The sequence below is a fragment of the Sitophilus oryzae genome, unplaced genomic scaffold (genome assembly GCF_002938485.1).
Source record: "Sitophilus oryzae breed Bouriz unplaced genomic scaffold, Soryzae_2.0 scaffold_906_pilon_pilon, whole genome shotgun sequence".
NCBI classification, from domain to species: Eukaryota; Metazoa; Arthropoda; class Insecta; order Coleoptera; family Curculionidae; genus Sitophilus; species Sitophilus oryzae.
In genome coordinates, this window is record NW_022147535.1 from 901,558 (window position 1) to 973,646 (window position 72,089).

At 30.3% G+C, this 72,089-nt stretch overlaps 1 protein-coding gene across 1 annotated transcript; it reads right to left on the reverse strand.

Moving 5' to 3' along the window:
- Window positions 1-1,250: 1,250 nt before the first annotated feature.
- LOC115890624 (O-acyltransferase like protein-like) lies at window positions 1,251-25,583 on the reverse strand. The gene is given in 10 exon segments (XM_030910904.1): window positions 1,251-1,343; window positions 2,201-2,312; window positions 2,376-2,518; window positions 6,464-6,789; window positions 8,735-8,922; window positions 10,742-11,071; window positions 15,381-15,574; window positions 23,985-24,016; window positions 24,018-24,153; window positions 25,310-25,583. Coding segments are annotated over 10 exon segments (1,620 nt in total). The 5' UTR covers window positions 25,425-25,583; the 3' UTR covers window positions 1,251-1,299.
- Between the last annotated feature and the right edge of the window lie 46,506 nt (window positions 25,584-72,089).

Here is a 72,089-nt window from a genome sequence, read left to right on the forward strand (position 1 = left end):
TTACCTTCGTTTTTGAATGATGAAATTAAACTTTAAACACCGATATTAGTTATCGTCTATCTCGTGTAAAAAATGATGTTTCTATTTAAAAGCGTCCAATTTGGGTCAAAAAAGTTTCTTAGGCTAATTAATTTTATTTCCCGAATCGTTGGTTTTTTCTTTAGATTTAGACAACAAAAATGATTATTATAATTCAACTCATTAATAATGAGTAATAGCCGTTTAAAACCAGATGGGTCTAAATCATTTTTTTGGATTTTTCTAATTTCAATATATTACGACTCTTGATGTAGTTTTTTATCTACTCACGAAGTTTTAAAACTGTTACTGTTTACTAGAAACTTTCATATATCTCACTCAAAATTGTAACCGTAAAGACGCAACGAGTTACATCAGAGAGCCAGAGTGTTACAAGTCAGACCACATGTGAACCACTCTGGCATTTTGTTAGTATATTTCTTACGGCGCATTGTGATTAACATAACTACTTTTGCTTGAAAAAGTTGATGGGATAAGGCAGTAGCTCGTCAAAAATTAATTTTTAATAATAATGATAGTGAAACGTTTTGTCCCGGAAAGTGTCTTCGCTTGAAATGAATGGTTACATTTTAAAATGTCTGACCGATTAGATAGAATTTCTATTTGGATATTGAGAATATAATTATCCAGCTGGCAAATAAGGCAGAGGTAGACTAAACATATTCAATTACCTGTCTTATGTATTTTGGTTGCCTGTAATGGGGGCAAAAAATATCTAACAACTATCTCAGTCATTCTGGAATATGCACTAATAGTCTCAATCAATTGAAAGCCAGATTGGTCCAAGTCAAAAAATTAAAAAATAGAAAATAAACTGATTAAAAAATAGCATCTACTTATATGCGAAAATTTAAGTTGGTCTCATTTTGTTAGAATACCAAAAATTTTAATGTTAATATGTTATGTGAGTATTTTACAGTAAGCCGTTAACTTTGAAGCCACATATCTCAAAACTACATTTTTTGATTTAGATCACTCTGGTTTTCAACGGTTCTTATAAAAACGTAGAAATGATGCAGATAGTGTGTTTTCATAATCCATTTATCTTCTAAACAGTCTCATAATTTCATTGTTATTCTTATTACTACTAGGCAGATGTAAACTATAAGTAAATGTAAATAAAACATCCCCAAATTATGCTGATATATTATATTCAAATTAAATAACTATAATAATTAAGTTTAAATATTTTTCAAAATTATATAGTGCAATAATAATGCAGATAACAAGTAGAAAAGAAACGTATTTGCTTAATATCGTCTATGAAGCATTTTTGAAAGGTTTGATCTTCACAGTGTTGTTAACTAAAATAAAAAGTTTAGTAAAATTAATTTGCTAAATCATTTTATACCAAGACTGCCAAAAATATTAGAACTTCTATTATTATTCAGTTCCTAAAAAAGTTTATATGGTACTTTTAAGTATATTTAGTCCCAAATAGAATTTTAAGATGTGTATGAATATTTTAGTAAATAGCGTTTTCATTTATTTATTTTCTATCACGGCCTACAAATAAGAAAATGATATCTGTTAAATATTGCAATAAATAGATACAGAAAATAAATATATAATGATATTATTCAGAAGCTCATAGCCAGCCAGATCGTATATAATTTATAAATATACAGGGTTTTCCATTGAGAAAACGTGACTTTATTTCATAGCTTCTAGATTATTTTTTTCCTAAAAATCACTTTCTAAATATCTCTCACAATAACAAAAATAGGCGAGGTGTCCGAAATTGCAAAATTTTGAAAAAGACCCTGTAGATCACCAACGAAGATGGCTTTGAAAATTTTGTTTACAGCATCTTCCGTTTAATAAAAAAGTGGGACAGGCTTGGGCAAACCACATCTTCTGATCTTCACTAATAACGGAGATACCGTACGATTTCAATTAAAATGGGACACCCTGTTTATACAAACATTATGTAAAAGCAAATAGCATGTGTAAATGGGATTTATCTATTGTTGAGCTTGATAGAGTTATTTCACATAAAATCTCATACAAGTCTCATACAACTCTAATCTATACATTTTTTTCTTTTTATTTAACAAAAGTGACAGATGAGTGAGACACATTCAATAATATAAACTTTTTCTCATTTAACGCAAATTCTTTGGCTGTCTGTATAAAATTCAAAAAAGTATACTTATCTAACCCTTTGGTTTGATTAATAATCCAAACGCTCTCATAAATGGGTATTCGAATAAAACAACTAGAGGTATAGATATTAGTACCGACAATACAATATCCGAAATTGCCATGTAAAGCTAAAAAATCAAAAATTAAATCACATTGTTTTCAATAAGTTTGTCTATGATATTCAAACTTACAACTAAAACATTCGAAAAATATCCCGGTACTTTTTGTGAAAATTGCATTAAGCCTTGAAAAACATAATGAAAAAGAAACATATTATAGCCAAGTTTTCCAAGAAACTTGAAATTGTGATGGGACAATATGGCGTCGACAATACCTAAAAAATATAAAGTCAATATAATATGAATTAGGTAGCCGACTACACACGATCCAATTCAGTTGGAAGGTTGGGTCAATTTAGTCAGATTGTATAAAAAATCTGGTTATGTCTGTGTAGTGTAGGTAGGCAAGTGTTTTTTTTCTAAATATAGATTTAGATACTTTAGGTAGCAATTATTTGATATAAAATGAAATTAAGTAAATTCTACACTGACACTAATTAGAGTAGAGTGTAAATTTACCTAATTTTTTTATACTAAATAAATTTATATACAGGGTGTCCCAGGCTGAGCGTGCATTAGAAGTATCTAAAGAACTACAATATCAAGATCGGAAATGTTTTACACATCATTGTTTGACAACGACATCTATCGATTAAATATATTTTCAATATGGCAGCACTTCCGCAAATATCGGAAGCTGACAGCAACTTTCTCATCTTAAATGGGTGCCCCTATTTTTTATTACATACTTAAATTCTTGGTAAAAATTCGATCATCATTTCCAAGCCATCTTTGCGTTGTTTTTTTTTCGATCATACGGAATATTATTAATAATATCAACTACTAGGATATCACTATATTTTTATAAATGCACTTTTTAAACTCTTCAGCAGGCAGTATTTATAATATAAGAAATTCAAATAATTAGTTTTCTAACAGATGGAAATAAATTGTCTGATTGTTTGACACTTAATGTCAAAGAAAGCTAGATGAAATCAAGAAAAATATGCGTTTTAAAACTAAATCTTAAATAACTTAAAAACAATCTATTTTAGGTATAGGAACATTATAGTCAAAAAGTAACGAATTGAAAAACATTTTTCAGTAATTTGAAAAAAATGATTTATGATAATTTTTTAATAGCTCAGTTCCATGACAGCCACCGCCATTATTATATGACATTCGAACAATTTAATTTTTGAAATACATAGTCACCTGTCTTCTATTTATGTCACAGTGGTTGTGGTAATCACTGAATTTGACGTTTAGGCTATATACATTTTTTTGACAAGTAGTGTTTTTCGTCTAAAAATTTTAAATATTTTTTTTCTCGAAAACGGTTAATGTTAGGTATAGAGTGTTTAATATCAAAATTCATAAAATTTTACAGAGAATTTAACTATGTTATAAAAAACCCATTTAAAATAAGAAAGTTGTTGTCAATTTCCGGTATTTCCGGAGAGCCGCCATATTGAAAATATTTTAAATCGATAGATCACGTTGTAAAACAATGATGTGCAAAAAATCCCTGATCTAGATATTGTAGTTCTCTAGAAACTTCTAATGCACGCTCAGCCTGGAACACCCTGTATAAAGTATCTAAATCTGTACTTAAGTCCATTTAGAACAAAAAGTCAGTTGTATCCCTTTTATTCTAAGCCCCTCAGTTGTAAAATATTAACAAAATATTTATTATTTACTTTATTAAACTAAGTTAAATTTCTGATATTATTAAAATGACCTGTTAATATAACCGAAAATTTATGTAATTTCTCAGAGTAATTTAAAAATTTTACATTTTTGTATACTGGATGTATTTCAAAAGTAACGTAACTTTTTTTATTTTTTCAGATAAAAAAACGTGATTTAGTGTTTTTGTATGTGACATAAATCAGATTAACAGGCAATTAGTTTCGGTCACTTCCCGTTTTACCGATAATGACTACAACTTTTGATTTTTAAATGTTTAATAGTGATAACAGTATGATAGGCGAAATACTATACCAAAAGGTATCTACTGCCAAGTTGGAATAATACACTGAAAATAAAATTTGTAGTGAGCGATGTGTGAAACACCATACGATCGAAAAAAAATGCCGTGAAAGATGGCTGGAAAATGGCAATCAATGATATTTTTGGCGAGGTCAAGCCTCATATGTTATTACGTGGTTTGTACTTTTCCTTATTTAATGGCGCTTACTGCCAGTTTTTATATACTGGTTGTGATGACGTCTAGAAATTGACCTTGTTAAAAGTGTCATTGATTGTCATTCCCCAAAGCCTTTGACGCTGTTAGGTTAGGTTTATTTATTTTTTCGATTTTTAAATGGTATCCTAGGTATTTTTTACTCTATTTGATAGAAAATGACATTCCGAAAAAATATATCAACTTTTGACAATTGTACTTAAAAAATAATATTTAATTTACAGTATGTCCCCGGATTGTCTTTAAAAGAGGAAATACTTTTTTATTATTGCGATTTTGAGAAAAATGTATTCTTCATAAAAAATGTTTGCTTGTTCTAAAATGGTTTAATCCCGTTTATACTTTTCCAAATTTCCATACCGTTTTAAAGAAAATAAAAAAACACGAAAATGTAGTAGAATTTTTTCTAGGTCCTAAAACTCAAAACGCGTTTCTATGGTAATATAAGTTCTTTTTCGTTCTTTGATAGATTATTATCATAGATAAATGCAACTAGTTTAGATTGGAAAGCCAGTAAAAAATTTAGGTCGCGAAATTATTTTGGGTCGCGACCGTTATACGCGATCTGGCGCTGCTATAGCGGTCGCTAAGAACAACGGCAAACAAAAACAGCAATAATTTTCTCTTGTCAAAGTCAGATGATGTCAATCTTCAAAAATCATAATAATCTTTCAACATCCAATCCATCCGCTCTCATCAAAGAAATTCCGAAAAGTTATAGCGTCCAATTTCAAAGTAATAATTGCTATCTTGTGAGTTTAATTCAAGTTTTATTTACTCCAACCGGTGATAATTGTGAAAAAGTGGCATTAAAAACTTAAAAAACTGTGCTGTGAACTGTGAACTGCAAAAACCACATCGTGGATCGTGGCATAACGTCGGTTTCCAATGTTTCATAGGTATTTCATGCATGCGTCCTTATATAAAATAAAGTTTCTTGTATGCAACACAATGTCTTATATTTATAAAATTAAACAAAAATAATAATACATTTGAATAAACAATATTTGGCGATATAATTCCGGAAAAAGCCGAACCGCTCCGAAATTTTCAAAAGTTTTGGGTCGCGACCGTTGCAAGAATAGCGCCAAATAGTGTTTACATTGTCCTTATGGGCACTTTCCAATCTAAACTTGTTGCATTTATCTATGATTATTATTGACAGAATTTTAATTAACCTCATATTTTGTATTGTTCTAAAATGTTAAAGAAGTTGGGAATTTATTTATTTCAATGCTACAGACAGGGTGATAATAGTTATAGGAAGATTTGATACTTTAACATAAAAAAATATGACGTTAATAAAAACTAATTATAGCGATCTATCAAAGAATGAAATGGAAATTATATTACCATAGAAACGCCTTTTAATTTTTAGAAAAATTATTCAACTACATTTTCATGTTTTTTTATTTAATTTTATCTAAAACATACAATTTAGTAAACAAGTTAAAATTATTATGAATAATGTATTTTTCTCAAAATGTCAATACTAAAAAAGTTTTTCCTCTTGTAAAGATAAGCCAGGGATATACTGTAGAGTGCCATTGCTGTGTCAAAAAAAAATTTTGCGGCTTTTCTTGGCCTGATAAACGTTGCCGAAATCATATTTTTAATCATAACTCAATTTTTATGAATGGAACGAGGATGGCTCATTAGCATATTTGGAAAAAGCATATCATATAAATATGCTGTAGACATTTTTTACATATTTATATGAAATTCATTCGATACCATATACTTAGTTTTTAAAGTCAAATTGTCGTTACGAACGCAGCCATTGAACTCGAGATTGAAATTAGTCAAAAGTTGACATATGATATATTATTCTATTCAAAATGTAATTTTCTGTCAAAATAATAAAATAACCAGGGTACCATTTAAAAATCAATAGTTGCAATAATTTCCTGTGAAACAGTAAGAGACCGGAACTAATTATTGTATACGTCGATAAATCGTGATTTATATCATAAACTAACACTGTTTACTTTGAGAAGCAGCCGGTATAAAATACCTCCGTATCCGTTATGACAAGACCAAATAATCCACATTACACACAGACTCCATATCAAGCGATGAAATGGTAAAAACAAAGTCGAGAACAGTCGGTTGTATTCATAATTTTCCAGGTGAGCTAAACGATTTATTAAAACAACCGATGGCATACAAAACGAAGTCAGAGTCCAGGCCACAGTTCTCGCAAATAGGTTAAGTCTAATTTTTCGATCTTTTGTTTTGAATAGTAAGTAACCAAATGCTAAACCAAGCAGATAAGGCGATCCTCTGCATACGGGCTGAATATAATAATATAAAAAATAGTCTGTTCCAAATATCTTCTTCCTAAAAAATGATTTGATTTTTATTAAATTAAACTAGTCTAATAGTAATGGTGAGTTTTTGAAGTGAGATATTTTTTTTATCAATTTTACGATACGAGTGACTGATCGAGCGAATGATCCGGAATGATGAGACCAATTAATTTAATAGTTGTAATTTTTTCTCTATATTTTTGTTCACATACTACTACTGCCATTACTCGCTAACGCGTATTTGACACGCATCAGAAGATGGTTATGCAAAGCTTTTTCTTTCATCCAGGTATATTTTCTGTGACTGAAAAGCCCAATACGTGATGTAATCTCTCTTCCGCACTTCGGACATTCAAAAATCTCATTGCTTTGTTGCCTTCTTGTTTTTTGGTTGTCGCTGTTAACTGAGTTTACAATTGTTGTCTACTGCGTTCTATTGTGTGCTGCTTCTTTCCACCTATTCTGCTCACCATAAAGCAGATATTTTGGTAGGCAGTTTTCTTGCATTCTGCATATGTGACAAGCCCATCTTAAGCAGGATTTTGTAATCATGACTCATAACGCTCTCGCAGCTAGCTTTTTCAAAGACCGAAACGTGTGAGACATGATTGTAGAAACAATTTGAGTCTTACGAGTTGTCTAATGTGTCTCTGTTGCAACTTGTTTAATGCTTTTAAGTGTCGGCGGTACGGCGCGGCGGCACCCAGATTTCGCTTCCATATAACATGGTGGGGATTATTATTGCTCGGTACACTGCAAGTTTCGATTTTGTGCTCAAGTCATGATTGTAGAAAATCTTTTTTTGTTCACATATCGATTAAGTATCACCACACAAAAAAATTACCTACAGCTTATTTACTGACAGGCACTGGAATATTTCGAGAGCTTCTCATACATTCTGTGTTGTCCATCTTGTAGTACGATAACTGAAGTAATTAGTACCACAATTTATACAGGGTCGGCAAGGTCTGGCTTTGTGTACCAATTTTCGTATTTACGAACAGTACAGTCAATACCTAGGTTCAGTAAAATAACATGTACTTAACAAAGAAAGAAAAGTAATGTAAAAAAATATTAATAATATAAATGTAAAAAATATTAGAAATTTTTTAGCGTAATATATGGATTGGTATGTACGTCATCTGCCTTTTTTCTGTCATCGTCTATCGAAATTTTACGTGAGTCGTAAAACAGAGTATATACAGCCTTTGTCCCAGAAATAAGCGCAAGTATTTTAAGGGGTGGTATACATACATACATACTTACATACTGCCATTACTCGCTGACGAGTATTTGACACGCATCAGAAGATGGTCACGCAAGGCGTTTTCTTTCATGAGCCTTTCTGTGACTGAAAAGCCCAATACGTGATGTTATTTGTCTACCGCACTCCGGACATTCAAAAATCTCATTGCTTTGTTGCCTCTTAACTTTTTGGTTCTCGCTGTTAACTGAGTTTACAATTCTTCTCCATTGAGTTCTATTGTGAGCTTCTACTTCCCACTCATTCTGCACATTAATCCCCTTTAAGTTTTCGTGGAAAATGTCCTTGTACCTTTTGAGTTGTCCACCTGGCCTCCTCTTACCGTCTACAAGCTCACCGTAAAGCAGTGATTTTGGTATGCGGTTTTCTTGCATTCTGCATACGTGACCAGCCCATCTTAGTCGGGATTTTGTAACCATGACTTCAATACTCTGTAAATTTAATCTACTACCTATATTACCATATTATCAAGAAATTATGTTTTTTAACTAAAAATTCAAAATTTTCAATTTTTTTTCGCAAAAAAAACTCATATGCGTGTTTCTGAGGCCGAAATATACTACCAGTTAAAATACTTACACTTGTTTCTGGGACACCCTGTATAGTATAAGGGAGAAAGAGTTATACATTTTAGACCCATCAACCAGCAGGGTTTTTAGAGTCTTATAGTATTTTTAACTTAACAATTTTAAATTATTGAATATGTACTTACGACACCGGAATAAAACCAGTTATTTTTCCTGCCCAGCCGATGTATAGACTCATTCCTACAGTAAATGCATTAGCTGCAAAAAGCACTGCAAGGCCTATCTTAGGTTTCCTTAGTAGTGATAACAGTATGATAGGCGAAATACTATACCAAAAGGTATCTACTGCCAAGGACCAAGTTGGAATGATACACTGAAAATAAAATTTGTAGTGAGCGATGTGTGAAACACCATATGATCGAAAATAATGGCGTGAAAGATGGCTGGAAAATGGCAATCAATGATATTTTTGGCGAGGTGAAGCCTCATATGTTATTACGTGGTTTGTACTTTTTCTTATTTAATGGCGCTTACTGCCAGTTTTTATATAGTGGTTGTGATGATGTCTAGAAATTGACCTTGTTAAAAGTGTCATTGATTGTCATTCCCCAAAGCCTTTGACGCTGTTAGGTTAGGTTTGTTTATTTTTTCGATCATACGGTATATAACTCAATAAATCAACACTGAAAGCTTGTGTATGTTAAAAAACTATCCATGAGCCAACGGCCAGTTGTCTTGTTTGTCGCAAACTGACAAAGATAGGTATGTATATGATATACTCTATAAAAGTTGAATAATTTTGTAAAATCTATCAGAAAAAATGATAATATACAGGGTAGTCCGAACTGTATTTCGGAAACTTCGGCAGCATATACTTAACATAAAAATAAGTAAAAAATTTCGTATAAATGTATGTTCGCAAAATGCTTAGTTTCGTAGATACTGGGTGAAGAAGTTTCATTTTTATTTCGATTTTTTCTTAATAATTTCTAAACTAAATTTGGTATTTGGATGAAAATTAGTATCTGGGCTTTTTTTAACATGAGAAATTCCATTTCGATGTCAATGTGACTCCTATTTGTAGAGGGCGCCACATACATATTTTTTAACTGTTTTGAAGTGTAAAAATGTTTCGCCCGTGCCTGTATAAAACTACTGAGTAAAAAATATACATTTACTACGTTTTTTACGTAAAAAAAGGTCCCTTGATAAAAATCTCTACAAATAGTGGTTCTCGAGATATTTGGAACCGAAATTATAGATACCTGTAATCATTGACATAAATTAAACATGTTGACTAAATAGTTATTAGACTGAAATCATAAACTTGGAATGTTTTTGTGCCAGAAGTTCAACAGAAACTGTTTTATCAGTATTTTTTCGCAGAAAAAATTATGATTAATTTAAAAAAAATAAAAATTTCCCATATTTATTATTTCAGTCAAATAACTATCTACTCAACATGTTAATTTTTATCAATAATGATATGTATTGGCTAATTCTATTCTAAATATTTCGAAAATGGTTTATCGTAGCGATTTCTACCAGGAGACATTTTTTACGTAAAAAGAAAAGTTATTACTCTTCAAAACAGTTAAAACACATGTAGGTGGTGCCCCCTACAATTAGAAGTCATATTGATATCAAAATCAAATTTATCATGTCAAAAAACTCCCAGACACCAATTTTTAGACTATCCAAATATTGACTTTACTTCAGAAATTATTTGGAATATATCAAAATAAAAATGAAATTTCTACACCCTGTATCTCCGAAACTAAGCATTTAGGACATTCATTTATACGAACCTTTTCACTTATTGTTAGCTGTAGAATATGCTGCCTAAGTTTCCGGAATACAATTCGGACCACCCTGTATAGAGCGTCCCATTTAAAAAAATTTGAGATTTTTAATTTTAAATAGTTGAAATTCATAAATAAATTTGGAACACCCTGCAGACATTTTACGCAGAATCTAAAAATAAATTAAAAATAGGGTGTCGCGTTAAAAAAAGATAACCAAATTAATAACCTAAACCTTCCTTATAACTTTCCTATTTCACATTTTATATAAATCGCGAAACAAATGAGAAAATGCATTTTACTCTATCATAGACTCACCCTCTACACCCTTAAATGGTATAATAAGCCTTAAATTAAATATTAAGCTTAACTAATCTTAAAAATATTTACCAGGAATGATGGATTAACAAATGGCTGTATGGTCAAAATGGCACTCCACCAAAACAGTTGGCAAGGCTTTTGGTAGCCAGTTATAAAATCATTAAAAAGTGGTCCGCTACCAGCATGTTTCAGCACTGTAGCGCATGTGGCAACGGTGAAGGCCAGAGGCATAAACAATCTAAAGAAACGATGTAGGTAGAAAATAGGCATGTTGAATTTCCGTCCATCTGAGCAAATATTAAGGAAGTTGTAACTCAATAACGATCCTGATATGACGAAAAACGTGTCCACTGTTACTGTACATCCATAAACTAGTGTGGCAAAGTATGTTTCAATCCACTATAAAAGAGAAGGATTTTAAGATAAATATCTTAATTATGAAGTACAGAAAAATTAAAATAGCCTTATATATACAATATCTTGTTTTTGTTTGTGTTATCTGGTTTCTTGTTTTGTAGGGAATTAGTGTTTTATTTTACTATACTTTATATTTTTATTTATACAGAGTTCGGCAATAGTGCGTCGGGTATCTTTAGGTCCTAGAATAAAAAACTTGAGAATTTTCTGAGTGCAAACCTAATGTATGTACGAGGATGTATTTCAGGAAAATATTTTACATTTTATAGGGTGGCTCAAAAAAGTGTGAGTGGATCGGGACGATTTTTTTAACGGAACACCCTGTATCTAATTGGTATTAGCTTCCTTTCAGATCATTTTACATAATCCTAAGATATGAGTAAATCTATTTCGATAGTTTCAGAGATATTAATATCTATTTTCAGCCTTTCTTAAAAAATATTAAAATTACAATATACAGGGTGCTACAAATTCGAGGTACGAGCATTGGTATCTCGGTACCCGTAATAGATACGAATATGGTTAAATTGGGGCAAAGTTGAACTTTGATATGTTCACCAAGACTCCATCAAGAAAGTTTCAAAAATTTCAAGGATTGCTGAGTTTTTTGGAAAAACGGATTTTTTTTTTAAAAATATATTTTTTCCTGTCGCTACTTTTTAGAAAATCAAAAAACTAATTGCACATTCTCATAGCCACTTTATTAGAGCTATCTCATAGTGTTTTTAGATTTTCAAATTAACTGATAATTTGTGAGATACAGAGACCAACTATTTTTTTTTAAATACGGGCCTGCATTTTTTTTGCAAACCAAACCAAACCAAACGCAACAAAATAATAAAAAATAATATAAAATAAATAATATAAATATGATAATTATATCATATATTCACCAAGAGACGGGCGGGGGGGACAATAAACAGTACAAAATGTATTCGGAAGTATAAGAAGAAGATATGTTCATAGAGCTATAAATAAGATTGAACGAAAAATAAATTTGTGCATTAGGGAATGTGGTAACCCTTTTGAAGATGTAGAGCATTAGAAACTAGTTTGTAAAAATTGATTTTTTTATAATTACTACGATTAATATTATGCACATTATTAGATTAGATTAGACATTGAGATTTCAAATTTACAATAAAAAGAATCAAGAAAAAAAAAGAAATAATTTTAAAAAAATTAAATAAAAATTGCTGACCTGGACATTATTTATTTGAATCTTTCAAATGGCTCGATTTTTCTTATTCAGTGTTAATTACGCTGATCAATATTGTTGCGATGAATATAATCAGACAAAAAAATTAAAAAACCAGAGTCGGACTTGAAATTATTTTAAATAATAATTAAATAGTTTTGCTATTGTTAAGGTACCCAAAACAAAAAAAGTATCAAGTGTGGCATATCATTGTACTCAGGAGACCGAGTTCTTTCAAAACCTGAAATAAAAAATGCAGGTATTTAAAAAAAATAAGTTGGCCTCTGTATCTCACAAATTATCAGCTAATTTGAAAATCTAAAACTACTATCAGATAGCCCTAGAAAAGTGGCTATGAGAATATGCAATTAGTTTATTGATTTTCTAAAAAGTAACGACAGGAAAAAATAAAATTTATTTTCAAAAATATCCGTTTTTTTCCAAAAAACTCGGCAATTCTTGAAATTTTTAAAACTTTTTTGATGGCATCTTGGTGAACATACCAAAGCGCACAGTTACTAAGTTACTGAGATACCAATGCTCGTACCTCGAATTTGTAGCACCCTGTATAATACTGCAACCAAACCAAACTGTCCTAAAATCAAAAATATATTAGGTATTTGCTTTTATATATTAATAATTTATGATTGAAAATGAATAAATAATAGAATGAATAATAATTTATCATTGACTCAAAATCCCTTATGACAAATTCATTTTTTTTTTGAAAAATGGAAACTTTTGTTGTGCAATTTTTAATTAGAAGTATCACAATTAAAACATATATGCAAATAACATCGAATAATTGACGTGATCGCAGACTATTTAATTCAGTTAAATCCGTGGAAAACACATTTTCAAATTACAAATTACGTCAATCCGATACTTCTAAATTGGAAAAACTTTTATAAATAAAGCCTTTAAAATACGTCTAAAAATAAATATAAAACATTAATTACCTTCTTATACTAACTCGTTCTATAGTTTCTTTAGGCATTAACAAGAAAATTAGAAGAAAATTGAAGAATTAAAAAAACGAAATTTAAATAATAAATAAACTTACTAAAACGTTTAGAAAATAAGTTTAATATACAGGGTGGTGCATCTCATACTCTGCAGAAGATTCAAGGAGAACCTCGAGAAGTTTGTATGAAAATAAAATGTTTAGAGCACTTCTGGGTTAATTTAGAGCATTTGCTAAAAATACAGGGTGGTCCGAACTGTATTCCGGAAACTTCGGCAGTATATTCTGCAGACTAAAATTTAAAAAGTTCGTATAAATCTATGTCCTAAAATGCTTAGTTTCGGAGATACAAGGTGTAGAAGTTTTATTTTTATTTCGATTTTTTCCAAATAATTTATGAAGTAACGTCAATATTTGGATGAAAATTGGTGTCTGGGAGTTTTTTGACATGAGAAATTTGGATTTTCATGTCAATATGACTCCTACTTGTAGAGGACGTCACCTACATATGTTTTAACTGGTTTGAAGAATAATAACTTTTCCTCCATACCTGTATAAAACCACTGAGTAAAAAAATATACATTTACAACTTTTTTTACATAAAAAAGGTCTCTTGGTAAAAATCGCTACGAGTAATGGTTCTCGAGATATTTGGAATTGAAATGATCAATACCAGTCTTCATTGACATAAATTAAACATGTTGACTAAATAGTTATTAGGATAATATCATAAATTTGAAATTTTTTTTTGCCAAAAGTTCAACAGAAACTGTTTAATCATCATTTTTTCACCGAAAAAAATATAAGTAATTTAAAAATATAAATGTATTATTTCAGTCAAATAGCTATATTCAGCATGCTTATTTTTTGTCAATAATGACATGTATTGACTATTTCCATTCTAAATATCTTGAGAAAGGTTGCTCGTGGCGATTTTTACGAGACATTTTTTACGTAAGAAGTCATGGAAATAAATATTTTTTTTAGTCAATAGTTTTATACACGTACGGATGAAAAGTTATTACTCTTCAAAACAGCCAAAACGCATGTAGGTGGCGCCCCCTACAAATAGGAGTCATTTTGACATCAAAATCAAATTTCTCGTGTCACGAAAAAACTCAGACACCAATTTTCGTTCAAATATTGACGTTACTTCAAATTGTTTAGAAAAAGTCGAAATAAAAATGAAACTTGTATCTCGAAACTAAGTATTTCAGGACATACATTTATACGAACTTTTTTACTTATTTTTATCTGCAGAATATGCTACCGAAGTTTCCGGAATACAGTTCGAAAAAAGAGCTGTATTTCATTTAGGATTAAATCATTTTCGGACAATAGATATACTTTTTTAAATTGTTTCTTGGGATAATGGTTCATACAAAATGTTTATTTTTATTTTTTAAGTAAAACACATTATCATAGTCAACATTTTGATCTTTATCAAAACCTTTTTGATATAATCTTGGACGTCACAAAAACAAAATTATACATTTACATTTTAACACAGTAATAGTCACATTACTACATCTATTTAATATCAAACAAACATATAGACTGACACATTAATATATTTCTTTAGTTCTAGAAAGAAACAAAGAAATATATTAATGTGTCAGTCTATGTTTGTTTGTTTATCTTTAAAAGGTTTTGATAAAGATCGAATAAAGATCGAAACGTTGAATATGAAACACATTTGACTTAAACGAAACATTTTATTACGAACCATAATTTTTTTATATACGTATAGTATTTTAATGGCCGGTGTTATCTTCATCATTTTTCAAACTATTATCGAATCTTTATATTTTAATTGAAAATATTTAAAAATCGTTAAAAAAAGGTTATCTCAATCAATATGAAGCAACAGTTGAGGCTGAATATTATTCACTCACATTTGCAAGATCTAGAGAGTTGTTAAACGGAGTAGACATATAAGCGACGCGCGACATTGATATGTTTTTGTCATAATTTTTTATATTATGATTGACACTTCATATTTTAATTAAAATTATTGGCGTACATACGAACATTGAAAGTACCGAACCGTATTAATTAAAAAAATCATCAAAAAACAGTATATTTAAACCAATATAAAGCAACAGTTTTATCTAAATATTTTTACTGACCTCTACAAGATCCAGCGAGTTGATAAGCGGAGTAGCCATATTAGAGACATATCGATGTCCGATTATAATGTACATAATATTTAGAAATCGAATTCCATCCAAACAAGCGATATCGTTGTTGCTACGAGACGTGGAAAATAAAATATTTGCGTTCGTCCTCAAGGAAAACAAATTAACCGTCTTGGAAGTTTGGCCTAAAACCATCTCGTAAAACTTTATGTTGTACTTAGTTTTATTTAGTATTCGAACCGCCGAATTACCTTCTTGTACAATATCCATAACGGTGCAAATTACGGATGTAATTAACACTAATCCTACGCATAAACTGAAATGGAAATTGAAATGTTGAACTTCAGCTTTCCAATATTTAACTTACATAATCATATAACTTTAATTAAAAAATAAATTATATTAATTCATTTTAAACCATTTTACTAAATATTGATATTTATGCAATATTGCATACAGTTTTTAATTTATTGTTGCATACTTATAAGCGATACCAATTAAACTTTTAGTTACGTAATCGAGGGCGCGATTTTTAAATTCATTGTGGCCAAAAATGGACATATCTAGCAAATCTTGCAGTAAAACACTGTTCTGTTTAAAACCACTCTTAGTTCCAAGTATACTATATATAAGATAGCATAATAATAGCCATGCAAAAACTCATTGCAACCTTATGAGAATATTTTGAACGGGAATGCCGTAATAAAATGTATTCTTTATGTCCTTAGTTAGTTAAGGAGGTGAGTTTTGTTGATGTAAATAATACCTATTTATATGTATGTACAGAGTTGAGCCACTCGTATGACGCGGAGGCTCCAAGGAGAACGGTAGTTTATATCCAATTGACAAATTTTGGGTGCTCCCAAAATTACATATGCTTATGTAAGTTAATTGACAGCATTTTATAAAAAAAAATAGTTATACAGAGACTCTTCAAAAAAGTTACACATTAAAGTTGTCTTTTTTTGTAATGGTTTGTAACACCTTAGATATTAATTGATTTTCGGATTCTAGGAAAAAAATAAAGGTGAATTTTATTAAAGAAGCATATGCATAATACGTAATGATTTTGGCATATTTACATTTTCTGAAAACGAAGAATACACTTTAAATTTTAATAACAGCTACCTAAATTGTAATTTACCCTGTATTACAAATAAGCCATTGTGTGTTAAATTAAATTAAAATTTGACGAGAAAAGTTACACAAGGTGAGACAAAACTAATACTGAAAGTTGGTCAATTTTAAAAAGCAAGTTAAGCTTGATTTTTATGCATCCGTTGTCCGACGATACGTTGATACGATATTAATTTTATTGGTAGAATTTAAAGACTTTGATTGGTTAGAAAATAACGCAGTTTTTAAATTTATTGCATTTTCATGCCTGCGTTTATCGGATATACGTTGGTGTTATTTTATATTTTCGTTTCCATAACGATTTTGCTATTTTACTTATATTTTTATTAAGGTTAGATTAAATTTTTCAAAAAAGTGTCAAAACGTCCGTTATCGTATGAACGGGTCCGTTGACGGGCTAAAGTAAAATATTTACGGATGAAAAGTGGCGCGAAAACGCTATGACCAATCAGAGCACCGTCGAACCAACGTATAACGAATGCATGAAAATCAAGCTTTACTCCTTTATTTTAAATGGAACACATATACTAGGTGTAAATGGAACACATATACTAGGTGGAGAATTCATATATCTTCAAAATATTATTAAGGATGCCTTAATGCGTTAGTAGACCTTTTTACAAAATCTAGGTGGCTAAGAATTACCTTTTGTTGATTTAACAAAAATAAAAGGACGTGGAATAAATTACTGTAATAAAAAGATACAGATTTAAAACATTATATCGCAGAATTAAAACTAGATATATACGTATAATTATGTGACAAACATTAGCTAGATGAAATCAAATGCTCAAAATACTTCCTTTCCTGTTATTTTCATTCAAAAGATATTTTCATGTCAAAAGGCATACGTGGAGTTCTACGTCAAAAAAGAGCCACAATTATTTCTCTCATGTTGTCGACAATAGTTGGTCGAGTGTGTAAACACTGTCATTAACATATCCCCATGAAAAGCCCGGACTAGATAAAATCAGGAGTATTTAAGTATTCCATTAATTGGTGAATGCACACTGCATTCACCAATTAATAAAATCATATCACCTCTCTGATTTAGGATAAGTTGCCATTTTCAGCAAATTTTTGAGAATTCTTTTTGTTTAAACTGAGACAAAATGATAACTAGTTGTTAAAGTTGCACTAATGAGACAGCTATGTTGAACTAACGCCAGACATATCACAGCCACCTAAATTTTATCAAATAATCAAGATCTATTAACACTAAGTCATAAAAATGAAAATATCTAGGAAAATCTTTGTTCGAGGGTTATGCAACCTTAATAGTATTTTGAAAAGATATTAGTTCCCCATTAAATATGGGAAAATATACTGAGTGCTTCATTTAAAATAAAAGAGTAACTTGCTTTTAATTCGATTTTAAGTGCAATAGTTATTTTTACTACGTATTAGGTTATACCGGGTAAATTCCAAATTAGGTAGCTTTTACGGGAAATTAAATTTTTTTCTTCATTTTTAGAAAATGTTAGATAACTCAAAAACCTTACATTTTAGTCATATACTTCTGTAATAAAACTCACTTTTATTTTTCTCATAGAATCCGAAAATAAATTAATATATAGAGTATTCCATTACAAAAAACACAACTTTGATGTGTAACTTTTTTTGGGGATACCCTGTAGAACTCAAAACAAATGTTGTTCTCCTTGGAGCTTCCGTGTCGTATGAGAAGCGAAAGCCTGTATTTTTATAATTAATTTATTTTTGTTTCCTAAATTATTTTGATTAAAAGAAAATATATGTAAAAGTAAGTATTCACGTGACAAAAACTTTAATTGGTATTAACTACATTATCTTTTTACAGTTGATTTAAATCTCTACATAATAAATCTAAGCAGACTTAAAACAAATATTATTATATTATAGTCACAATAACACATACTTACACATAAATATAATCGCCTAAGGTAAACCCTGGTAAATCACCTTCAGAATAGCAATGATAGTCATTCAACACAATTGTTAAATTTAGGCCCTCGGTCAAATCCAAAATTATTTTCTTATAGTGTCTTAAAACGTCATCTGAATTACATGAATCTGGTACGCAAACTGACCAATATAGCGCCGATCCATCCAAAACATTCTCCTTCAACAACTTAAATTTCTAAAATAAAAATTATTTGCCTTTACATTAGGTAGATAACACAATGACCAGAATATAATATTCAACACGTTATTTTATGGTACAGAAAATAAGAAAAAATATTAAGTTCTTTAGGAATTCATCTAAAAACTTGTTAAACGTTAATCTGTTTAATTTAATTTTGTAAATATTTTCCAGGAAAGGAGTTAAAAAATGTTGCCGCAGTTTTAATAAAACTTTAAAATTAAAGACTTTAATTAAGTTCTTTTTAAAAGACGGTTGTGAACTTAGCGGTTGTATGAATTGCTCTGAGCGGTTTTGTATTTCTCGATAAGAAAAATTTTGATATTAAGAAGAGAGAGACCAAACATAAACCAAACACCCTGTATATGCTTTTTTAGATGGAGATTTTAAAAATGAACATTTTTTACATTTAGAGTATTTCGGAATTTTTGACGGGTTTGCAGATATTCGCGGTTTTATATTTCATATGGCATTTTCCACATTAAAATTTTATCAAAGCCACACAATGATTTTTCTCTCGTATTTTACCTTTGAAACAACAATACGAAGTAATACCGTAGGTCCCTGCGAAACCGTTAAAAATTTTGAAATACTTTAAATACATAAAATCGTCCTATTGCTGCCAAAAGTCACTAACTAACATTTTCCGAACAACCAAAAATTCAATCACTAACTATATTTTGAAGCGGAGAATCAATTGAAAAAGTCATTAGCTACGATTTCTGGCTATTTATGTTTTATCTTGATACCGAATAGTTACTAACTATAACATCTTTATGCAATGCAATTCATCTTTAGACGCGTTTTCTCGGAAGTAACAAAAAGTAAGTTAGTGACTTTTGGCAGCAATGGGACGAAATGTTCATTTTTGAATTCTGCATCTAATAAAATAATAATCTACAGGGTATTCCATTAAAACAAATATCAAAAAATTATTTTATATTTTAGAAAATTTCACGTAGAATTCTGAAAATCCTGTATGATTTATGATTACGATATTTATAGCAAAGTAAGTATAGACCATCTAAGTAAATTCCTAACATAGTAGGGACAGTTCTTGTATTTTTAATAACTTTTTTCAAGAAAGGCTGATAACTATATATATTTTATTTATTTATTAATATAATTTAATCTTTGAAACTATTGAAATATAATATTTACTCATATCTTAGGATCATGTAAAGTGATCAGAAAGAACGCCAAAAATGCAATAATACACAGGGTATTCCATTTAAACAAAAGCATCCCATGAAATACATCCTAGTACATACTTTTTACATTTAAACACAGTTCCAGAGTTCTTTATTCGAGAAGCTACTTTTGCCCGACGTGCTATTGCCGGACCCTGTATATTACTCCACATTCCTGATTGTTTGTGTGGGATTATAATACAAAAATGAAAAATAATTTAGTTTGAGAAAAGAGCAGAAAGCGGTAACATAAATAACTAGCCTAAAATGATAAAAACCGCATTAAAACATGTAGAAGCACATGCAATTTGTTGAAAGTAACCTCACAAGTAGGTACATACAATGCGAGTTAGTTAATAAACTGGTAGTAATAAACCTGTCAAAGTTATATTAATTTAAATCAGAGAGGTTGGTATTTTTCACCCGCATTTTTCACCCAAGAGTGGGTCGCTCTATTACTACTGGGGAACCCCTAATGTCATCTCAAAAGTGTGGCATCACATCGTGTAGCTACTTAGTTTTGGGTTAGCATTTTTAATATAATTAATATAATGCCAGTTTTTATTCCACGCGTTTGGAACAGACATGCTCTTCTCTTCCTGGTTAGTTCAACTGTAAATTAATTACAGCTTTCGTATAAAATAAAATAAACACCCGAAGCCGATTTTTGCCAATGGTATATTTGGAATCCGAGCATTTTCTAGATCAATTCTACAATATGATACAAACTACAGTATAACACCCAATTTAATTAATATTGCATTCATCCACTACAATACTAATTCAAAGCAGATTTTGCGAAATCATGCAGTTAGTTAGATATTGCTTTATTTATCTGGTAGACCAAATATTGCAAATAATATTGAACACTTTAGAACATTAATGCGTATCGTTCTGGAATAAAGCTGGATTATAAATGTTAAACATCAATTAAAATTAAATTGTTCAAATAATTCCTCAACATTGATTATATAAAATTAAAAATATTATATTAATTTTCTATTGTTCAATTTCGATGCCATTTAGAATGGTTATGAAATAATACATACCACTTTTGTAAAAAAATATAGTTCATTGTCAAGCGAGTGTCATTTTTCTATCCAATTGCATATAACATTTTGAATCTAACTTACAGTAAAAATTGGAAATCAGTGATTGTTAATTTAATTAGTAAAAGCTCACAGTCACTAATTTGCCTAAGTCTACGCCAGTAAAAGTTCAACAGCTATTTTTGAAATCAACTTTTACTAGTGAATGCTACCATTCCCTGGACAATAGCAACGTGAGTTTGCAACATTCAGTTAGCGCGGTTGCAACATAAGTTGCAGGATAAGTTGAGTAATAGGCAATATAAGGATAACATTGAATTGGGCTAAACGTTGGCAACGTTTGGCAACGATGTATAATTGTTTTGTTATCGTTGTAAAAAGTGCTGTGCGGTATTTTCCCTATGGAAGACATTTTCTGTGAAAAAATAAGGTAAACGGAGCACTCGCAAGAATGAAATAGTGCTTGTTTTTCATTTTTGCAATAAAATGAAGTCATAGCAAAAGATAAGCGTGCAAGAGAAAAATATATGAAGGAACCTAGTGATTATGAATTTATTTAAACATGTTGATATGCTTGAAGTAGCGAGTTTACTTTGTCCGCGATAAAGAAGTTTATTAAAAGAAACCTTATACCAATAAGTAAACTTACGTTTATGAATGTATTTTTTAATTGTTTTGTTCGCTTTAAAATGTTTACTATGATTTCCCTTTTAATATTTAGAAGGTTATGTCGTTATTTTCTATAAGTTTTCATAAATATACCAAAGAGGTAAACTGTAATTTTAAGATATGTGGATCAGCTTGAATATTGAGGTGATCCAATATTCATAAAAGTTTTATTTGTTCTAACTTCCACCAACATTCTTCTTCGCCACACTCGCCCTGTACAATAGAATAGATTTTACTGGCAACCTTAGCAACCAGTAAATGTGCACTAGTGAATGTTAGAAATTACTAGCAAAAGTCGACAAATGCTTTTAAATACCACATTCACTGGTCCAATCCGTAATTGCTAGCATTTCCTAGTGAATGTTAACAATCACTGAATTTCCGAATTTTACTATAACATATACATATTTTTAAAGAAGTAGGTATGACTTCAATGGTATTCTGTTCCTAAATTTATATTTTATCAAATACAAAATTATTAACTCAATTCATTATAATTATGTACATTCAACTGATATTGGATTATATATTATTAATATTTATTTAAATATAATTATAATAAATCAATAAATAAATAAATATAAAATAATTCAGTTCGTCATGTTAATTTAGAAGCGTAATGTAACTGTATTATAATTAGATTACAGTAGATCATTTTTGAAAAATATCTCACGTATGTTTGACTGAATTTTGAACTTATTATATATTAGGTTTTTTCCAACATAGCAGAGAACCTTACTTGGGACGGCTATGCTTATGTGCAGTAGACTAAATGCGTCCCAACAAGAATTGTAATCGCACATGAACCTTATTTGGAACGGTGATTTCTATACCAGCCTAAAAGCAAGAATCAAAAGAACTGACCTGCATATTAAGACTGTGCGTCAGCTGATTATTGTTTTCTTTTATTTCATTAGCTATTTTCAGTTTTTAATTTGCTTGATTACTCAAGTTGTATTTGGTATTTATCATATTTATTAGCCTTACATTTTTTTTACTAAATATCATCAGTGACAAGGAGGGCAATGATATTGAGTATGTGGATACCCCTGAAAATGATTTAAAACTTTTTTAAATACAGCAAAGGTTATTTCGTATTCATTAAAAAATAAATAAATTCAATATTTTCTAAATAAATCCTAATAAAATTCCTAAATAAAATATACAATTAGAAATTTATATCAAAAATGTATCTAACCTATTATAGAATACTAATTGAAAATTAAATTAAGAATTTAATTCTATAATCTGTTCAAAACCCATTCCAAATCCGTTTGTGTATCTTTATTTGCTAGATTATCATGGTAATGCAAATTTCGACATAAGACTTTGAAGTAGAATAGAATGTAGACTACTTATAGACTTAAGAAACTTAAGAAACCGGAAGGTTCAGGTATGGAAACATGATATATCGTTAAAAAACTATTTTATTAGTTTTAAAAATAACAAATATTTGAGCAATTTTTATAACAAACGGAAATAAATAAATGTTTCCTCTTCCTGTGTAATATTCCAATCAATTGGTTTAGACAGATGTAATATAACTTACAATCTCAATTTCAACTTTTAAAATGATAAATTTATTATTTTACCAATGCCTTTTCAAGATCATGTTCTTGTCAATTTTACACATATTTTATTATTTTATCTCGAAACTATTAAATATAGGTTAGTATAATAGAAAAATTATGAAATATGAAAGTAGTTTCTGAAAATGTAATAATATAGCGGGTGTACTATTTAAAATAAGAAAGATGCTACCACTTTTCAAATGATCCGGCAACACTGTAACACTGATATTTTAGATAGATGGAGCAGGTGAAAAAAAAACAAATTTTCAATACAAGTTCTCCATAAACGTCTAACGTACCATCGGCATCGTCATGAATCCAACCCTCACAGAGTGAGTCTTAAAGAAGTGCAAATATTTTCAGGGTCGGTAGATCACGATAAAAAAGCATATCTTCTCTTTACCGTTTTTCAAAAAAAAAAGTCCAAAATAACTAAATTTTTTTTAAAATTTCCAAAAAAGGTTTTTTGCTTAAATTTTGGGAACCTATGGATCTTTTCTGGTTTTCCTTTCTTGTAAATTTAATCTACTATCTATGTGGCCATATTATCAATAAATTATGCTTTTTAACTAAAAACTAAAAAAATCCTAAATTTTTTTCAAAAAATTCCAAAGTTTCATTTTTTTTGAGAAAAACAAAACTCAAAATCGTGTTTCTGGGGTCGAAATATAATATCTCTAAAAATATTTGCACTTAATTAAGACTCACCCTGTATATCTGGAAATCGAGAAGATTTCGAACTCTATAGACATCAAAGCCGAACTCTATGTTTTTTTTATAAATAAAAGACTAAAATACTACACGTAATAATTTATTTTTATGACCTTACCTTCTTGGAGATATTTTTGTAACTTAACACGATCTGCATAAGTCTATCGGTGGGAACGATTCTAAACGTACAGTGACGTCCTCTGACCACTCCGCTCGGTGTTTCTTTATTAATATTAAGGCACTGCTTAAAAGCGCCCAGCTCAGCTAAGTTACCAGCAAGAATTCCGGCCATTAGTTTTGAAGACGAATCGAACACTGAAACACTCTATATATGCAAGTCTCATTCAAATCCAGGACAAACATTTAAATGAGGAGTTTTTAACTTTATAAAAATTAAAGAATTAGATAGATTAAGCGAGGTTTTGAGGTTTAGGTTTTGAACCAAAGAGAATTGGATGAGAAATGTAATAACATTTTGGTAAATACGATAGTAGGTATTTTTATAGATAAGATAAAAGACGTTTTTTATGTAAAAAGTCACGGAGATGGAGATGTTTTTTCGCTCAGTAGTTTTATGCACGTACGGACAAAAAGTTATTACTCTTCAAAATAGTTAAAACACATATAGTGGCGCCCCCTACAAATCGGAGTCATATTGACATTAAAATAAAATTTCTCATGTCAAAAAACTACCAGACAGCAATTTTCACCCAAATATTGATGTTACTTCAGAAATTATTTGGAAAAAATCGAAATAAAAGTAAAACTTCAACAGCCTGTAGCTCGGAAACTAAGCATTTTAGGACACACATTTATACAAACTTTTTTACTTATTTTAATGTGCAGAATATGCTGCCGAATACAGTCCGAAAGTTTCCGGAATACAGTCCGGACCACCCTGCATTTAAGCGCTAAATCAAATAAGAAAAGAAGTCGAATTTTTATCGAAAAAATTTGTCAGATCTGTCTGATTATAGATCGTATGAACGAAACACGTGTCACAGTTTAAGTTAATATAAATGTTGAGACCGAGACTTTGAGTTATTTTTCTTCTGTTTTTAACTTAATAAAGGGCCTCTATGAAAATAATGGACGCCTTTTTTTAATTAGAAAATAAAAAAAGCCTATTAACCTTTTGGTTTATCGAAAAAAAGTATCCAACAGTAGTTATAAATCACCTTTTTGCATAATACAACCGCCCAAATAGTAAATAATAATTTAATAATGTTTCAAATAATGCCATGCGGATTCTGCGATAAAATATAGGTTCTGTGTTCTTGTCAAAAACTGATGATAAACATCAAAAATACTGCCTATTCTACGTTTAGGTTAGGTTAGGTAGAGCAAGATACTTTAAGAAAAAGGAGATAAATATAATATGTTAGTTTAAATATATTATATGAAAGCCTAATTTAATTTTGTCAAAAATCACTATAAAATAAAACAATTAGAGGAGAAGAATACGACTTACTTTTTAAAGCCCAAGGTTCGAATGCTCGCAATCCAATCTTAAACTCGTTAACGTGTGCCCTGCACACTGAATTATTGGTTTCGCTGAGGGCATATGTTCCCAAAATTTGATTCATAATAAAACCTTGCCTGCCCGAAAGCTTTACTGGTTTCCTCGTTTTATTTACTTTTTTCCTTTCCGTTTCTATTTTTGCGGATTCCCCAAATTTAATATCGCCAACGGGCAGTGAAGCATTGTTTTTCGTGTCATCGTTTTTTGAGTAGTAATTTATAGCAGATATTTCTCCAGTTTCCTTTTTAATAACATGGGATTTATTTTGGTAACTAGAAGTTAAATCCTGTTCTCCCAGAATATCTAGAAAAGTAGATATATTAATATGGAGCGATCAACAATGATTTAATTTGTTTTAGAAATTATATGAATGTAAAATTTAAAGAATATTACGAATTTTTGGCAATATTTAAGTTTCTCTAATCGAGATAACTAATAACCTAAAAACGAGACGAAAGATAAATAGATATAATCTGGAGGTTTTCTAGTTTAATTATTGAATATGTGTATTTAAAAACATTCATTTGGTTTCATGCTAGTAATAATAATTTTCACTATAAAAAGCATCTACAATGTAGACCGTAGAATGTCTGGGAGGGGAGTTCATCACCGCGACCTTACAGATCTATTGTGTGTTCCCCTTTCTTGAGTTGTAACGAGTTATAACTCATCATAAAGGTCTTTAACAAAAGCCAGTATCTGAGACGGCTCCACAGAAGCCAGCTCTCCATCCTCGACATCAGCCGTACCAAAGTGCATAGCACGGTCGTCGTCTTAGCGCACTCAGTGATAAGGTGTTCCTGTGTAGACTCTGCATTTGCCGTTGTTTCTCAGCTTCGGCCTACTAAGATGTTCCTTGAGGACACAGTGTCCTGTTAGAAACCCCGTGACAATCCGAAGATTCTTTTTATTTAAATCAAGGAAAACCTTTGATTTTTCTCGGTCGTAAGTTCTGGAGAACTTCTTCCAGTATCTTAGACCGTTGGAGGACACCCATTCCAGGTTTACGGATGAAGTCTTCCAGATTCTTCACTTACGCTTTCAGGTATCTGCTTCCAACTATTATGGCACTCCAAACCATAACGCCCTAGTAAGGGCAGTCTAACGATCCATGCAAAATTAAAGCTGGCACCATTCTCAATATCTGAGGCGGACTCTTCTACGACCACCGGTGGGCCCACAGACAAAAAAAAACGAATCATCACTGAAAACAACCCGACCCCACTCGTGATTCCAGTGAGCCCGTTCTTGACACCATGCTCTAGCTCTCTATATCTCTTGGCTAATGGCAATATCGCAAGCGTATCAAATAATTCGGCATTTTGCAAAAAGACTAGGCATATTATAAAACGCCGCCGGCGTTTCAAACAAAAGAAGAAATTTCTACAAAGAGTCTGTCTGTTTTCAGTAGCTTTGCAAAATGCCTAACCAGTACTAAACAATGATGATATTTACTGTAAACATTTCTGCAAAAAAACCGTTTGCTTTCAGTCAATCTTCAGAATGCCTAATGAAGATTAGTACGATTGCACAAAACATTTTACGCGAGATTCGTATATCTAACCTAAATTTATCCAAGGCCATAATAACCTAAACACCTAACCTAAATTTATCCAAAGACTTCGCCGTCACAAAGGTCTATCCTATGAACCGTTATAACTAGAAAGTTAAAATTTTTAAAGATAATGTATCTATTTTGCCGCTATAAGAACAAATACTAAAAACAGAATTAAATAAATGTTTATAAATAAAAAAGTACTTTCACTAAACATTATCTTTTAAGTAAGAATTTTACATAGAATCTTTCAAGTCCTCGGTGGCCGCGTGGTTTAAAGCGTTAGGACTTTACGCTGCTATGACGTTGGAGCCGTAGTAAGGCAGGTTCGAATCCTTTACATATTTATTTTTACTTTTTACATATTTATTATTGATTAATACAATTTTTAGTAATGTGTTTCTTCATTTTTTTTTTAAATTTTAACCTATACGCGCATTCAAAATTACAGCTAAATCGGAAAAAAAGTTTATAATAATACAGTGTCTAATGTTGTATAGATAATGAATGGTACAGAACCCTTCGAGTGCGAGTCCGACTCGCACTTGACCAATTTTTTTCAAAATTACGAAATGTTTAGGATTTGATAATTCTGTTCATGAGATTGTGGTCACGGACTATTATTTAAAGAACTAAATTCATTTTGTTCTAAAAGACAGCAAAGAAGGTCTAAAAGTTCCACAAAGAAGTCGCCCTGAACACCAGAATCCAATTACACAATATAACTAAATGAGTACTAATATTAAGTCTTTAATATATTTTATATTAAAATTTATGTTACTTATAATTATCATTTATGAATTAAGGTTAAAGTTATTTCCGTCTAGACAAAATAAAATTTTTACTTAAGATAATATTTTCTATAGTATAAGATGACCTAGCGGTATTTTTAATAAAGCCATTATTCAAGATGCTCATAGCTGACCAAATTTTGATAATTTTTTGATCTGATTGATTCCTCGATTTGGCATTTTGAAAAATGACTGAAAACAAGCAGACTTTTGCAGAAGTGTACAGTAAATATCGTCATTGTTTAATATGCCTGATTATTCTGATTAGGCTTTTTGCAATGCGACTGAAAATATATAGCCTTTTTGTAAAAATTTCTTCTATTTCTTAAAATGCCGGCGTTTATACATATATCTTTTTGCAGAAAGCAGGATTATCATGTCTGATTGCGCTGCTTTTCCTAATTCCACTAAATCTTCGTATAGCTTGTGTACAAATGATACATTTTTATTCTATATACAGGTTGTTAGTTTATTTATTACTCGCAGCAAGAGCTTTCTGATTGAAATATGGCAACCTCGGCCCGCTCGTCGATAGACGACGCGACGCGACGCGACGGGACGAGTCGGCAGAAAACCCTATAAGTGCATGAGTTCTCAATAGGCAGTGTTGCCATTCTGTTCCCCTATAAGTAACTGTTCAGTTAACAACTTGTATTTGAATATACGACTGTTTTATTTAAACTTATTTACATACACAGTAATCAAGTGTTGACAGTATTTTTGATATACACTTGCTAAGGCTATTGTTTTTTGTCGTAAAAATAGCATGAAAAAAATAAATCCCGGTTAAATAAAAACTTTTTATTACTTACCACATAAAAGTCCCATGATTGAACAAAAAATCAGGAATCAAGATAACCACAACAGGACATTGCCGTAAATTAATAAAAAGATTAAATATTAATTATTACAGATAAAAAGGGATAACGTATTTTAAAAATAGCCCTTTCCGTTTTTATTCGCTACAGTTATAAACGCAAAATTGTCATAAAATTTTAAACACATTCTGTGGCTGCCGGACTCGGTATTATTTTACCATTTATATGGAAATGCAAGCGAGGACTTTAAATATGAATCCTGGTAATTGATTGAAATTGACAGAACGGAAATTGTGGATTGTTTATGGAATTATATCAGATATGGTTGGATTGGTAAATTATACAATACGGCAATTCAATAAGTGACACAATACGGTTTAGTTGCGATCGGTGCGATTAGGTGTCGTTCGGAATTAGTTATGTTCCATTAACAGGATCATTTTTAAATGTAATAATTGTTTTTGAAGTGAAAATTCTTTACGCGCGCTTGGAGTAAAAATTCAAGGCCGTCATACATGAGCTAGCGAGAAGACACGCGAGACGAGACGAAAAGTGGTAACGATCGAAAAAGCGGTAAGTGGTAAGTTAATGAGGAAGTAGAGATGAGTCTTTGGAGCCTCGTAACTCGGGTCCTATATGAGCAGAGGGGCTGAAACTCGGAATGTATGTATATCTTTTCATAATATTTTGACGACGCACACTGGTCGATTTGATTTAAATCATTGCATAATTAGAGTTACGCGTTTTGTTTTATTAAAAATTTAAAATATCAATATAATTTACCTAAATATAAAAACTGAATTAGTTTTAGTTTCATATTTAACAGAAACTCTATTACACCGGGGTAACCTAGACTATTCAGAATACCGTTTATTATATGAAAGAAATGGGCAACATTTTAATTATAGATTATTTCTCTGACGAAGAAACAGTGGCATATGCTAGGGTATGACATGGGGACAAAATCCCCACTTTTTTAGGTCTTTAAATTTGTATGATATTACTAATTCTAGTTTTAATAGTTTAACATTTAACACAACCACAAAATGGTAATACCGAAAAATAAATTTATAAAATGATGTTGCAAATATTTTAACGGTTTTACATTTAACAGGAAAAATTAATACCCTTTTGTCCAAAGAAAGAAATTTTAAATGTATGTAAATATCCCCTCTAATTTTTACATTTATCATGCTCCGCTAATAAGAAAATATTGAGGAGGTTTAGAAAAATGTTTATCTGATGATTAAAATTTAGAACTCGAATCTTTCTTGCACGTTTTATTGCCATCTCTATTGTAAAAAAAAATCCTAAAATAAAAAAAAATAAAAATTTTAATCACTACCAAAGTTGGCTTAACTTAGTCTAATCTACGACTTTTAGATTGCACTGTATACTTTTATTGCGGGCAACTTCGGGCAACCTTTTTTGGTGGATACTATATAGAAATACATTACATAATATAGAAAAAAAATATGTGATATTAGAAGTAAGGAGAGAACACAAAGAACATGCTTTTTGTGTATTTTTTACTAATTCACCTCTAGGAAATAACTTTAAAATAAATTATTTATTCAAAAAACGTTTGGATTTTGGATCTATAAATTACAATAACAATCTCATCACATTTGTCAGTGAAATGAGTCAAAAAACATAGGTTGCCGTCAATTTATATGTTTTCAATTTCAAATACTCGACGCCCATTGGTCGTGACGAAATCGTCTTCCTCGACAAAATACGGCACGTTTTTTTTGGGCCAGTCGAATATCCTTATTCTATATATCGTTGCTACAAGGTTAAAACTTGCTGTTGTGTCAAAATCATGGGTTACTAGACTGCTGGAATAATAGAGTATCAGCACTGACATTTTTGTGACCAATTGTTAAAAGTAAATATTTCTATTTATGCCGTCATTTGATTAAATTGGGCCAATGTGCGACGTGTTGTGCACTATGTAACATTTATCAGTAGTGAAAAAATCGTCCGATTTAAATGAAACTTGGTATATCGTTAGATTGGGTCAAGGCCAACTTAACCGTGTACGACACGTGTCACTATAACAGTTAGTTTTGACGTAAGAAACATCAAAATTTTACGTCGTCCGATCGCGACCAAATTTAGTGGGCAGATTATATGAGCAATGGTGCCCACGGTTCTACCATGCAAAGTTGGATACGATGTTTCGTTTACATCTACATCAGGGTGGGACTAAGGATTTGTTATTGCATAAAAATGTAGCTGATTTTTGGCATAATTGGGCACGTACTACAGTACGACGCCCTTGACGTTTCGAACCGATGCGTTGCGTCTAAATGGACGAAATAATTAGGATTTTTCTTAATTCTCAGAGTAATAATAACAGACTCTTACTTTATTACAAATGTGTGAAAGTGAATCAAATCATTTAGTTAGTTTTTAATTTATTACTTTTTCAACATTTCAAACTACACTTTTTCAAACATGTCCTTTAAATCCTTCAGTTTAATAGCTGTTACTACTTAGTTTCTTACTAGTTTCACTTCAAATATGCGCACTTAGTGCACACAGAATTGTTATTTTAATTTTCTATTTAGTTAAAAACTTACCATTTATGTCTTCTGGATGCGTATATATAAAACCATTATCAGAAACATTGCTACAATTTACTATTAAAAACCAATTTAACATTAGTAAGCCAAGACATTTTAATAAAAACATGTTTTTATAAATCGGTCGTCTTTGTATGTATGTATTCCTTTTTTGCTTAAACTCAGAATTTATATACGTATGTCACTTAAAATATATCTTACGACCTAGGAACGCAATATAATAAGGATATCCCAACAAAGTAAAATGTTACATTTCGTTGAAAGCTAAAATAATGGGATGAATATTTTAGAATTATTATATATGTCATTTTAAAATTACATGCTTGAAAGTTTTCCAGTCGGAGACATAAGAACTTTTTTATTGCTGTCGAGGCTGTTTCTCTTCCAGTAACAAACGGATTTTAAATGCCTAATTCAGATTGCGCAATTTTATTACATAATAAAATGTGGAAGTCAGGGGAATGTGATATAAACTGAAGTATAATTTATGACGTACTATTAAAAATCAAGTTTTAAATCGCATTAGGACAATTATTTTATCGTTGTATGTTGTTTTCAGGTGCCCGGTGGCGTAGAGGTACAGGCTCTCGTTTACCAATCTCAAGGTAGAAGGTTTCGAATCCTACACCCGGCATTTCATCAGCCGACTATTTTTAATTAAAATAAAAATAGTTTGGGTACCTAGGTCGACTCAGCCTTAAATGAGTACCTGGAATTCACAATCCTGAGGTAATAATAGGCGGTTGCAGCGTAGTGCTAGCCACATTACCTTCCTTGTATACCGAAAGGCTCTAGCATGGCAAGCTGTACCTTGCTACTCCCAAGGCGTTAAACGCTATATACGGGAGCTATTATTATTATATGTTGTTTTCAATTTAAGATATTGGAAGAATTTAATGTTACAGATGGAAATATATTTTTTATTCCAAACCAAACCCAGGATTGTTAAACAAAGTCAAAGAGGTAATATTTTGACCAGCTGTATATCAAACCATCATTTAAATGAAATACAGGAACCTATGTTGTTTTAAATATATCTTTTAATGTAACTTACTTCGGATGCGCTCAACAATATTTGAGATATTTGAGAAGAATAGGTTACGTAAATCAAACGTTAAATTTGTAAATAACCCCGCTTATCTTATTAAACGAAATGAAAGTACTCTGCCTGGAATTCACAAGTAAAACAGTACCGGCAGAGAAATCCTTAATAACTATTCCAAAGAATCCAACTGGTCTGAATTTTAATAAAAAGGAATTATAATAATAATAGAAGTACTGTCCCCATACCAATGTTTCAAGTTTAACACACTTAAAAAATTCATAACTGAAAAGGTTTTGTTAGTTAGCAGGTTCCCTAGTAAAGACAATTAGTCTAACCAACAAAAAATGCTTAACATTTCAGGAGGTATATCTCACTCCTATTATGAGAACCAAAAAACACAAAGAACAAGTTATAAAATAAATTAATTTAAATTTTATCATTTAATTTATGATATTTTTCTGTTTTTTTTATTTGTAGATTCTCTTCTATAAACCAGGAATTCTTTTTATAATTTTATTTTATTGTTTCGAATAGTGTATGTAAGAAATACTTATCTATAAATTGGATCTTTTAAACTTTATGATTTTTTTTTATTTTAAGTTACAAGTAAAATATAAATTTCTTCTATGTATGTTATACCAAGATATACTAAATAAACAAAATGTTACATATTTATCCAACAATGAAAATTGGAATAGATATCTATTACTAATATTACTATACCGGGTGCGTCTCTAAAGTAGCTCGCCCTTATAACTTTTTTATTTTTCTAGATAAAAAAAAAAGAGATTTGGTATGTTAGTATATGACATAAATTAGGATTGATTGACGTATTCAATTATTTTTGGTCACTTCCTGTTTCACCGGAAATGACTACAAATTTTGATTTTTAAATGACACTCTCGGTATATTTTTACTTTATTCGATAAAAAATGACACTCTGCGTAGAATGACATATCATATGTCAACTTTTGACATTTTCGCATATGGTTTATTTGGAATTGTAACATACGATTCATAACGACAATTTGACTCAGAATATTAAGTGTGTGGTACCAAATTATTCGTAAAAAATGCTTTTTCCAAATGTGCTAATAATTGGAAAAATAATTTGAAAAAATTGAGATATGATTAAAAAAACGATTTGTGCATCTTTTAATCCGCCAGGGACAAGATAAGAAAAACATTAGATAATCAAATCTCTTTTTCCAAGATTTCTTGATTAAAAATTAGTGTTTTTAACACAGCCGTAGCACTCTAAATTGAAATTTAAAATACGATTTTTTTGTAAGCGAAAATGTTAAAAGTTGACACATGATACATTATTCTATTCAGAATGTCATTTCCTATCGAATAAAATAAAAACATACGAAGGGTGCCATTTAAAAATCAAAATTGTAGTCATTTCCGGTGAAACAGGAAGTTACCAAAAACAATTGAATACGCCAATCAATCCCAATTTATGTCATATACTAACATACCAAATCTCGTTTTATTATCTGAAAAAATAAAAAAGTTATAGGGGTGAGCCACTTTCGAGACGCACCCAGTATACTCGAGTACAGCTTGAAAATTAAAACTTAATTTTAAGTTTAGAAAATTAAGTTAAAAGAAACATAATTCGTGCATTTATCAAACAAAACCCCGTGCGTATTAAAAGAAAACCGGTAGTTTGATTATTTATTAGGTTTATTTGAACTTGAGAAGTAGCATAAAATAAATTAAAGAAAAGCACAACAAAGGTTGAAACGTTTATATTAAGTAATACACAAAAGAATTTATTTTCATCACTTCTTTTGCAATTTTAAATACATAAAAACATAAAATATTATTAGACTGTTTCCTTTATTGTTTTATTCAATACATTACTTTATTTTCAATACATTATCTGACTCAGTAACTCAACAATATAAATACAAAAGACTCTAAAATTGAATAATAACTGTCTCTGTCTTTGTGTTCCTCCTGAGACAATAACCTAGATAAGAACCGACGCTCCTTTTTGCAGCTAGTTACACAGTTTGCGGTTAGTTTCAGACTAATTAGCAAACGCCTTCGTCAGCGTTCTGCAAAAAGAGAGGATGAAAAAAGGACCATTTTCCAGAAAGAAAATGAGCATCATTGTCTGAATCTTAAACTCACTTGGCGTTAATTTAATTGAACAATTTAAATACTGCCTCTTTTACTTCCTCTTGTTCGAAAAAGCCTTTGATATATCTTCCTTTCGGCTGTTCCAACAATATAAAGCAGATAACATTGTCAAAATAAGGGTAAATAATTGCTTAATCCACAGCAACGTTTTAGTACTTATATCATTTATAAGTATGTAAAGATTAAAACTTACGTTTTATGTTAGGGCCAGATTTAATATATATATTAATTGGGTATGTAAAATATATAATAGGAAACTCACAAGTCGCAATATAATAAGGATATCCTAACGTGTTCATAATTTACGTCGTTGTTAATAATTTAGTGGTATAAACTATACATACTTAATTACAAATCAATCCTCTGCAAATAAATTAAGTAATAGTTCATGAATTAATTAAGTAATTAAGATGATCCTCTTGTTAAGCTGATCTCAAGCCCATCGAAGTAAATTAATGTATATATTACAGTGCGTCTATCCGTTCTGTAGCTGCGCGGCATCCGTAAGGGGGAAATTATATTCTATTTTACCGTTTATATTTCTCGTAAAAAATTAGACGACCAATCAATAAAAATTTGACCAATTTCCAAGTAGCCAACTCGTGTCATACTCGAGTCATATTCGTCAAGTCCACGTGGACTATGCCGCTTCTATATAGGTAGCGATTTATAAAATATATTGCTGTATATTTAAATGTTTTTGTCTGCATTCTTTTCATAGACACAGATTCAGTAGACGTACTTTACTACGTTAGATATACACTGACATGCAAAAAAAACGCATCGCAAAAATTTTTGATCAAATTTGTGTTATATTTTTGATATTTTAGCCCTATTTTAGCATGGTGCATATAATTATCAGCTTTAATTCGCAAACTCAGTTTTTAATAAACTCTAGTATTTGGCGTATTATACAGGGTTAATCGAGGGGTTGTTTTTTTACCCTAAATTTATTAAAAACATTAAATTACCCTATTAAAAACACCCTCTGCAATTTCGCATGTAAATTTTCCTAAAATATAATTTTACGGTATAAAACTACTGAGTGAAACAATATACATTTACGTCATTTTGTACGTAAGAATGTCTTTTAGTAAAAATAAAAATATATTTTTTATTATTAAAATAAAAATATATTTTTTGTTAAATAAAAATAATAAATAGTTTTCAAAATTTAAATGAAAAATCATTTTTTTTAATTTTTGTCAAAAAATATTGCTGTTATTTTGGACTTATTTGAGAAACGGTAAAAGGAAAATATGTTTTTTTTATCGAGATCTACCAGCTCTGAAAATAGTTGCGCTTATTTAAGACTCATCCTGTAAAGTTATTTTATTGAAATGACAAGTTTGGGATTTTTTTTAATTAACAATAAATTTTTCTTCGAAAAAATTATGACAGTTTCAAAGTTCAACATTTTTTTTGTTAAAATTTTAGTACTAAACTTGAGTACAAAAACATTTCAAATTTATTATTTCAGTCTAATAACTAGTAATCGACTAATAGTCAACATATTTAATTTATATCAATGATTACAGCCATTGGTAATTTCGATTACAATTCCTTGAATATAATTACTCGTAGGTATTTTTACCAGAAACCTTTTTTAGGTAAAAAACGTCATAGATGTATATTTTTCACAAAGTAGTTTTATACAGGTACGGACGAAAAGATATTAGGTACTCTTCAATGTAGTTAAAAAATATGTAGATGGCGTCCTCTACAAGTAGGAGTCATATTGATACTAAAATTAAATTTCTCATGTCAACAAACTCCCAAACACCAATTTTAATCCAAAACATCGATGTTAGTTCAAAAATTATTTCAAAAAAATAAAAAAATAAACGAAATTTCTACATCCTGTATCCCCGAAACTAAACATTTTGGAACATACATTTATACGAACTTTTTTACTTATTTTTATTTTCAGAATATGTACCAAAGTTTTCCGAATACAATTCGGAACACCCTGTATACTTAGAAAATTTTGTTTTTTAAGATACAACATAAGATTGCTTGCTAAAATCTGTACATACCTAGCTTGAATATTTCAAATGTACAAAAAAAAAAACGTACGATTACATTTCTAATAAAGTAATTTGGAATTGCTAAATAATTCAGTGTATTCAAAAATTAGTTGAATATGAAATATTGTAAAATTATTTGCAAGCACTATTATATTTCCATGAATAAGTTCATTGAGAATAAATAATATAGAATTAAAAGAAAACGCTTAAACAGCTAATTTCCCGCTATAGCTAGAGAACAACGAGATGCTAAAACCATGCTTTGCAAAATAACTAGCTTAGTATGAATTCAGACAAAGGTCAGCAGTGTAGAACTGCAAATTCTATTGATTTTTTGTTTGTATTAATAATAACCAATAAATATACATTGAAATACAAATTTTAACGGGAAAACTTTAACAATCCAACCACAAATTATTTATTATAAGTTTACCAATCAAGAAAGATATACACATAGGTTACATTTATATAACCTATGTTCGTTGATTTTATGTAATCAAACTGAATATTTAGTGTAATTATTTCTAACTAGTTGAAGCCTGGCGCATCTGCCACGACATAAGGGAAAAAAATACTTTATATTTTTTTTTAATTAATGGAAAAACAAAAAATCCGTATTGTTGTTAATTAAATGAAAATCCGAATTGTTGCGATAAATATAATGAGAGTAAATAATTTAAAAAACCAGAGTGGGACTTGAAATTATTTTAAATAATAATTAATTAAATAGTTTTGTTATTGTTAAGGTACCTAAAACAAAAAAAAGTATCAAGTGTGGCACATCATTGTTCTCAGGAAATCGAGTTCTTTCAAAACTTCAAATAAAAAATGCAGGTCCGTATTTAAAAAAATAAGTTGGCCTCTGTATCTCACAAATTATCAGCTAATTTGAAAATCTAAAAATACTATCAGATAGCCCTAATAAAGTAGCCACGAGAATGTGCAATTAGTTTTTTGATTTTCTAAAAAGTAACGCCAGGAAAAAAATAAAATTGATTTTCAAAAAAATCCGTTTTTTTCAAAAAACTCAGAAATCCTTAAAATTTTTAAAACTTTTTTGATGGCATCTTTGCCCCAATTTAACCATCTTCGTATCTCTTATGGTTTCCGAGATACCAATGCTCGTACCTCGAATTTGTAGCACCTTGTATATGTAGATAACTGAAGAACTGACAAATTAATCTGAAATTCAACAATACCTGTTTGTAAAAAGTAACAAAAACTACTCTTTTCCTATATTTGCAGCATATTTTTACCTTCTCCAGCTAATGCGTGTTAAAATATTTTCATCTCTAATGTCAATTCTTTGCGCCCAAGAAATAAATACACTCACCGGCAAAAAACGGGCACCTTAAAATTTTGATGTATTTTAAAGTTTAATATATTTTGTTCCAGTGGACCGATTTTGATAATTTTTAAGCAGTTTGTAGCTAAATTATTTGAATTTTTATTTTCTTTTTTTTAATTAAAAATGAGAGTTTCCATCTGTCAATTATACGACGGAAAAATAATGTAATAATGATATTTTGGTAAAAGTTGAACCCTGTGAAGCCAGAAACACCCTGTGGTATATTTTAACAAAGCAAGTCTTTTAAAAATAATTTTATTATCTAGATACGTCTTTTCTCGATAGCTTGTTTTTTTATTTATCGCAATATCTGTATTTTTATTGGAGATATTCGCTTTTGAATATGATAATAACGATTTACAGTGATATTACCATCGATCTTGGGTCCTCATCAACAGACTTATAAAATAGTGTCAATTGTTTTAGTAATGTCACTGTCATCGAAAAGTCATATTATTTATTGGCGTTTACTCTAGTAAAGATGGTTTTAAGTTCTAAGTATCGGCTATTGCTGCTTTAACTGATCATGACAGAGACCAACTTTTCGTCAATGCGGAAGAAGAGCGTCACATCTCAAAAACCACAATTTTCAAGAGAACTAATTTTGGATTATTTACTCAAAATGATAATGGTCTTAATATTACTTAACATTTGCCATGCCACCAAACTAAGCTAAAAAGTAATTTTTGGTTCTGCTTTGCTATTAAAGTAAAATAAAGAAATATCTAAAATGCAAATTTTTGTGATGTGACGCTTTTCTTCCTCATTGACGTTTTGGAATTAAAACCATATCTGCTAGAGTAACTTCCCAATAGTCAATAATAATATGATTTTTCAAAGACAGTGATATTACATAAATTATAAACACTATTTTATAGGTTTGTCGACTAAAACCAAAGACAAGGGCATGGTGTTAATGTAAAAAATACGAAAAAATGTTAGTGTCTCCTTCAAAAGCGGATAAGCTATTGAGATGAATCAAAAATCAATCTATTGAAAAAAGTTAAACCTAGATAATAAAGTGGGTTTTAAATTCCTTGCGTTGTTAACGTACTCCACAGAGTGTTGCAAACTTTTACCAAAATATCAACATTTTGTTTTTCCTTGTATGATTGACAGATGACAACTTTAATTTTTAATTTAGAAAGAGATACTAAAAACTCAAATAATATAGCTTCAAATTATTTAAAAAATCATCAAAATCGGTCCACTAGATCACGATATATTAAATTTTAAAATACATTTAAATTAAGTGCCCCTTTTTCGTGAGTGTATATTGTCGAGTATACATATAAGGGAAATGGTAAGTATTGATTCTAAAGCCCATTGAGTAGCTTAATGGAGAAAAACGAGGCTAAGGTCACAAATATTATGGAAATATAGAGAAACTGGTTCGAAATAAAGAAAAAAAAAACGCGAGGAAAATAGGTTAACGATAAGATAAATCAAAAAGTAAAAAATTGAATATTAAGTGTCTATTTTAAATCGCTTAGCCAACTTCTTTTGTTAGTCAGAATAATACATATAAAGCGAGGGTTTAAGTTATACAAGATTTTAGTGTTTACCAATATCCAGCAGACTATAATAAATTATAGTGATTATTTTTTATTATTACTAAATACTTTACCATGATTTAGGATTGCTGAATAATGGTTCATAAACTCACCGGTACAAAAAACGGGCACCTTAAAATTTTGATGTATTATAAAGTTTTATATATTGCGTTGTATTACACGGATATTGATCACTTTTTAAGCAATTTGTAGCTAACTTATTTTTTTATTTTTTCTCGTTCTACGGAAAACAAAATGTTGACATTTTGGTGAAAGTTTGAAACCCTGTGGAATATATTACAAAGCAAGGAATTTAAAACCCATTTTATTATCTAGATGCATCTTATATGGATAATATCGTTATTTTATCGTATTTTTTTCGTTAATACCAATAGCTTTAATTTTTTAAGATTTCGGAATTTAGATTATTTTGTATAAAATACTAACATTTTTTGGAATTTTTATATTAAAATCATGCCTTTGCTTTTCGTCCTAGTTAACAGACGTATGAAATAATGTTTATGATTCATGTAATGTCACTCATTGAAAAATCATATTATTATTGTCTGTTTGGCAGTTTCTATTACACCCCCTACACTATGCGGAAAACAGTCCGAAGCAAGTCAAGGTAGTATTTCCACGACTAATTTTGTCGTCTGGGCTTATCTCTGATTATCCCAGCTGATCTCCGCTTGTATTAATCTACTTTCATTTTTTTTTACGATTTTCGGTTGTGTCCTATATAATTGTCCGAGAGAAATTGACTTGGTTTTTTTCCCTACCCTTCAAATACGAAAGAGATTTGTAAAGCTTGCAGTTAGGTCAGGATATATTGCAAGATAAGCAAAATTAATTTTTTAAAAATTTCTCCACCTCGCAAGGAACAAGTATTTTTTATCTTTTAGTATTCACTTTGAGTTGCTTATTACGGTATCATTTCTCAAAAAAAACGCCGTAAAGAATAGTCAATATTTTTTCCTAAAAAAATAAAATTACGAAATTTTATATCATAGAGAAGATTGATACGCTAATGAAGTGCAGCAAATTTAAATTGCAGTGCCTACTGCTCTTACTGCTACAGTCGACCGAAAATCGATCGACGCAGATAAGTTTGTGGCCGTCATTCTCCGCCACCACGAAGTTTTCATCTCCGGCCTATCCAGAATCGCAAACAAACGTCAACATCCGCAACATGTTGCTCTTTTCTTCATCAATATTTACCTGTTTACAAAACGGGTAGTTGACTGACTATAATAAATGGGTTTGGTTGTGTTAATTGTCCACTTTTTCCGCGAGTTAGGCATGATAAAATTTTAATTAAATTTTGAAGCGGTTTCAAGCAAAACAAGTGACTTGTCATTATTTCATTTTGAGATAGATTTCAGATTTTGAGAAAATGTGCGAACAAATCGCTACATTTAGCAGCGAATATCTTGAGAACAAAATGTGCAAATCTCAAAAACAAAACAGTTTTGTGAAGTACGCGTTTGGGTCTAAAACAGATTATAAAATAATCAAAATCAGATATCCCAAATTTTTTCGTCAAAAAATTTTCTCGGTAACTTTTCAGATTGCAACTAAAATATACTTACCGATAACTAATTTTACGTAGAATCCACTGACAAAAACCGCAAAATCCACTGACAAAAAAAATGGAGAAAAAGAGGTTCTACATCGAAAATGTTAGGAGACGCTTCGCGTGGTGGTAGCAGAAGATGTTTCGATCCCTGAGCGCTGTGAGATATTTTTGGATGGTTGCCTGGAAGGTAAAATGAATAATGGGAGTATTATTCTGTTGGAGCCAAGGAACCATGACAGCGAAATAGGACGAGGGATCGCTGTTGGAAAAGCCCTGCTGCGAGCGAAGAAAACTGTACCGGTGAGAGTAATGAACACGAATTATTATTCTGTATCCTTGAAGAAGGGAACCCTTTTAGGGTACTGTTGTTCGGTCTCCTCAATCATTCGAAGCGTAGAAGCCTCTAAAGTTTCGACTTCAAAAATTCCGGACAAAATGGTGAAGGAGTTAGTAAGCGTTAAAGGATTATCTCCCGAAAATAGTAGAAAATTTAGAAACCTGACAATCAAGTATCAAGATGTGTTTGATAAAGGAGAAGCAGGACAGAGAGGTCGTACCAATTTAGTACAACATAAAATTGACACCGGAGATGCACGACCAATCAAACAAAATCCGAGAAGACTTCCGCTCGCCAAACGTGAAGAAGCTGATAAAATCCTTCGAGGAATGAAAGAAGAGGGTGTCATCGAACCATCTAACAGCCCGTGGACATCGCCGGTAGTACTAGCAAAGAAGAAAGACGGTACCACCAGATTCTGTGTTGATTATCGGCAGCTCAATAATGTTACCAAGAAGGATAGTTATCCCCTGCCGTGGATAGACGATACTCTAGACACGCTGGCGGGGTCAACGATATTCTCTACGTTAGATCTTAAGAGTGGATATTGGCAAGTCGACATGGTAGATAGGGCTTGAACGGTTTTCTCCATTTCCTCATCAACATCATCAGGTACCAAAACAAATGATGATGCAATGTTCAAAAACTCGAACCAATCGGTATCTTCAAAAGATATTGTCATAAATTCATTCGGTAGATTGATGAATAATTTGTTCACAATTTTAACTGATGGTACCAATCCTCTTGCGATACTAACACCAACAACAATATCAAAGTTCTTGGTGGAATAATACGTTTCCGCCAAATATTTGCGTTCTTTCTTGATTTCCATATTACTTCGTAAAACCATACTGTTTAGATACTCGAAATAATCTGGTTGTGATCATGTTCCTCACATGATGAATTTGAGGTTATGTCTAACGCTTCCATGTCGACATACGCACAAACAGATGTCTTTAACGATTACTAATCGATCGTATACGTTTATTTCCTTTATCATCACCTCCACTACCAAACTATTTTATTTGTTTAAACTTGTTTATATTCAATTGTAAAAATAGAATCTTACGTAACGACCAACCGCTATCTCTTTCTTGGAAAGCACCAGATTTCGTCACTAAGACCTATTTAAACTCGTTGAATACTTCGTCCAGATTTGTATTTTCGTAAACAACATCATATCGGGAATTAAACGATTTAATATCTTCTTTCGTTTCAGATATTAGAGACTAAACTCGATCAACATTTTGTCATGCATTTAGTAAAACAAATATTTTGTGCCGTTAATGGAAAAAGAACAAATCATATACTTTTAGATCTAGATATTCATGAAATTGTGGCCGGCCGTAGCTCCATCAGTCGTGTGTCGATCTGTGGTACGAGAGGCACTGGGTTCCATCGTCAGCCAGTACGGTCGCTTTATTCATTTAAAATAAAATTATTAATCTAAATAGCCGCCTATACACGCAAAGTATTTTTAAAATATTTGTTCCGCCGCGGTCTTTTCATCTCAATAATATCTGTGCCTTAGTGGACTACCGCGGAGAATTATCAGATATGTAGCAGTTCATTGCGAGTTCTAACCAGATGAAAGATCAGATATGTGAATACCAAAATATTTTATTAGCGCGTTTGTAAATACCAAAATATCTGAACTCTAAACGACCGGGTCAGCGGATGCGGAATGTCATATCAGCGCAGCGGGTCCGATCGCTTAAAAATCCCCTGCGTGTATGGGCGGCTAATGGCAAACCACCTTGAGTATATTTACCTTGTACAGCTCAAATAGTGCCGTTCGGATTCGGCGATGAATTGTAGATCCCGTGTACTTGTGAAACACTGATGACACACATCACAAGTACATGTAAGAGATAGCTGACGGCGACGCTCTGTAATGGAGTATAGCACTGTAAGAAGAAGAATTCAAGAAACGTTGATGATCTACATAAATTACTTATTAATATATGCAGTGTATAAAAAGTAAGAAAAATAAATAAATACAATGGAAGCCCTAAATTCTTTAGGTTTTGGATATTTATTTATTTAGGTTCCAGATAAAATTATGATTTTTGTATATTACGAATATTTGTATTTTAAGCGATGATTATATGAATTAATTAAAATAATAGGAATATTTGAATAAATACATATTTAAAACTTTCTTTGTAGCATAGAATATATAGTTAACCTTATACCATTTAATAACTATTTATAGGCAATATCCTTCAATTTTAGTTTACAATTTAAATGTAAGCTACGCCAAACCTACACCTTTAATAGTCTTCCAACACCAATTATCAATTCCATTTTACCATTACCTCTTCAAAGAAAAGATTAAGCGACAGAACATTCACGCAATTAGTACAGCTGCTTTATTTTATTCATATATTCACAACCCACCGTAAGATTAAATTAAATATAAGGCGTGACGTGAAACCATCATACGGGTGGTTAATTAATTCTCAATATGTCATTCTAGAGAGACTCATTTTAAAATATTCTGCTTTTTAATCGATGTACTGCATATTTCAATAATAATATTATAATATTCGTTATACATAAATAATATAGTGTGAATTTACACATACAGTTTCATACATTATATATAAGTATAAAATTCTATTTAAATTCTAACAGAAAATAGAGAAAATCTCAATCATAACTTGAAAAGTTATGTTGGTTATGTTGGTAACAAAATTAAAATAAATAACAGAATATATTTAGTGATAAACACACATAAACACATACCTTAACAACATTATATGACATTGTTTTGTTTTTCGATACCCATAATCTACACAGAAATTGAATAAAGAATTAAATATGCTTGAGTAAATCAAGTTAAAATAATCTTGTTTCAAAATAGAAAATTCTAGTACCATCTTATCCTAATCTGATTAGGTTTATACGGCATCTGCGCTATCGGAAAAAGAAATTTAATATCGATACGATTGCCTTTCCCAGTACACCATTTACATTTCGATCCTTTTATGATTTATATTTAAATTTCACCTTAGAAATAGTAGATTTCGATAATGTCTATACGTATATTGAAATTTTAACACTGCGGGCTATTATGAATATTTTGCTCTCTGGTAGCAGTAGAGAGGAAAAGCAGTTAAAAACAATTATACTAAGCTCCCGAACAATTTTTCAACTCATTTTTTATCTTTCTTGTTCAAAATTTGCATCGCGAACTACACTCACCGGTACGAAAAACGAACACCTTAAAATTTTCATGTATTTTAAATTTTATTAAATTCTGTTCTAGTGGGCCGATTTTGATGATTTTTTAAGCAATTTGTAACTAAATTATTTGACTTTTTAGTATCTTTTTGTAACTTCAAAAGTGAAAGTTCCTATCTGTCAATTATACAATAGAAAACAACATGTTGTTATTTTGGTGAAAGTTTGGAACACCCTGTGGAATATATTAAAAAAGTAAGGGACTTAAAAATCATTTTAACATCTAGGTATATAATTCCTCGATAGTTTTTTTATTCATCTCAATGGTTTTATTATTATCGCTTTTAAATAAGACACTAAAGATTTAGAGAAATTTTAGCATTGGTTTTGTGTCCTCATCAACACACTTATAAAATACTGGTTATTGTTTTTGTAATGCCACTGTCGTTGAAAAGTCATGTTAGTATTGTTTATTGACATTTACTCTAGTAGAGATGGTTTTAAAAGCTGTCGTATCGGCTTATCCTGCTTTAATTGATCATGGTAGAGTTTAAGTTTTAGACTTAAAATTATATCTGCTAGAGTTGGCCAGAGTAACTGCCCAACAGAAAATATTAATATGATTTTTCAAAGACAGTGGTATTACATAAACACTATCTTATAGGTCTGTTGACTAGAACCAAAAGCAAAGGCGTGGTTTTAATTTAAAAATACGAAAAAATGTGAGTGTCTTCTTCAAAAGTGAATACCCTAAAAAAAATGAAGCTATTGAGATGAGTGAGAAAACAGACTATCGAGAAAAGCTACATCTAGATGATAATAGTACTGTATGATCGAAAAAAAACGGCGTCCAGTTGGCTTGGAAATGACGATCGATGACGTTTCCCATATAATTTTACATATAAAATGACAGCGATCTTCATTTCATCCAGTTCCAGTTCAGCCATCGTTGACGCCATTTTTATTCGATCATACGGTATATTATCCAACGAGCATATAATGGTGGCTGTTATTCACGCCGATGAAGTTTATGTATACATAAAGCATCCAAGTGAATAACAACCATTATATGCGAGTATAGAATACTATACTTTATCCAAGACTATCAAAAAAATTTAGATAATATTAATATAAATCTTTATTTTTAAAAAACAACTTTTGAAACCCCCCATACATGAATGCAAAAAATATCATTGAAAATTTCAAATTTTTAAATCGAATTTTAGAATGCAAAAAGTGACATTTAAAACTTCAAATTTTTTAAATCGAATTTTAGAATAGAAAATGCGGGAATTTTAATATTGTTTCTTCGTAATAGTGTTTAATAATTTGTTTATATGTCGAGATATAACACGAGAGACTTATTAAAAAGGAAAACAATATTTTAAAAATCTTATGACAAGAAAAACAGCTTTTGGATGAATGCAAAAAGTGACATTAACAACTTCAAATAGCTCTTGTTTGGAGTTTGGATCGAGATATCCGTGGAAGCGGTGAATAATGAAACCATTATTCACTAGTAAATAATGAATATAATTATTATTTCATAAACTCATGTATAATAATCAAATTATAGACGAGTCGTGGATAAAATGATTTTTAAATTCCTTGCTTTGTTAACGTACATTTTTATACATTACACTTAATAGAAAATATTGAATAAATATGAATAATTTTGCTATAAAAGAGAGGAATATTGGCAATATTCAAAACCAACTATCAGTACTGAACATGGAATATATTTACATAAAAAAGACGTTTATTTATTTAGTATAAAAAAACACGCTAAAACTTCATTAATTTAAAATGTTTAAAAATTAATTATTGTCAAAAAAGCTATTTGCTTATATTTAAAATTGTTGGTGACGATGACGTGGTGAAAGATACAGTTGGTTTCTTGCTCCCTAATAATCTAAAAACTAAAAGTATAATTTGAATTCCAGACACGCGAAAATCAGAAGAAAAAAGAGAAAATGCACCAATGCAAATTTGGAAACAAAACACCAATAAAATTTTTCAAAAACTCATTAAAGTAAAACAAAATATTCGTTTTGATTGGTTTCTGAAAGGATATTATCATAGACTAATCAGGATATTATCATGTACTAGAGATATATTGGACACTGATATAAAACAAATAGGTCCGTCGTTTATAAAAAAAATATATTTATAAAATAAATTAATGGAGAGTTTTGGCATCAAAATGTCTTTAATAAAAAGTTTAGTATCGAACACGAAAATGATGATCTACTGTAAATATCAAATTGCACAAACTAAAACAAGAAACACAAATCACCGAACTTTCCGACAAATCAGGAATATATAAATTAATAATTATTTAAATAATAATTTAAAAATAACTTGACGAAACACCAACATTTTATCAACTAGACCAAAACTAGGCCACAGATGGTAGTCAACATAGAGGCTGTCATTTCATCTTCATATATATAAATTAGAAACCTGTACTATATTGTCTTTTACGCCGCGCGCCGTCTGGCGATGCCGAAGAAACTAAGTTTATAAAATTACTATTGAGTGTCTAGAGTCTGGATATTATAAAATAGATCCAAACCGTACCAAAACAAACTTGTAGAAAATATAATCTGGTTCTGTCACATTTTGACAAATATCATAATAATTATTGTCTCCTTCGAGAGATCCAACAGAAACGTTCTTAGAGAATTTTTTTATAAAAAGCTATAAAGTATATTTATTAAACTATTTTATTTAATTTATTACTTCATTAATCGTACTGCTATAACTCTCCAAGACCTTTACCATAATTACCCATCGCGTTTATATCAACAATTAAAGTGTCATCAAATATCAAGCACTTTAGTTCAAACGCTCTGTGTGAAACAATTTTTGTACACGGCATCAAATAGATTAATTAACTCTCCGGAAAGTAGTGTCGTGAGTTAATGTGTTTTCCCCTTAGGATGGCACCACTCCCAAGTAATAATGAAAATGTATGGAGCAATTCTACAGGTAGGGGGAAATAACAGGACCAAAATGAATATAAGATAAAAAATATATTTCTTAACTAAATTGTAACATGATTTATACTAAATTAGTAATAGCAAATTTTTAATGTTTAAAAATGAGCACTTTATTATAGCAATAAAAACCTATTTAAATACCTCGAAAAAAACTGAATTCTTATAAAAGCAAAAAAGTAGTATTATATTTGCGCAACTGCATTGATAGGAAATAATATATTATTGCCAAAGCCGAAAAACACAGACACAATTATAAGATTTTTAGAATTTTGGTTATTGTTCTTAATAAAGTGCAGTTGAATACAAATTACATAGTGTATATAAACAAAAATGAGAAAAATGAACATCATTAGTATTTCAAATATCGAAAATTAACCAGTTTAAGCTGGGCTTTGTTGAAAAAATTGGATATCACTTAGTGTATATAAAAAAGTAAAATGAACATCATTAATATTTCAAAAATCGAAAATTGATCAACTCAATATCTATTGGGCTTTGTTAATATAACTGGATATATCTACTCCTATTTAAATTATATTTATATTATTGCCAGAGAGTATTTTTTATTCATATGTTTAAAAATAAAGTAAACCGAAATTGTGTAATAGAATTGGTAATTTTTTTTCGGTAATATTATTATTAAAAACATTATTTATATATAACTTGGATAAATATACACTCACCTACAAGAAAAGCCTACAAAAAAAATAAGATGTTTTTAGTCACCCCTTCTCGGGGTGACTAAAAAACAACTTATTTGACATTTATAACTTTCGAAACAAATTGAATAAAAATGTTAAATATATAAATTTTTCAGCAACTTATATATTTTTTTAAAAATTTCTGCTATCATCCTCTAGCTTCTAGCCACCCTATCTCAGTTAATTTTGATTTGAGCAGAAAAAATATACAGATTATTTCTATGTAAAATTTGACGCTCCACAACTTTTAATTGAACATTTTCTAGTTGCTTTTTTTCTTGTTCTTACCGTTTCTCCAAAATTTTGAAGAAAATAACTTTATATATTTATATCTCCCCTTCTCGGGGGTGAATTTATAGTTATTTTTTATACAAGACGATAAAATGGTATTTTATTTTATAGTCGCGTCGTGTATAAAACAATATTTTTTTCCATAGCGAGTTACGTTTTAAAGAATATTCAGAAATTATTATTTCAAGGAATTTATTACGAGTAGAAGAAATATTGTGCTGGGTTGGCGTTGGTTTCTATGTAATTTGACAAATAAATACAGCTGTCTCTTTGGTTGTCAATTTTGAATCAATATTTTTTAATTCTCTTTCGATTGCTGATTGAATTGGAGCCAGAAATGGCTCAAAACGAAATAAGTAAATTACCAACAGATATTCAGGCTGAGGCGACAAACGTCATATTCAAACTACTTCCATTTAAATCCCGAATAACTTATGAAAAGGAATACAAAAATTTTCAAAAATGAAAGCAATTAAAAAACGTGCGAGTAGAAATAAAGTTTTGAACCTATCTTCGCTGTTAAAGTTTCATTTAATCTACCCTTGCGGTTAAAGTACTATTTTATCTACTATTTTTGATAGATATAAGGCAATTTTAACAGTTGCTATGGAAAAAAGTCTTTCACAGTTCGTTTTTAGATCATTCAACGTAATTTATATCAAAAATTCAAGTTTTTACCACAACATCGTGTTAAAAGGCTTATTTTCTTTGACTATTTACTCAATAAAATTATGTTATTTATAATCAAATTAGCAATTAACAATAAAGAAGTTTTCTACACATATTAATTAAGTAGGTACTTAGTGTTACGATATCTATAAAAATTAACTTCAATTAATCTAATACAATTAATGTCTATCAATAAGACTTATCTGACTTTTAATTTAATTATTTTCACATAATTTATCGGGGCTACGAAAGACAACTGATCAAAATTAAGAGGATATAACTAATTTTTACTAAATTGAGTAAAATTATTTTATCTCTACTAAACGATTCAATCATCATTTAACAGATAGCGCCTGCCTTTTTGAGATCTATATAAAGTAATTTATTTTTTGGTTATCAACGAACAAAATCGTCTGTTCTGCTATTAAAGAAAAAAAAGGTTCTCACCGGAAAACAGGAGATAAAGGCTCCAACATTGTAAACACAGGAAAAGCAACTTGATAAAATTGAAATATTCCCTTTTTGTTCTTATCTCTATCCAACAATGACTTTAACTTTTCAACTAAACAGTCACGCTATATTTCGAGAGGTATGTTTAGGGTGGAGATGTCTCTGTAGAAATGTCCCGAATATCTGGGTTATATTATTTATTAAACCACTTCCAAAAAATAAATGTTTTATTTTTTAAATAAAAGCACTTTATGGTTAATATTTATTTCAGTCTTTACCAAAATGTTGTTTGATTTGGAGTATATTATACAGTTTGTTCCCCCCCCCCAAATTGCATTCCGGAAACTTCGGCAGCATATTCTGCAGATAAAAATAAGTAAAAAATTCATATATAATATAAAAAAGTTTCGAAGATACGAGGTGTAGAAGATACATTTTTATCTCGATTTTTTCCAAATAATTTCTGAAGTAACGTTAATATTCGAATGAAAATTGGTATCTAGGAGTTTTTTGACATGATAAATTTTATTTATAAATATTCGATTTTGATGTCAATATGACTTCTACTTGTAGAGGGCGCCACCTACATATTTTTGAACTGGTTTGAAGAGTAATAACTTTTTGTCCGTACCTGTATAACTACCGCCAATACTCGCTGACGAGTATTTGGCACGCATCAGAAGATGGTCACGCAAGGCGTTTTCTTTCATGAGCTTTTCTGTGACTGAAAAGCCCGATACGTGATGTTATCTGTCTACCGCACTCCAGACATTCAAAAATCTCATCGCTTTGTTGCCTCTTTACTTTTTGGTTGTCGCTCCTAACTGACTTTACAATTTTTCTCCATTCCGTTCAATTGTGAGCTGCCTCTTCCCACTCATTCTGCTTGTTAATTCCCTTTAAGTTTTCGTGGAAAATATACTTGAACCTTTTGAGTTGTCCACCCGGCCTCCTCTTACCGTCTACAAGCTCACCGTAAAGCAGAGATTTTTGTATGCTTTTGTACCTGTATAAAACTACTGAGTAAAAAAATATACATGTACGACGCTTTTTATGTGAAAAAGTATCTTAGTAAAAATCGTTACGAGTAATGGTTTGGTTAGGTAGTAATAGCTACAGTCATAATTATTAATTAAACATGATGACTAAATAATAAGTATTATTAGACGGAGATCATAAATTTGAAATGTTTTTGTGCCAATACGCAATGTACCAATATATTGCATGATATTATTACAAACATTAAAATAAGCTCGAAAATATATTCAAACTTTAGTATATATAACAAAATCAGTCCACAAGACATGAATTTGGATTTTGACGTCACTCATTTGACGAACAGGGCCACAATTTGATTTTCAATAGCAAATAATGAACAAGCCATTTTACTTACCCCATATCCGGCAGAACGAGAATTTTGTTTCAGTAAAAGATTGGACTTTCCCACAAAACCGTCACTTAGCCTTTCTATTGAAATTTATTACAGGATACAATTCTGGTGAAAATTCTATTAAAGCAAATGGAAATAATTCAGTCCGATTTCCACTTCAAGTTTTTTTACAGGATGTTCAGAGTAAAGTTTAAAATTTTAAACATGTAATATAAAAATGGTATTTATTAAAATAGACCATTACTTATACTAAGGGCTAGCAAAGGTTAGTCTTGGGTCGAGATTGCCGTGTGTAAGAAGAGTGCAATGCGTTTATAATATACTGAACAAAAAGAGAAAAGTAAAAACGTTGCCAAACGTATGAAATAAACCGAGAAACTGTGCACAGTGCTAAGAGACGTGGAAGGTGATATAGCAAATTTGTCGCAGTCGACCGGTTGACCCAATCAGTACCTCTGTCAGTACTTAAGGTTCTAGGGAAAAGTGTAAATCATGCGTTCAACTTCACGATTTAATTACGTCTCGTGATACTTTATTGGTTTATTTATTACCGAGTCGTTGTAATTTTCCCTATAGTTCGAAAATTTTAAAGTGCAAGTTAGAAACATTTGCATTTTAATAAAAATAAGTGAAATTGAGTTGGTGTTCGACAGTGGTCGCGCTATTTGAACTCTGAATTCAATAATCGATATCTCGAAATCTATTAGAAATAATTGATTGTGGTTTTTTAAAAACTTTCTTCTTTTTATCTTTATAAATAAAAAAGTTACACGATTACTGAAAATTGCTATGCACTAAAAGTAAATGAAAGGGTTGTTTAAAATTTTAGAATGGGGAAAAACAATCTTATCGAATTTTTCTTATGTAAACATATTGTAAATGATCCGATCTTCAAAATAAAAGAGCTTCTATATCTAAAGTGGTTCTTAAGTTATGGCGTATTATGTGTTAAAAAGTAAAGTTTTTAAATTATCGGGATTACTGACGTTTTCTTGTTCTAAAAAATGGATACACTAACGATATCCTTATAATTTAATATCAGATGCTTAGGAACATATCTAATGATTTTATCTAGTTACCTTTTCGAAAAAAGTTTTAAAAATAAGCGGTTTGCGATCGTGATTTTACTTCACTTGATAATACTTCACTCCGACTTAATAAGATCCCACGCGATTTACTTCCACACATGTAAACACCGACCCAAAAGTATCAGTTGCCAGCACGGTATATTTATATACCCGGATGAGGACTATATAGACAGAAACACAGTTCTGGATCTCTACTATCAAAAATCAACAGAAGAATTAAGTTCACAGGTAGTAGTATTTATGGAAGAAACTCAGTCATATTCAAATCTGAAATGCAACTCTATCTAAAAAAGAAAATATTCTACCAATGTGTACTACCACTATTGACCTATGCATGTGAAACCTGGACACTTAACGCACTACCAAATCTAATTTTTAGCAAAAAAAATCTAAAAATAATAAGATAATTAACTCTAACAATATTAGTCCCGGTGCAGCATTTATATCTGTCTTTTTTTTTCAAATATTTATTCCTTTTTTCAAGACCTGTATTCCAGGCGGTCCCTATTCGAAACATATTACCTAAGAGACATTCAGCTTAAAACGTAAAAAAGAACTGCACAGCTCCTTGTTACACTTTCAAATAAGACATTTTTGCCAGTGTCGCGGAACGAATAGTGGTGTGGCATGTTTGTGTTCCAGTTCGTTTGATTCTCGCCCTTGGGAGATTTCATTTATCCCTTTACTGCAATATCTCGTAGAGTTCAGAGCCTGTTGCTGCTTTTAAATAAAATGGAAAGGGTTTTATCGATAGCGCAGTGCGAAACGTATACTTCCAAAATATATATAAAGGATTTATTTTTATGGTTCATAGAAAAATATTCATAGTGGTCCGAATTTTATTTAGGAAACTTCGACAGCATATTGTGCAGATAAAAATAAGTAAAATAGTTTTTATAAGTGTATGTCCTAAAATGCTTCGTTTCCCAGATGCAGAGTGTAGAAGTTTCATTTATTTGTAATGGTTCTCAAAATATTTGAAATTAAAATAGTCAATTCATAATTGACAAAAAATATATATGTTGACTGGATAATCTGAAATAATAAATTTAAAATCTTTTTGTGTCAAGGATTCAACAGAAACTGTTTTATTCTATTTTTTTTTCTAGAAAAAATCATGATTAGCTTAAAAAATTAAAAATCTTTTAATATAATTATATCATTTCGGTCAAATAACTAACTAGTCGACATGTTTATTTTTTGTCGATAATGACATGTATTGACTATGTTCATTCCTAGTATCTTGAAAACGGTTGCTCGTAGCAATTTTTACCAAGAGACATTTTTTACTTAGAAAATTACGGATATGGAACGGCAGTGTGCATTGTCCTATTCATTTGCTTGATATAATATTTTACGTAAACGGATGGGAAACGGAAGGTAGCTGATACAAAAGGTATAGTGAGAATCAACCTTAAATAAGTAAAATATTTTCAGGGCTGGTAGATCTCGATAAAAGGAACCTATTTTCTTTGTACCGTTTTACAATTAAAAAGTCAGTTTTCAAAAGACCAAAATAACCCATTTATTTTGCATTGAAAGTTTTTAAAAAAACATTTTTTGTTTAAAATCTGATAGTCACTGGATTTTCCGAGGTTTTTAAAATTAAATCTTCTATCTATATTGCAATATTATCAAGGTAAGATTTTTTACTAAATATTAGAATGTCCGATTTTTTTCGAAAAGTACAAAAAAATCTGCATTAAAATTGTGTATCAGATAGGCAATATGTTTAAATAACGCATAATATATTATTTGGTGGCAAAATATATACTAATGCTTATTTTCATGTATTTCGGTATTTTTCTTGTCCATAAAATAATTTATGAATAAATGCTACTGATAAAATATGTTTTTGTTTATACTACATATCTTGTACAATGCAGAATGTTCAGGAGGAGATTCCGTTCCCCTTTCTTAAGTTATAACGAGTTATAACTCATCATACAGTCTCAGGGTTTTGACAAAAGCCAGTATCTCAGACGGCTACATAGCTTATAATATATAAACTAATAGAGCAGTATGCCAAAAGGCACGTTAACGCTTAAACGTTAAGTATAGTAACTGAAGCTCAAAAACTTTTTTTGTCCGGTTTCTCAAGCGACTACTGCTTATATTAAAGTTAATTTAAAAAGGCCTAATTTTTTAAGCAAACGCTATGGAACAGTATCAGAGATAATTTTGCCTCGAAGCGAATATGCATAGTCGTTATTATAGGTTATGTATGAAAGAGAGCAATAAAAACGAAGAGATGGTGCCATAAAAAAAACGTGTTGATTTGACTCTGAAATGATACACTGTCAAGCCTCGAAAATAGTGTTCTAAAACTCCGTTAACACGCAAAACATAAATAGAATACTATCGGCAAGTTTATATATTAATAAAACTTTAATATCGAGAATTTACGAGTAAGCGATAATCTACCGAAAGGTGCTAAATATTGACAAACCATAATATATATAATAATAGGTTATTGAGAGCGAAAAGTACTAAAATGTGTATAACTGAAACTTTTAACATCTGGCGCAAGTTGATATGGTAAGATAAAACTGTTTACAACAGGTAAAAAAGTTTTTTAAAACAAATATAAAACTTTTGTTTAACATTATATTACAGGAATATATATCTGTATTTTGCTATTTGATTATCTCTGTATCTCTTATCGTTTACGAGAGAACAACCCTGTAATGCCATTGCTATATGGGACACTATGTATAATATTTTTAGCCGACCATACCAACAGGTATGGTAGGCTATTAAGATCGGCAAAAAAAAGTTTTTTTTAATTTCACTCAAAATGAGTTATTTGGGTCATAAATTCAAATTCAAATTTAAATTCAAATTTCTTTATTAGACCCCATTAAGTTTTACAGAATAATATTAGTATTAATAAATGTGTGTCTAAAGGGATCGCACCGCGATTAAAAAACCGATACAATGGCACAAAGTGCCAGAGTGGTGCGACCCCAAATACAAAATAGAAATAAATTAAATTACAAAAATAAACAGAATTAAAAAAATTAAAATTATATAAAAAAGTGAAAATATAATTTTATCAGGGATGAGCGGAGATAAGCAGAGAGGCATAATGAAACAGTGTAAAAACCGGAACAGCAACCAATGACGGGCATATCAGAAGAACAAGATCTCACAAATCAGTCGAAGAAATTATAATATTTACGAATTTAGTAAATGATTTTTAATTTGTTTTTATAATCTGTAAAGGATTGAAATTTAAAGTTATTAGAAATATTATTCCACAAATGTGGCGCTATGAAACTGAAAGATTTTTGGAAGTTAGCTGTTCGGTGTTGAGGAATTTTAAAATAATGCACTTGTCTAGTCGAATGATCATGGTCAACGTAGTGAAACAATGAGAACAAATAGGGAGGCTGCTCTGTAGTTAAAATTCGATAAATGAATGTCATTAAATGAAATTGTCGTCTGTTAGTCATGGATAAAATCGATAAATTTTTAAGATGTGGCGTTATATGATCTCTAAAAGGAATGTTAAAAGAAAACCGTAGACACGAATTTTGAAGTATTTGGATTTTTCTAGAGAATCTAGCGTTTATGGATGTACCATAAACAACATCGCCATAATCAAATAAAGATAAAATAAGTGTGTCACATAATTGATACTTAGTCTTTGATGGTATATATTTCTTAAAAGACAAAAAATTCTTCAACCGTATATAAGCAGCCTTTAATTTAGTAATTATATGTGCCTGAAATGAAAGCTTCGAATCAAAATAAACTCCAAGATTTTTAGTCTCTATAACAATAAGTATCGCAACATTATCTATTTGAATATTCATGTTACCAGCCGTATTTGTAATTTTGTTTATATCACTACCAAATACTATAACACAAGATTTACCGGCATTTAATTTCAAATTATGATCTAGAGTATATTTATTAATTTTATTAAGATCGTCGTTAAAATTTAACTGAAATTGTGCCAAATTATTAGTATCTATTCTGCAATAAATTTGAGAATCATCCGCATATTGCTACAATTTAGAAAACTGTAATTCCTTATCCATATCAGCTACATATAACGAAAATAAAAGTGGCCCCAGAATAGATCCTTGAGGAACCCCAGAAATCATAGGAATATAACTAGATTTTTGTTTTAAACTTCCCCGTTTCATGACAACACAATGTGATTTATCTTTCAAAAGGTTTTTTATCAATTCTAAAGAGCCGTCTGAAAATCCAAAATACTGTAATTTTGCTAGGAGCAATGAATAAAAAATAAATGACCTAAATACAAAATATTTTCATGGTGTCTGTCCGTCTGTCTGGAACACGATAACTCAAAAACCGCTAAACCGATTTTAACCAAATTTGGCACAAAAATACTGTGGCACCCGAGAATCTGGCCATTAGTTTTTGGTGGGGGTGGGGGTTGGTAAGAGGGTATGGGAGGGGGTTAAGAATTTTAAAAAAGCGTAACTCCAAAATTACAGTACCTAGCGAAACGCGGTTTTCAATTTAAGATTAGGAATAATATTTGCAACAAAATTTGTATTAAAATCAAAATCAGTCGCAGTTTTTGAGATAAAAAAAAATTGGAAAAATTCCTTTACTTTGAAACAAAAAGAACTGCCTACCAACTTTTATTAACATATTTTAGTATAGGCGGCTATACGGGCCTCCCGGCGCCAATTTTTTTTATGTAGAATATTTAGGAGGGGCGTTAATCACTGCGATCTTACAGATCTATTGTGTTCCCATTTTTTGAGTTATAACTCGGGTTATAACAAATCACACTCTCAGGGCTTTGACAAAAGCCAGTAGAGTCTAAAATAAAATCAGCTTGTTGATGGTTTTTTGTTCGTAAAAAAATAACCTAACGATAAAGAAATGCTTAAACTGTAAAGGAGTATATGAAAGGGTAGATACAATAAAGTAAGACAGCTTTAAATAACGTTGCCATATATGTACTGTTTAAATGGAGCTGTCTGATTTTTGCAGAAAGTGATTAGACTATTTTTTAAAAGCAAATTCAATGAGAACTTCATTTTCGTAAAAAGTCTAAGAGCAATTCCACACATGTCTAAAATTCAATTCAACGTGAAGTTTGCCATTTCTAAACTCAACCTATCCACAACAATAAATAAATTCGTTCTTCCCGTTAGTCTAATAAGAGCTCCAAATCTATAATTAAATCATATTTACGAACTACAAAACAATGGATTTGTGCGGCGAAATAGAATCCCAATCACAGACTCGTAATCATAGCTTTCCTTCAAATTCAATGTCTGGCGTAACCCTTTATGAGGATAAATGCATAATTTGTTTTAGCCTATTACATGGGCTCATATGAATCGTTTTGTTGGATAAGTTTAATTATTACCATTTCAATTTCAGATTATAATGTACCCAATGAAATTTATTACCTTTAATATACTTTTTAATATAGAATACCCTCAAATCGTTCGGACTATCCTAGAAAAAAGAAAAAATCTGTCAGTATGATATTCTTATAGCATATAACTTTTTCTTTGATGTTTATGCACATAATTACCTTCACCAATAAGAATTAAACAACAAATATAGTTTTTCTATTCTATTTTTAAGTACTAAGCTTTACTCGTTTTAGAAATTAAAACGTTCTAGTTTATTTTTAGACTGTGTTGGTCGTCCAATACTTCTTTCTCCTGGAGGCTAATATAGTAGCATTTTTCGTGGAATTCTATCATCTATCATTCTTTCTACGTGTTCCTTCCATTTGTTTAATATACTTTTTCTTCTAACGGTTGTATTTTTAGTTATTTTTTATTTACACTTCTTATTGTGTCATTTATTATTCGATCTACTCTACTTGTGCATTTTATTTTTCGTAAGAATATCATTTCGGCTGTCCTGAGTCTTTGTACTTTAACTTTTGTTGTAGTCCACGCTTCACTTCCATATATAGTGCTATCGGTACCGATAATGTATAGTCTTCCTTGCGTCTCTAGCCGTCCTTTGTTTTTAAACGTTTATGCGATTGTTCCACATACTGACTGAAATTTATTTATTTTTTTATGTGGTCATTATAATAATAATAATAATATTATTAAAAATTTATCTTTATCATAAATTTTTAAAATCCCGAAATATGAAGAAATCATCCAATAATTATAATCAACACATTAACAGTCTGAACATTTACAGTAATTGCTAATCTAAAACTAAACCATTAGCCAAACTTTTGCACGACAAAAGTTTAACGGTCGAACTGAATTCGGTTTGTCTTTCAAATACAACTCGTTAAATTAATGGCAATTCAAAGTTTTTTCGGTCCCCAACTCAAACGCTTTTTGAAAACGGCCAAGAATTTTTGATTAACCTAATTTGTTTTGGGAGTAAAACTAAGTTTTTCGAACTAGAGTTGGACGACTGCAATTTTCCAGTAAATTAGTTCTTTGTATTATTTTAAACTCGACGTACTATTTATGCTTAAAACTTTTTGTAAATATTATTATTTAATAAGAAATTTTCAACTTAAAGTAACTATTGATTTAGTAATATTTTTGAAGCTCGTAACTTAGTAAACTTTAAGTTATTGTTGTGGAATACAAAACATATTTCCACACAAAAGAATAATTGTGTGTGCACTATCTTCTTACTTCCGTCTAAATTTTTCCGTGTGTCTGTCTGTCCGTCTGTCCATCTGTCCGTATGAGAACTCCATTCGGGAACCTCTATCCACGTGCCGAGTTTGGTTCAAATCGTCCCATAATTAAGAAAAATCCTAAGGATTTCGTCCAGCATCGGTTCGAAACGTTGAGGGCGTCATCCTGTAATCCGTCCCGAATAAGTGAATAAAGAGAATATTTTTGTCCGTGATTTTTAAATCCCAAAATAGGAAGAAATTATCCAATAATTATAATCAACACATTAACAGTCTGAACATTTACAGTAATTGCTAATCTAAAACTAAACCATTAGCCAAAACTTTTGCAGGAGAAAGTTTAAAGATCGAAATGAATTCGGTTTGTCTTTCAAATACAACTCGTTAAATTAATGGCAATTCAAAGTTTTTTCGGTCTCCAACTCAAACGCTTTTTGAAAACGGCCAAGAATTTTCAGTTAATCTAATTTGTTTTGGGAGTAAAACTATGTACTTTTTCGAACTGAAGTTCGACGACTGCAACTTTCCAGTAAATTAGTTCTTTGTATTATTTCCAACAACTCCAGCTCGAGGTACTGTTTATGCTTAAAGTTTTGTAAATTTTATTATTTAGTCAGAAATTTTCAACTTAAAGTATTGATTTAATAATATTTCTAAATCTTCTAAAACTTAAAAATCTTTAAAAGTTATTATTGCGGAATACACAACACATTTCGCCAAAAAAATATACTTCTTATTTGAAGAGGGTTGCAATTATTAAAATAGTGATGTCGACAATCAAATGTAGATAAAGAAACAATCAAAATTAAATGTAATATCATCACATATACGCATGTATACCGGGTGGGTCTCAAAAGCGGCTCAACCCTATAACTTTTTTTATTTTTTTAGATAAAAAACTAGATTTGGTATGTTACAATATGGCATAAATTAGAATTGATTAACCTATTCAATTCTTTTCTGCCACTTCCTGTTTCACCGGAACTGATTACAACTTTTCATTTTTAAATGGCATCCTCGGTATTTTTTTTACTTTATTCGATAGAAAATGACACTCTGAAGAGAATGAATTTTTTTTTGAAATTGTAACATGCGGTTCAAAACTACAATTTGACTCGATATACCAAGTTAATAAAATAATTAAATTATGAAAAAAAAATCTTATTCCAAATATGCTAACGACCTACATTGGCGGATTCTCTTAAAATAAAAGCACTTTTGGTTAGTTTGTAAGCGGTCTTCATTTCATAGCCATCGCTGACGCTGTTTTTTTTTTCTCGATTTCTCGATCGATCGGTTTAGGTTAGGTAAAAAAAAAACGTGCGTAGAACATTTTTTAAACTAACCATGCAGTTTTCTTTAATACAATTACCCTTCTTATTATTAATATTAAATTATTATTTTTGAGTTATGAACTTGTACGTAGGTACGTAGTTCACTGTTTTTACCCCTTTACATGACTTCTTGGAGGTTAGTTCCAAAAAAGTTAATCCAAATTATAACATGGAATTATCAGCACCAAAAGAAAAGAATTGTTGTAGACCTGTGTAATTAATAAGTACAATTTACTGTAACTAAATATTTACCATTTCAAAATAAAGTTCATAAATGACAATTTATGATAAAGCACAAATTTAAAAATTACACCGTGTTTTATCTAAAATTTCAAATATTTGCACTTATTTAAGACTTTGTATATTGTAAAATAGTATGGTACCATGAGAAGATAAAAACTATTATAGAATAAATAGAAAGGAGCTTACAGGTAGTTGAATATCGTATAGAAAGCAATTTAAGATAATAATCCCTTTGCGAATATATAAACAAATTTTACCTCTTGAGATCCTCGGAAAATGGATATAATTAAAGGATCTTATTATTCTATAACCGGAAGAGTTATAGTAGCGGTAAATTTCTCCGCGATTTTCCTTATTGTAAGCTTGAATTTCATTTGGTTGTGGGATTTCATTATGATTTATGCTAACGGAGATTTGGCGTAACTAGGCTCCTTCTTAGTCTTCGATAGGGCATTGATATAAGACATTTATGTAGATTGTAGATACCAAGATACTTAGAGGTTTTATTTAATTAATAATTAATGAATATACAGGTTGAAATAAGTGCAAATATTTTTAGGGGTAGTATATTTCGACACTAGAAATACGTCTATGAGGGTTTTTCGCGAATTTTTTTTTTAAATTTGTAATTTTTTTATTTTTGGTTTTGGGATTTTTTTTTAAACCAAACCAAACTTTTTAACACATAACAGGCCATAACTCAAGAACCACTATAGATATTGAAACTTTTTTTTATTTTCAAGATCGGATATTTTACAATATGTTTATATAAGAAAAATTCGATAAGGTTGTTTGTTCCAAAAATTGTAAACAATTCATCCATTTACTTTTAGAGCATAGCAATTTTCAGCAATCGTGCAATTTTTTTTATTGATAAAGATATTCACATACTGTCTACAAAGAAAATACAGCAGAAATATTAACAAAGTTCTTGAAAAAACTACAATCTATTATTTCTAATAGATTTCGAGATATCGATTTTTGAGTTCTAATAGCGCGACCACTATCGAACACCCACTCAATTCCACTAATTTTTACCAAAAATGCAAGTGTTTCTAGTTTGCACTTAAAAAAATTCAAGCTATAGGGAAAATTACAACGACTCGTTAATAAATAAACAAATTAAGTATCACGAGACGTAATTAAATCATGAAGTTAAACGCATGACGTACACCTTTCCCTAGAACTTTAAGTACTGACAGAGGTATTGATTGGGTTGACCGGCCAACTGCGACAAATCTGCTATATCCCCTTCCACGTCTCATAGTGATGTGCACAGTTTCTCGGTTTATTTGATATGTTTGGCAACGTGTTTACTGTCCTCTCTTTGTTCAGTACATTATAAACGCATTGTGCTCTTCTTACATACGGAAATCTCGACCCAAGACTAACCTTTGCCAGCCCTTAGTATATCAGTTGTTTACGATATTCTCCGTTGGTGGCAGCACCGGCGTTGAATGCACCAAGCCTATACAAAATTTCTACATTATTTATTTATAGGAGCTACGCCGTACTATTGCCGGACCCTGTATGATAATAAAAAATGTTTGCTAAGTACACGAGTCATCAGAGTCCGTCTTTAGAGCAGTCGAAACAAACTCTGAAAAATTTGGGTTACCCCGTGTCTCGCCCCGTGTATCTTTGAAAGTATCATTTTACTCACTTTCGAAACACGACATTGTAGTTTTAAACAGTTTTTCTACAACTTCTGGTTTATGAGATCTCTCTACTGTGCATTCTTATACAGGGTGACAATTTGAAAACGAACAGAATTTAATATTGCCTCTACCGATGATAGTATGGAAATTTAGCAAAACACGTCAATTTACATATCAAGGGAGACAATTTTTGAGGCATTTGTTTCAGTTACTGGTAGGTACAAACATTTATAAATGAGGTTCTATGAGGCGGTGAATGCAATCCGTTTTAAACTTAGATATTAAATACATTTCCTTCATTTGTGAGGTTAAGTATCACAATTTTGACAAAATAATAGTGCAGTTTATGTAGAATTTTATAAGGAACACAAAAATAGTAAAAGAAATAAGGATTGCCATTTAAAATTTTAGGGATAGGTGCCCTGGGGGTCAAAGGGTTGAAAGTAACACGACAACAAGTGCCTTAAAAATTTTCCCCCTTGATATGTAAATTGACGTATTTCTCGCCAAATTTTCATGCTATCATCGGTAGGGGTAATATTAAATACTGTTCGTTTTCAAATTGTCACCCTGTATAGAAGACCGTGTACAAAATGATATACGCCAATTTTAATTTTCGTAAGTCTAATATTTTCGTGTTTACAAATAATAAATATTTAACTTATTGAAATGTGAAATTATAATAGGTAATTTTTGTAAGTACTTATATTCCAATTTTTTTTTATGATTTCGTACAAAAAATCGTACTGTAAACCAATCTTAATCAGATACTACCTAAAAATAAACACACAATAACATCACAAGAATTTGGAAGTATTTCTTTTTGCCTCACTTTATATCAACATTGTCTAAAAAAAAGAAAAATATATAACGGTTTCTTGTCACGAAAAGAACATATATTCGATATACTTTATTTCCGCCTTTTTTTTCTAGTAGCAAATTTAATATTTATATATAATTGACATGAGGCAATCCGGAAATATTTAGTGATAATATGTACGATGTACTATGAAATATATAATATTTTCCTTTATTTAAAAAAATACATACTAAAAAAACCCTTCAATAAAATTTGATAAATTTTCTTGTTGGAAAATTATAAAATATCAAAAACCAATGTTTTAATAAAAATATATATCTGACATATAATCACGAACGGAAAACTCAATGTTTAAATTAAATACGTTAATAAAATAAAGAACAGAAAAATACCAAATAAAAAATTGAAAAAATATATGTTAACACAACAAGACTCGCAACCAATAAGATGCAGCTAGACAAACATAAGTTTTTTTTGTTGACTCCAACTTATATTAACGTATAAGAGTATTGATGACTAATTTAATTACAGGAAGCATTGTAAAAACAAACAAAGCATACAAGAACACTCTAAACTTTGGTGATGAGAGAGAACAACTATCCATTAATTTAGTTTAACTATTAATCTTTTTAGAAAATAAACCTAAAACAATATTTCGAGTTAGAGTTTGGTTCGGAGATAATCTAGTATGTGCTTAAGCAAATGTGTTAAAACTTTAACATGGCTAAACATAATGCTGTTAAAGTTACTTATTACATTAAAGATTAAAATAATCTAAACAATCTTTGTTACCAGAAACGTACGAAAGGCATATCAATTTTGGAAAAAAAATCCGGTTACTTTAAATCCAATACTTTTGTTCTTAAAATAAAAAAAAATAATTCAATTAGACTTCAAATAAAAATTTACAATATACAGGGTGTTTAAAAAAATGTGCCGTCTCTCGTGGGGAGATTTCTCATATAAAAATAAGATTTTGCTTTCATATCAACATAGGTCCGATTCTGCTTTGTTTCGTAGCTACAGGGTATTAAAGTCTTTTAGCACTTTTAGTGATGCGAATGAAATTTTGAGGATAAAAGTTACTATAAGTGCTACATATTTCAATGTAAAAAAGTGTTGATAGATTGTTCCGTTGCGTTTTTGCATCCGAGTGTATTTATTATGACTCACCATTTTTACTCCATATAGAGAAATAATCTTTTAAAATATCGATCTTTTCCATATGCCCTTTAAAAAACTGGATTATCGGATCAATCAACCACTATCTGTCGTGACCAAAGTGCTGACTTTGCTTCTCTTTCTGTTCAAGCAGCGGCTAGATCGGGATCCTCGTCTAAGCTATGAATGAGAACGGCTTTGACGCGAAGTGTTCGAGGGTGCTTTGCGTTTTTGAATACGCGATGGGGTTTAGGATACGTCCGTTGGAAGACGTGCTCTTGACGTGGTCGCGTCGATACTTCCGGTTTCGGTAAAAGTAGATAAGATAATAAAAAAAGAGGACGGAAACTTTATTTTGTAACGTAGCATATTTATTTATACTCCGTCTTATGTCTACTACAGTACTCACTATACAGGGTTTAAATAAAGTCCATAAACTAATTTCGATTATATAAATAGCTACTAACTGTCACTAGAAACTTGACATGACTATATATCAGCCCTCTTTGTTGCTATTTTATTGGAAAATTGCTCTTTATTCAAAATCTGAGCTAGATAGGTATACGAAACTCTAATATAGCTTGAAAGAGAATTTGAATCTGCTTCGATATATTTTAAAAAATATAGGGTGTTGTATTTCATACGAAGTTTTTATGTAAAATAAATATTTAAAATAGACCAGAAATTTTTGATAACCCTATATACATTAAACGAAGCAATCATTTTGTTCAGTAAAGTTTATTTCTCTGGGTTAGAAGTCGGGGATGGGATAAGAATTATTTTTGAAAAGCAATGTACATACATGTATATTATTTCGTATATTTTTCATTTTATTGATTTTATGGAAAGCACTGTTCATTAAAATGTTGTATCCCATGTTATAGGGCTTGTTTCTCTCTACAATTTCCTGTTTCACAATGTACCGCTTGGGTCCGGGAAGGGATCATAGTTTCATAGTTGTCGATTTTCGAAAGAAGTCAGTACTTGTATATTATTTCCTATATTTTTCATTTTATTAATTGTATGGAAAGCACTGTTCATTAAAATGTTATATCCTATGTTATAGGGCTTGTTTCTCTCTACAATTTCCTGTTTCACAATGTACCGCTTGAGTCCGGGAAAGGATCATAGTTTCATAGTTGTCGATTTTCGAAAGAAATCAGTACATGTATATTATTTCCTATATTTTTCATTTTATTAATTTTATGGAAAGCACTGTTCATTAAAATGTTGTATCCTATGTTATAGGGCTTGTTTCTCTCTAAAATTCTGTCTTACAATGTACCGTTTGTGTCCAGGAAGGGTTCATAGTTTCATAGATGTTGATTTTTGAAAGAAATCAGTACATGTATATTATTTCCTATATTTTTCATGTTATTAATTTTATGAAAAGCACTGTTCATTAAAATCTTGTATCCTATATTATAGGGCTTGTTTCTCTCTACAATTTCCTGTTTCACAATGTACCGCTTGGGTTCGGGAAGGGATCATAGTTTCATAGTTGTCGATTTTCGAAGGAAATCAGTACATGTATACATAATTTCCTATATTTTTGATTTTATTAATTTTATGGAAAGCACTCTTCATTAAAATGTCGTATCCTATGTTATAGGGCTTGGTTTCTCTCTAAAATTTCCTGTGTTACAATGTACCGTTTGTGTCCGGGAAGGGATCATAGTTTCATAGTTGTCGATTTTCGAAAGAAATCGGTACATAAATAAATAGTCGTTTATTAAATAAATAGTCGTTTACTTCCGACAGGTCCACTTGTAGGAAAATCGAAACAATAGGTAAACAAATAAGACTAAAAAAATAATACATAATTACAATAGGTATTAAAAATACTACACTAAAAAACAAAAATAAAAAAATAAAATATAAAACTTAATTAACTAGACTAAACTGAATGGCCAGCAATATCACAGAATGTTTTGAGAATAGTGATGAAATAGTCATGAAATACATTTACTGCAGTGGAAATTCGATTAAGACTCTGATACGTTTAAAAAAATTGTAATGTACAAAATCGGCATCTTCGTGAAAAATTACATTAAATAATCTTTTTACTATCTTAAAATCGAAAAGAGGGAAATTTTAAATTGGGTGAGACACTTAAAATGATTCTGGAACAATTCATTTTTAAATCCACTGTATATCGAAAACGGTATAATAGTAATATTATGGCAACATAGGTATTAGATAAAATTTAAAAAAATGAAAACCCGGAAAAAAACAGTGGTTCTCAAAATATGAGCAAAAAATAAATTTTTTTAATTTTCAAAATAAAATAATTCGGTTATTATGGACTTATTTAAAAAGCGGCATAGAAAAAAAAATCAAAAGTTTCTTGTATTGTCTTTTCAGCCCTAAAAATATTTGCAGTTATTTAAAACTCACCCTAAATTTAAGAACATGCCGGGATTGTTGCCCACCTTCATTAGAAGATGGTACTATAAGAAGAAAAAGACTGTGAGTATTCTATACAATTATATCCTTAAAAAAAATGTTGATAGTATCGGAAAATAGACAGTACCAACTGTAGAAATACTAGCGTATTTATCTTATATAATTCTAATATCAATATCAAGCAAACTCCACCATTCTTCCACTCCAACTCCCGAACATGTATGGTTCTATAATTCAATTTCAAGTGCAAATTTAATTATAGAACCGTATATGTTGGGGAGTCGGAGTGCAGGAATGGTGGAGTTTTAATTACCTGGTTAATTGCTTAATCGTTTAATTGCGTGGACTAGGCTATCAAATCCCTTAATAAATAAAATAACAGCTAAAAAATAGCGAAATATAATTACTTAAATATTTAACTATACGTAATGGACATGCTAATATTTTAATCTGCTGACTATAACCGCTTTACAGCAAAGCATCGGGTTTATGTTGAACAACATCTGATATTTTATTAATTGTGTTAATCACATTCAAATGAGATTTTAATGAACAAAAATAAATATTAGGTACAGTTTAAAAGTATATTTAAATAGCTAATAGTTAATTGATTTTTAATTAGAAAATTGGAATTAATGGGCCTTCCAGTATTGATACTATTGTCTTAACCAATATTGATACTTACTGTCAAAATTATAAAAAAGAAACATGTTAGGTATATAAAAAGGTGTAATTAGCAAAATCATTAGTAGTTAATTACCTTAATCTTATGCGTTAGACCTTAAGAGATTCACGAAAATCGTGAGATTGTATTCGAAGAAAGTCGAGCAAAGTAATTTAGAAAAATAATGAATCATGCCCTGGTAGCCGGTCCAATAATTAATCAAGATCGATTCAAGGAGAACACAAACTGGGTCGGAATGAGAAACTTATGGCCAACTATTGAAAGTTAAAGGGTGTCGTATATATCGACCGAAGAAGTTTAGTTATTTTGTTGTACATTTCTTTTGTTTTAGTTAGAACACATTTTGTATAAATAGACACAGGCTGACGTAAATAGTTTTTTTTGGAATGTAAGTGTTAATTTATACTTGAATTGAGTTGCCTCACAGTATAGGCGTATTTTGAACCCCTACATGGCATTTGTACTATAGATAAAAATACATTAAAATATAGTTGGCTTCAACGATGATTTACTTTGCAGCTTCTTTTCACCATACCTAATAAACAATCGTCACAACCACTACTCATAGTATGTACCTATGTATTTTTAAACATCATTATGAGATTTGAGATACATAGGTGCCCATAATATGAGTAGCAGTAATATCCGTTTCATCATAACGGATTTTGTTATGATGAAAATAAGTAGCAAAATATATTATCGATTGCAGCAACTATACCTAGTTTACATTCAGTATGTCCAATTAATATAGAACATTATACCTATGCATACTTTTAAAAATTTGCTACCATTATATTTTGATAGTTGAGTTTTTGAAATTATCTGTTAGCTACTTAAACAAAACAGACCCATAATAATTCAAATCTTTATCATTCAAGACTTCCAAGAATTATGAAGTATTCTCACGTTAAAATTTTTTAAAATTATTGCATGCCTTAAGTATTTGCAAAGTTAACAAAAATATTTCTTTGCATACCTTGCAATTAATATATTTGGTTCAATTTATCAGTTCTGCATCATATATCCCAAACTCAGATTGTGTGTGACACAACGAAGAGTCAAAGTGCAACGTGAACGACAAGAAAAATGGCAAGTAAAAAAAATTGTAGTCCTAATTATTAATTACGCAGTCCTTCACTTGAGTTAAAAAATCTATATTGTCTTCCCTTAGATTTTAAATATAAATGATTAAAACTCATAGAAGTTTACCACAATTTAAACTTAAGATAATTATTTAATTATTATATCCATAATTATATTAAAATATAATACTTACGAAGTTAATAAATATTAACTATTTCTACTTAATCATTTAATAATTCTGATAAAAACACGCTTGATTTTTTATTTTAGAAATCATACGGGCTACAATCATTAATATGACTATATTAACAATACTTAAATAAAAATTTATTGAAGGAATGCTACTGTTTTATAATAAATTATAAAACCAAGTATGTAATAATAACTCGGAACTCGGAATATTATTATTAAAAACTGCTCATCGCGTTATCGATGTCGGCGTCTTGCTTTTCTTGCTAAAGTTCTGCTTATTGCTGATACTCTCGTTGGGCCTGTCAGATGGGGCTGTAAAAGGTCTATCAACTCCAACATAACTGGCTTCGTCAGACGATATAATTTTTGAAATTGAGTATCCGAATATTCTTCCAGCGGATTAAGAAAGTGATGAAACTCTCTATCTCTACGATCTGCAACTATTTCCGCTTCTTCAAAGGCATCAATAACATTCCTTTCAATTAAATAATCCAATCCGGCCATTTCAAAAACTTGTCTTTCGATAAAAAAAATAGTACAATCCACTGCCATAATCGAATTCACAAATTATTTGCAAACTAAACTAGTGAAAGGTTAAGTAAAAGGAAAACAAACAGAGTTTTTACAAAGTACAAACAACAAAAAGAACTTCAAAATTAGAAACAATGCGCAGAATCAAGTAAAATCGCGTGCGAAATATGACCTTCGACTGGTGGATACCCACTCGAGTAAACGTATACGAACTAAATCGTGTACGAACCGTTCGAAAGTGAATCTAAAATACGGTACGTCAATTTTCATGCGAATTTCGTCGTATTTCGCATACGAACGGCATTCGAATGAATTTGAAAATCCGTCCCTTGGTCCTAACGTACGAAGAAGAAGAAGAAGAAGAAGAAGAAGAAGAAGAAACATATAGATATTGTTCTACTATCACTAGTTCAGTAGGTCAAAAGCGACTCTAATAATTTAAAAATTTAACCCTAGATGACTGTCTTGTAATTATTAAGGCTTAAACGTTCATATTTTGGAGCCTATGCTATTAATTTTATACGTTAAGTTTCAAATACTTGATAAGGGTTCGGTCAGGTTATCCCTGACCAAACCCTTATTCGCCTGCTTCTCCATTTCCTTTAGAAAATGGATCATTGTTTCTAAAGGAAAACTTTGCATAGTTAAAGGTATTTATGTAACTTTCTATTTTTGATGAATTTATATGTGATATAGTGTACTAATTTATATAAATTAACATCACTACTATAAAATAACAACCAATTGTCAAATACTAAATTCGATTACGAAAAGTAAGTAAAAATAATGCCTAAACTAATCCTAATTAATATTACTTAGATTAACTCCTATTTCCGTTTGTTCAAACTTGTTAAAGTCTCATTTTCGTTATGTTATTTACACAACTTCCAAGTTTGTCTTAGTAATCTATGGTATTTAATAGAATCTCACAGATTAACTTCCTGCCTATTCACACTTCGCTTATTCTATTTATTTTGAGACGACGTATATTTTGCCTCGATGGCTTAAAATTTAAATCGTTCTATTATAAGTTATAATCAAATAAAATGTTAATAGATTTAACATTTAAATTAATTATATTTTAGCTAATTACAATAAATTATTTAACCCATTTTCATTCTATATGTTTTCAAAATGTAAATTCCTATTATGTATAGTTTTCAATTTATTAGTTACATGTTTTCATTACAGTTGCTCAACTACCTTAGCTCACCAACAAATATATCAAACTATAATATCCTGTAAAATAATGTAAACCTAATTTCTAGAAAGCTGTTAAATTGATACTATTATTTTAAAATAGCTTTTAAACTATATTTTAGTATGATCGGAACTAATTTTTAATTTAAAGCCTTTTGTGTTCATCCGTATAACATTTTCGTTCATTTTGAATTAATTTAATACTTGCTAATTAACATTCTATCTATCCCGACAAATACATCGTTTGTTGATTTTAAGTAGCGTACATTTAAATACCATAGAATATTGATTTACTCTCTCAATATTATTCAGCAATAGAATAAATTGTTTCATGAATTTTACGTTTTTTACTTATTTCTGCATATCTTATACCAATATGTAGGTATATAATGGGAGATAAAAAAGATGATTGCAGTTGACGTTATTATTATTATTAATTATTCTAAAAGTGTTAGGAAGTGTAATTTGTAAAAATTCTAAAAATAAAAAAGTAAATATTTTGATATCTTCATATCAGAAGGTCTAACTTGTATTATAATTTATTATTCCAGTTAAAAAAACTATTTAGATGAGTTCAACTACGGTGGTAGCGAGCAGAGTTTTACCAGAAAGCACCGGTTTTGCTAGTGAGGCATAACTGGGGCTAGTTCGGCTGTAACGAAATTTTTTAAAGGTACATAATTATAATTTTAGATGTTCATAAAACATTTAATCACTAGTTGATTAAAGAAGTTTACCATTAATATTGCATATTATATTTTATCCTCTCATAGTATATGCCTATTTAAATTTTTGATTATTTAACGAGCACTTTGTTTACTAACTTGTTCCGTCGAACTGCTTAAATTCATTTTTGCTTATGATGCAATCGGTGTGAGAAACTATGAAGCTATAAAATTTTGTTTTGGGAGAGTTGAATATCCGGGAAAGTTGAGTTAGGTTAGGCACCCAACAACAACGTAATTACGCTCCCCTTTACGCGAGTTATGTATTTTATTGTAATAACTTGTTTTTAAAAATTTATTTTATTCAAGAAAATTACAATTTAATAATTTGACAATATAAAGTAACTGCGTACTGTACGAAAGTTAATCATAAAGTGAATAGGTATATCTAATATTCAATAACATGAAATGTAATGTCAGCAAATTAATTGTTTGCAATATATAATAGTAAAATAATAACTAGGTCAGTTCATGAACTATGATTGGGACGGACTGCGTCACGTATCTCCTCCCTCCTCAAGTTCAGAAAATAAGGGCTGCAATGGCTGGTCGTTTTCTCGTATCTCTTCTAAGGGGTTGTCCATAGGGGCATTCTTGTATTGGTGGTTGTTTTGGGATGAAACGGGTTTCTTCCATTTTTTCCATCCAATATATAGAAGGACTCCGCATACAAGGGCGGCACTGGTGAAAATTGAAGCTGTCGCAAGGTTCAATGAAGATCCGGGATTGTCCAGAGGCTGTAGCTAGAGTGTTGACAGTATTTTCTGTGCTTTCTTCATCTCGTCTAAGTTTATTTCTTCGAGGGTTAGTTTGGAGATGTTGTTACTATCTTGGGAATAGGAGAATTTTGGCAGTTCTAAAACATATTGAAATTCTGTTTTTGTTTCGATTTCAAAAGTTAAGTTTCCTATCTCAACAGGGCATGAAGATATGCTGACGATGCTTGGTTCAGAGAATTTGTATAGTCCTCGTTGACATTTGTCTCGGGCAATTGTCTCGTTTACAGGAATTACCAAAATTTCGTTACCATATAGGCGTTGAATGGTACTTTTTGTATACTTAACGTTGATCATTGGACACATATTATTTGATGTTTTTAAAAGCTCGAAGAGGCAGTGTTCGTCTTTTGATAAGGCGGTTTGTTTACAGATGAAAAGGTCTTCTAGTTGTGGACATTCTTCTTCTGTGGTCCAGTAATCTTCTTTTGTGAGTAGGATGTAAGGGTTAGATAGAAGGATAGTTTTGTTTACAATAGGTATTGGGAATATTTTGTGAAGGATGTAGTGGGTGGGTAATATAATTGGTGTGTGTATTGAAAAAAGTATTGAATTGTTTTTAATAATGACTTGAACAGATAGATAATTATAAAAATTTATTAATTCTTTGAATTCGGGTATTCGGTTTGGACCGTATATTGTTTTTATATTTTCTATTAATGTTAAGAGTTGGTTTGGATTAAGTATAGAGTTGTGCGTTTTATTTACATGGGCAAATGAG